Raw genomic sequence first — 60,948 nt, 5'->3', positions numbered from 1 at the left:
TTGTTTCGAAAATTTCCCTGTACTATAGTATTTTTTGACAAAACTTTTTACTATGGCTCTAAAAGTTGATGCAATGCAATATATGCGCACATATAGAAATATTATCGCAATATAACTGATTATTAGAAAGTCAATACTTTGGCCATTTTTTGAAAAAATCCCTGTGCTATAGTACAGGGATTTTTTTTTAAAAAAGGGCAAAATTTTGACCCTTTTATTTTTCGCCAAACTGTTTACTATGGCTCTAAAAGTTGATGCAATGCAATATATGCGCACATTTAGCAATATTATCGCAAAATAATTGAATTGTGCTATAGTACAGGGATTTTTTCCAAAAATAGCAAAATTTCGACCCTTTAATTTTTCGACAAAACTGTTTACTATGGCTCTAAAAGTTGATGCAATGCAATATATGCGCACATTTAGCAATATTATCGCAAAATAATTGAATTTTAAAAAGTCAATATTTTGGCCATTTTTCGAAAAAAATCCCTGTGCTATAGTACAAAAAATAAAAGGGTCGAAAATCGGCCATTGTTTCGAAAATTTCCCTATGCTATAGTAGAGAGATTTTTTCCAAAAAAAACCAAAATTGTTACCCTTTTATTTTTCGACAAAACTGTTTACTATGGGCTCTAAAAGTTGATGCAAAGCAATATATGCGCACATATCGCAATATTATCGCAAAATAATTGAATTTTAAAAAGTCAATATTTTGGCAATTTTTCGACAAAAATCCTTGTGCTATAGTACAGGGATTTTTTCCAAAAACGGCAAAATTTCGACCTATTTATTTTTCGACAAAACTGTTTACTATGGGCTCTAAAAGTTGATGCAATGCAATATATGCGCATATATAGCAATATTATCGCAATATAACTGATTTTTAAAAAGTCAATATTTTGGCAATTTTTCGACAAAAATCCTTGTGCTATAGCGCAGGGATTTTTTTTCCAAAAAATGCAAAATTTCAACCTATTTATTTTTCGACAAAACTGTCTACTATGGCTCTAAAAGTTAATGCAATGCAATATATGCGCACATATAGCAATATTATCGCAAAATAATTGAATTTGTTTGGGCATTAGTACAGGGATTTTTTCCAAAAATGGCAAAATTTCGACCCTTTTATTTTTCGACAAACTGTTTACTATGGTTCTAAAAGTTATAGTAATAGCATCGCAAAATAATATATATTTTTCTCGACATTTTGGGCATTTTTCGAAAAAAGCCCTGTACTGTTTTACTATGTCTCCAAAAGTTGATGCAAATCGTGAAATGATTGAATTTAAAAAAGGACTACACTATATAAATGAAAGATCAATCCGAAGTAGTGTACAGTACAAACACGGTGACTTCATTGTTTTGGTCACCTGATAGGGCTTTCTGAAAAAACACCGGCAAAACCGAGAAGCAGAAAGACAATCCAAAATACTTCGAGGAAGACCGAAACTGACATGGTTGAAAATGATTCAACAACAATTAAATCAGTTTATTAATATTAACTACACCAACAATGAAACTTTGATAAGTGACAGAGGCAAATAATTGATGGCTATGTCCACCAGAACCACATAGTGTGGTCTTCGCATGTTACCTCAAGATATATTTTCTACAGTTGATATTTGACAATTTTTCGAAGAAATGCCAAATTTCTATCTTTTAATTTGTTGACATATGACATGCACAGAATCACATAATGTGGTCTTCGCATGTTACCTCAAGATATATTTTCTACAGTTGATATTTGACCATTTTTCGAAGAAATGCCAAATTTCTACCTTTTAATTTGTTGACATATGACATGCACAGAATCACATAATGTGGTCTGCGCATGCCACCTCAATACATATTTTATACAGTCGAAATTGGGCCATATTTGAACAAATTTGACTACTAATGTGTTCTGCGCATTTATTGTCAGCAGAAAAGGGTAAAAAGAATACGGTATAAATGTGTATCCACAGATTTGGTGGAGAACGGTATATTTTATACGGTATATTTTTCCAAGCACCATTTATGGTGTAGTTGGTCGCTTTCTTGTCGATGCTTTTATTGTAGAACGTAATTTATTTATTTTTCTCTGTTCTGGGTTGACCAACTAGCATAGGTGTTTAGCACCTGTTTGGTCTTTCCGTGCCTCCTTTTATAATTGTTTTGTCTTTTTTGTTTATGTATATGGCAGAAATTGAATAAATAAATAAATAAATTTTACCGTACTGGAAAATACCGTATAATACCGTATTATATTATATCCTATATTTATTTGGCAGCAGAAACAGGCGCCCAAGATGGGGTTTAATTCTACCTATACTGTGTATACGAAAACAGAACAACACCGATGCATAATTGATATATTAATCTATTAAGAGTATTTATAACACGTTACATTGCACATTTCACAATATTTTGTTTTTACATTGGACCAGTCCAACCGGAAATAAAGGTCAAATTATGTGCCTGTTGGCTGGATGTCTGCGAAGATGGAGGACGTGGATGATACTTTGGAGTTGGAGGTCTTCTTATGTGATCACCGAGCATTTTAGTTAAAACGTCACGTTCTAGATTTAAAAAGATTATATTAAAAATAATAGGATTAATTAATTTACTCGCGTTCACACTGAGCTCTGGATCTGGGCTTCGTTACGTATCCGGCGCTTTGCGAAAACGGAATAGTTTGTCCAAACAAAAAATAGCGCGTTGTTATTGACTTTTTTGTTACCTGATTTCAAAACTGTAGCTACGTTTTCACTAATCTTTTCTTTACTATCAAATCCAATATTATAAGAAAAAGTAACAGGGCCTAAAAAATGGTAACGTTATACCCTTGCATTGTCTTTTATACTCGATCGATGTTAAAACGGTATCAATTTACACTATAGGTAATAAATAGGCCAATCCGGTCCGGTGCCGGCAACAAATAAAATCGAACGTCAATATTTCGTTTTCACGCGGTTACGCGCATATCGATTGGCGAATAGCCGAGTGGAGTGTCGTGAAAACGAAACAAACGTTCGATTTGCCGGCACCCGGACCGGAACCTGCCGGAAAAGGTGTGAAAGACCGTTTTTTTTTAAATTTATGAAAATGTATAAAGATTCAATTGTGGTAAATTAAAAACAATGTTTGACTAGCTTAACAGTAGTAGGTGGCAGTGTTGAAATAGCGGTCCCAGGACGAAGTGGTCGAAAAACGTAACGTCGGTTTTCCCTCTCCGGTTACCCAGTGTGAACGTAGATGTATAATCCGAACAAACAACGAAAATCGACTTAACAATGTGGTCATAAGCGTTCAATCAGAGAGGTATAAAATAATTATTTTAATAATTATTTTATACCTCCCTGGTTCAATGTTAACCGTACAATGCATCATTATAAACTGAACATATAATTAGTCCTATAGCACGCCCTTTTATAGATTTTAACCCAACAATTAATTTGTATATTAAGCCTACCTTTGTCGTTCGCAATTCTCATATATTCGGCAATCTTTCCTGTTTTGACTGCTTCGCTGATCTCAGCCTGACCAGGTTTGTATGGTCTGTTGAAGAATTGGTCATATGACGTGAAAGTGCGCATATTCTGCTCATTGGCTGCGGTAGGAACTGTAAGTAGTAAAATGAATTTTAACAATTTATGTTCCGTGTATATTTTCAGTCGTCGGCAGTGCGTATTTGAAAGGAACAAAAACAGAATTTTGTCAAGTATAATACATTTGTATGTTAGCATGATAGAGCCTACAATTTTGAATACTGTATATAACTCTGACATTTTCGGTGTAAATAGGTATATACTGACACAATATGCCTATTGAAATTCAAGAAAATAGGTTCATTAATAACTTCACAAATAAAAAAAAGACAACTTTGTTAGTCTTTTAACATGGGCCGAAATATTAACATGCGCCCTCTGTGGCAATATTTAGTACTTCACTCAGTTTCTGAGTGATTTCTATTGTTTCTCAGTTTAACTTGTTATTAAGTTAATGTTATGGAACGATAAAATACACATTAATTTAAAACACTTTTCAAAATCTAAACTTCTTGTATTCGTATGTTAAACTAATCTAATCTAAGGCATCATTGAGAGCAACAATTTTATACACGGTGACAAGTCGACGTACAAAAGTCGGTGTGTCACAATTATCAACATTTGTTGTGTCTCGAAATGTTTCGGTATGAAATTGGATGACATGAAAAATGCATGCGCTAATATTTTTTGTATAATGCAGTAGGCCTATAACGGAAATTATCATGGTTTATCGAGTTTAAGAGCATGTGGCGCAGTGTAGGACGCCTAAAGCTTGGTTCCCACTAGAACGTAACGCAAGGACGTAAACGGAACGCAAGCGTTTTAACCAATGACAAGCGAAGTTATAGACAGTTAGCAATCAAAAGCGAATAAGCCATCGCTTGTGATTGGTCAATTCACTTGCGTTGCGTTACGTCCTTGCGTTGCGTCGCTAGTGGGAACCACGCTTAAGGGCGTTTGGCGCAGTGTGTTGGACGTTCGACTAATGATCGTGACATCGAGGTTCGAATCCAACTCTCGCCGCATTGATATCTTGCAAGGTAGTATACTTTACCTACGTTTGCCTCTCTCTCAACAGGTGTATAAATGGGAACCCGGTCCGATCAAGACACAACTTTGCGCTGATCACTAGCTGCATTATAAAAGTATGTTTCCATACACGTGTTTGATCAAAAATAAAATGACTGAGAGGTAATAATGTTCAGCGCTTTCACAACGTTACGAGCTATATAAATCCAGGATATTTATTATTATTTATTTGTATGTAACTGTTATATTGCTTGCAGATTAACTTCTGTATAACTTTCATATGAGCAATGTGAAACAAAATTAATTTCCGATTAGACAAATAAAATGAACTTACCAATTCCGGTGGCAGGACGGTGGAGGTGCCTGTAGCAACCATATTTATTACTAATGTTCGTTTGTAATTCGTCCTTTTTCTTTGGGTATTGGTAAGAGAATCGCATTGTAGAATCTAAAGTAAACTGCGGTTTATCTTCAGGTAACTCTTCGTCAAACGCAGACTTCATTTGGAAACCTTTTTTAAATACAGATTTATACATAAAGTTAAAGCGGCAGTTGATGATTTGATTGTTTGATTGATGGTTTTGATGTATTGGTTAAACAGATTTTGTAGGCTACTTTAATAAAATTTTTAAACTTTTTCTGTAAAATAACTAGCGATTTCGCTTGTTAAAAAAAAACAGAAACATAAAACAGTAAAAGGGCTTCATATTTTCCTCCTTAAGAATGCGATTTTATCAGAAATATTTTTGTTCAATTCAAATTTTATTAAAATGACCAACTCAACAACATATTTTGTTATTATTGGGAACAATACAAAAAGTACAAGTATTATTAACGCAATTGTTTACAAAGATACTCTATAGAATGATGACGTCATAATGCTAATAAGTTCTTCATTTTTTTTCGGGACGAACGTTAAATTGATCTGTTCGATAATGAATGGAGCGAACATACGTCTACTGTCCTCAAGGGAAGCTTGTCAACTGTCCTTAACGAAAACAATCATCCAGTAAAAAATTAATATTTTGAAAATAATAACATTTTCAATAATTTTTCTTAATATTTTTTGCATTTTCCCATTTTGTACTGATTTATACAAAATACTCCAACTCAGCAGCCATTAACTTCAATTGTATTTTATATTTCTTGAATGAATAAAGATACCGTAATGATATTAATGAACACATGATAATAATTAATAGTGGCGGTGTAAATACTATCAATCCATATTCAGGTGACACCAAAGCTTGGTTCCCACTAGGACGCAAAGCAAGGACGTAACGTAAAGTGATTTGACCAATCTCAAGCGATGGATTATTCGAATAGTCGCGTGTGATTGGTCAACTCGCTGTGCGTTGCGTCTACGCCCTTGCGTTACGTCCTGGTGGAAACCAGGCTTTAGGGGAACCCCACTGGGTATATCATAAATAATTAATATGTCATTTACCTTGTGGTATTCCTAGATAGTCATTCTGATAAGTAGAACTGCACTTATCCGCCAAAACCTCATCCATCATACGGTCAGTTAATTCTCTAGAATACGATTTCGGCTCTGTCTTCGCGCCTTTCGGAAACTTCCAAACAATGAAAGACTATACGATAAAAATTAAAAGAAATAATATAGATAAAATTAAACATAATGGAAAATCAAACTTGTTTGTACTTGAGCGACAAGCATTTTGAAAAAAAATGGTGTAGGCCTAAACAATCCAGCAATAGAGAAACATTCATCCATGTATTACTATATATTGTATTACTATATAAATACTGCATGTTGTGCAGGATGTATTTAGTCCTTTCAAAGGGGTGTAAACATTGGCATATAAAATATGGCCCACAGTAGGCTACTTATAGTTATACAAGGGGAACATCACGAATTTTGACACGACTGAAATAGAAACAGTTACTGCATGAAGCGTTATATAGATTAAGTGATTCGAAAAAAAAAAAAAAACAATAAATACGCCTAAATGAAGCTTCATCATAATAAAAATTAATACATTAATCCTTTTGCAATAAATAATAAAAAAAAAAAAAAAGATTCGCTGCGAGCAGGGTTCGAACCTGCGCGGGAAGATCCCATTGGATTTCAAGTCCAACGCCTTAACCACTCGGCCATCACAGCTGACGACTAAACTACACGTATTTATTTAATATATCCTGTGTACACTGTTTCCTTCACGGTCTAATAAATTTAATGGTCTGATGCGTTTCAAAGGTATGTATTGTACTATGGCGAGCCTATGTCGCCAAATTTTCAGTTTAAAGCATAAAATCGGTTAAACAGCCGTTTCATTGAACAGAAAGTAGGCTTACTGGTACATTTACGGTAATCGCACAATTCTTGTTCAACTTTCGATTGAATGAATCAATTTAAATTAGTAGCTAATATTGTAATTAGTGATATTTTCCTTAATAATAATCATTCAGTCTATAGGACCTATAAGTCCGATCCCTTGGATACCGCCAAATAATATTATTTACCTTATCAATTTTACTGTGTAATACAATTATATAACATACAATCATTTAATGTATTGTTCATTGTGTATCACTTATACAACTTTATGTCATATATACCGTACATAGCAAATTGTTACAAATCATTAAGTAATGACAATTTGAATTGCATTATTAAACAATGTAAAAAATAATACAAATTTAAAGTCATCTAGGCCTACATAAAAAAAGAAATTTTACGTTTTTTGTAATGTAGAAAAATGTAATAAAACTCTATTTGTTTCGATTTCTTTTGTATATTTTTTATACTGTAAGCCTATCCGTTTTCTGTCTAACCAGCAACCAATTTTGTTTTTATATTAAAACAAAATAAAGATTACTTGAATAGTACGAAAACAAAAACTACCTTAAATGGATGTGGGTTATTCCTCCTATTTCCGGACGCTGATCCCGATGGGATGAGATCCGTGCGGTTATATCCTTTATTATAAAATTCGCTCGAGTAGGTTGAATCCCCTACCTTGGCCCTAGAATCTAACGTTGGACGAAACATGTCGTCAGTCGAAGGAGGTCTGAAAGCAAAAAGATATCAAGTCAATGCTCGATCAACATGGTTACCCAAATTTAGAGATGAAATACGCCCTAGACTAGGCCTGCTGCCCCGAATCGGCCCATTGAAACACAAAGAATAAGAACCCTCAAAGACAAATCACTAGCCCTCCAATAAAAGGCGTCTCCAATCAAAACATATAAACTATATGCCTACACAACGGTAGACATCACACAATACTTAATCGTGAGTAATTAAACAATAAGAAATTATAATAGATAAATAAAACAACCATCTTTACAGTCTAGTGATGAGAAGCTAGTAAAATAGTAATTTTTCCCTTTAAAACGTCTCTCTATCTTTCTACATGACTTACACAATTGGCTTAGTACTTGCAAGTTGCTTAGCGGGATATTTAGTACGATATGTTGTAAGTGTTTTCTTTGGTACAGCAGACTTTGGCCGTTCTTGGTAACTACTTCTAGTATTACTATTGCTATCGTTACTGTTGGGCCTTCTTCCTGAAAAGTAAACAAATCGAGAAATCAACAGGTTTGTTTATAAATGTCTGTTTCTACGACAATCGTTGCCAGGATCTAAAAAGACGCACAACCACGCGCACTGTCATACGCGCGTACTGTGTACAGGTTTTTAAAAAAGAACATCAGGGACAAACCTTTCATCGTATTAAAATGTTTTTCGTAATGTCAATCGAATATGTTACCAGTCCAACAAACAAATACTCTTCATTGATCATATATACTGTAATGTGTAAACCATCTTCTATTTGAATAACCACAGCATAATTTGATATGCGATTCATAATTAAGTATATTTAAATAAGTTATCGATCTCTATGTATTTTTAGATCTAAAAACAGGAAAAGTGCAATGCATCAAAATGGCATATCGACAAAGCAGGGGGATATGTATTTCTTTTTACTATTTCCTTTCTCGCATCAGCTGATAATACTCGGATACCGTAAGTTATTATATCAGACTCCCGTAGTCACCAAAGAAGAAGTTTCCATGGAAATTACAATCTGTATAACAACAACAACAACAACGGGGCTTTATTTTGAGTAAAGCGTGTTATCCATTGGCGAATTTATCGCGTGACGTGAATCAAAGCGTTTATTCATTACTATTCAGTACTCATGCTCAAAAGCGTTGGTTTATGCGCATATATTTTCCTATGTTCATCTTCACGCAATTAATCATCAGTCTTTTCACTAGGCGAATATTATTCGTACAAATCGAATATTTCAGAGATGATTTGCGCACTTCTTCGCGTCACAAAAAGTACTGTAGATGAAAATACAAATACGCATGCGCATTTTAGTCTTCAACATAATGTATATTCGTAGTGGTCTGGATCGACTAAGTGATTTGTTTTGTTAACAAACTGTTTTTAAGTATTTATTGGATGTTGTGTAAGCATTAAATTTTAAATATGTTTTAATAGAAAATATTATTGAATAAAGTCTCGGAAAAGGGGAAAAATATTCGTACCGCCGGTACGGTACCAATGATTTGATCATTGATTGATTGATTTATTCACACACATGGCCATTCTGAAAATTGTGACGTAACATGACCAAAGGTAATATTGAATGACAAAAGTAGGATGGAAAATGCTTGCGCGTTACTCCAAAAAACATAACCAGGGTGACACATAAAGCTGAAACAGCTTATTTTCCATTAGGTCCCAATCAATTACAGTTACAACATAATTATCATCAGTAGTTTATTTAAAATGTCATGATGAGGCACTGATATTAGAAATAACATAATTTTTTCTTTGTTTACGCTCTTTCTACACTATCAAATTTTATGTGACTACAAAATGTGATGTGTGATGGACACGATGATGTCATATCACTACTATTTGGATATATCCATTGCTTATTGTGTATCATTGATACCATCGAAGACGAATGAAAATCAAGAAACTTATAGGCCTGCATAGGCCTAGTAAATTTGAGAACAGACAATTAGGGATATCAGATATGACGAGGGACTGGGTTAACTGTAGGCCCTTTGTGTACTATTGTACTAGTTTACTATCAAGATTCAACATTCAAGATTCAAGAAATCAAGAAATTTTATTTGTCCATAAAAATGGAAATTCACTTTGCTTGGTAGATAAAAACAACAATAAAAAACGAACATAAAAAATGTTGCAACAATTTAGAACGTGCAGTATTATAACAGATTAAAATACAAGATAAAAAGTTAAAAATAAAAAAACTGTTAAAAATGTAAAACTATTTAAAAATTGCATTATCGTCTTACATTAGAATTAAAAATATGAATGCTATTTACAACGAATGATTTTCTAGTTCTACAAAGATTTGCTCTTGGAGGTCGTAGCCTAATACCTGATCTATTTAAGTAACGGATGAGTGGGGTCTTTCATAATATTGTTTACTTTTTTTTAAATACTCTTTTCATAGATAAATGAACAAGGCGTTAGATCAGCTTTAATAATACGTTGTGCAATTTTACGTACTGTGTTTTACTTTGAAACCATTAATTAAAACATTTATTGTGCTGCAGCTTATTTAGACTAATAAATACTATAGAACATATCTCTATCTCAGTTAAAAACTTATTTCGACTATCGACCGACTGTGTGTTAAAAGCCGAAATAGGGCCTCTATATTGCGTATCCAACAAATTGTGATGTGATATGGACACGATGATGTCATATCACTACCATATTTGGGCACATCACAGATTTGTTGTCAGCCTAGTTTATTCGACTAACCCAATCCCCAAACCCTCTAATTTATTTTTGAAAGAAGAAGAAATGCATATTATGTAATGGACATTCATAGCAGGCTAGTCTCAATCTGTGACGTTCTTTCTCTTGTTCAATGAAAGTGACTTTCAAGACGTCACAAAAAAATGAAATACAACGGTGACTAATGAGGCTAAATCTGTTAAAATTAATAACAGTGTTATCTATTTATTATGTGCATTTCAGGATAGCTCAAATTATTTAGTTTGTTCTTAAGTCTTCCTTAGTCCGGTATTATATCATGATACAGCAAATATACCTGGTTTGTTTGGTACCTTTAATTTACTCCATCTGAACCTTTATTTTATGAACTTAAGTTACTGAAGTTAGGAGATATACATAAATTGCAAAGTGCCTCTTTTGTCTTTCATTATTTTTCTAACAATCTTCCTTCTCCCATGATGAATTTATTTAACACTGCTGATTTCAACCATGGTCATAATTTAAGAAGTACTGTTCATAAGTTTCAGTTAACTATTCCTTTTGTAAGAAGATTAACTAGTTCTTCTCACTTTATTTATGTTTCTGGCCCTTTAATTTGGAATCAATTAAATACTAGTATTGTTAACTCTTCCAACTTTTCGTAAAAAAACTTAAAAGTCATTTATTATCATTGTACTCAAACTAGACCTTTAAACTGTTTTTGTCATGACTTTTTTATTTTACTTAATAATTATATACAAATGTATTTTTTTCTTTTTGTTTATGGGTCTTGCGTGACAAGTAATCTCTTCTTGCAAGATCCTCTATTAATGGTATTTTTTGTATTTTCTCATTATAAATTATCATTCTTTTTTATTGTATTGTTTTACCATTGATAGAAACTAATAAATGTTGAATTATTATTATTATTATGTTGTGTCCAGTTAACTAGTAGGCCTAGTGAGTCATATGGCTGAGCGGTTAAGGCAGGGGCGCCGTTTACCGTACCTAAAGAGCCAACAGCAACATTGGCAAGGGTTCGAGGCCGACTCGCTCCTAGTTCTGGTGGTGGAACAAGTCTTCTCGGATAAGGACTATAAACCGTAGGTCCAGTGTACACAGTTATAACATGTGTGTACTTTAAAGAACCCAGTTCATTATTCGAAAAAGAGTAGGGGGTTACCCCGGTGAACTGGTTCACACAATAGCCCCTGTATCAGGGGGATTACCACCTATCTGATAGGACAGTGATTAATTCACTATTGGTAATCCTTGGCCACATTGCCTAAAGACATAAAATAAAAAAATAAAAATAAATACACTAAAAACTACTAAGATTTACAAATATCATTTACAAATATCTTTCACAATGCCCTCCAAAAAATAAGCAAAGCAATTTAACTGTAATGTTTGTTTTAATAGAAGAACGTGAATACACTTATGCTTTACAAAATCACGTATCACCATTAATTATTAACTCACCACCGAATGAAGGCCCGGCAGTTTTAGGCCTCCGTATCTTCTGAGGCTCTTTTTTGGTTACTGCATTGACGCTTTCTCCTAATGCTAACGAAGCCAGGAGATGTATACAACGTTTTCGATCCTGTTCGTTAGCTTTGTTGTAAAATGTTTCTAAATTCCTTGCAAAACCCTGGGTAACATAACCATCTCCAATCTGTAAAATAAATAGTAGGCCCCCTAATATTAATGAACATTTTGAGAATTCAATAAACATGAGAAAACAATGCATGCAAGGTCGATCGCTTTGTTTTCTTAATTGGGGAAGGAGCCAAACCGAAACACATACGGTAATTCGTTAAAATTATTTTTATTTGTTTTAACGACGTTATTGACAATAATTGAAATATAGTATTCACCAATTTACCTTCTTGCCTACCGATTCCAAATAGTAAAACAACAATAGGCCGATATAACAACATATAATATATGTAACATGAATGAAGTATACCGTATAGTCATAGACGACACGGTACAAAAACCAACCACACATAATATAATGTAACATGAATGAATTATACCGTATGTCATAGACGACACGGTACAAAAACCAACCACACAACATTTGGTGCGTTGATAATTTTGGTTGGTACAGTAGATTTCAATGATGCACAGACATTTATAAATAAATAAATATAGTTATTGTAAAAAACAAATAACGCCTCTCTTAATATAGAGAGGGACTACAATAGTGTTTTATACAGGTTAACAGGGTCAAAAAGCTTGTAATGTTTTGCCCACTCTTACTTTAAAAATAATATAGTAGGGTCTAATATAAGTGATAATACTTTCCGGTCGTACACACCATGCATATACTCTTGAATATGCTATAATTATATCATAGACCCGGTGTGATTACAATGAATGCTAACCCAGATATTAGACAAACATATCCATTGTCTATTGTATATCATTGATACCGAAGACGATTGAAAATCAAGGCCTGTTGCATATGCCTAGTAAATTTGAGAACAGACTTGGGCATATATAGACGAGGGACTGGGTTAATTAACAACTGTACGTGTAGGTCTACTAATTGTACTTTACTCTCGTACGTGTGTTTTACTTTGAAAGCATAAATTAAAACATTTATTGTTCTTAGTTAAACTAATAAATAAAACATATCTTTACCTCAGTTAAAAACTTAGTTCGACTATCCACCGACTGTGTGTTAAAAGCCGAAATAGGGCCTCTATACTGCGTATCCATTCCACTAGCTGCCATTGTTACATATCACCTTCTTCCACTGTGGTGTCACATTAACAATTAAAACGAATCTGGTTATGGTTATCGATTGTTTCTTGTCGCCATGCGCCACGCTTCTTCTTGTCACCTGTTTGCATTGCATTGTTCTTGTGACGTGCGGTATGCAATGTCCGGTTTCTATGAGGACAGCGTCGGTAAATCCCCACGGTTGCTAAGGATAGACTGAGGGCGCTGTCAATCTCAAATATATAACCGTAGACATAATTGCATGCAGACTGTGTATTAATAAAATAAGCGGAATTATTTGTCGTTTTGATAAATACATTATTCCAGTAGTGGTAATATCGTGTATAATTTTGTTATCATTTGAAAAAAATTCAAAAAATTATTTTAAATAGAAAATACTAAAAGACCTAATTCGTGACATGCACCAAAAAAAAAAAAAAAGTCAAGTGCTAGTAAAGTTCAATTGGTTGAAAGCTGCAGTTTGTACTGTCTGTTTATTATTTACATTTGTCTCTATTGTCAATATGAATGATATATAAGAGTATAAACAAGACCAGACGACGCAAAACAGACAGAATATAATAAATTTCAACTGAGGCTGCTGAGTTGGCTTTGATATTCTATATACAAAATAGATTATTTCTCATGTTGGCCTACAAAAGTCAAGTTTTGCATTATAAAATATATTCAAATTATATTATTATTATTGGGAAATAGCTTGAATTATTATTATTATTTTAGTACCAAGAGACCATTTGGCATAAGCATTAATTAGGCCTACATCTCAGCACTACACAGACCCTATTAATATTTATGCTGCATTTCGTGATTATGGCCTTCTAAGTTCTATCCAATTACAATTTTTTTTTTTCACAAGGCTCTGATTTTTAAAAACATTTTAGCGCCCTCATTGATTGGTTTGTATTTTAAATTGTTTGCGCCATCTATTGTTTGGTATTCGCCGCCTGAAGCCATGGCCGTGTTATATTTTGATATTTTAAACTCGATATTAACAACAATAATTATGTTTTGTCAACAAATAAACCTGAAATCAGATCAGAAAATTAGTGAAATGCTTTAATTAGTGACTGAGCGTGATTTATTTATATATAATGGGTCTCTCCTTGTCCTTTCCTGGGCATTATCTTTACTCACACCATGGATAGATTCAAATAATTTAGCTAATTTAATTTAATCAACAATAGTGTGAAACACTGAACTTTACTTTTGACTTTGGTTTAGTTGATATTTACGCTAAAATTTATTACTATTACTAAGTATTACAAGAATAAGATAAACTTCAATACATCAGAGTTTTTTTTATTTAATAATAAAAGTATATATAAAGTATATATTATTCAATTATTATAATTATTGCTTATAATTTATAGATACATGTCACCTCAAGTATAATTATGACACGGCATATGTGCCAAAATGTTGAATCTTCTGATAAGCTGCATCATTGTCTAGAACCTAGACTCCAATTTGGAAAATAAATAAACAATTGTACTGTACTCCATCATGCAAACTTTGTTTGTCAACAACTATTGTTTTTATCTACAGAAATGTTAGATTCTTCAATTATTGTTTTTAATTTTCCAGATTCATACAGTCTTTGAGTATCAGAACCACCTCCAATATATTTGCCAGCAATAAACACAGCAGGAACAGTGGTAGATCCAGTAAATTCTCCCAAAAATGTCTGAAACAGCATTGTAGTCATTTTAATAATACAGAAACATACAAAATAGGCCTATGTATGAAAAGGATGATATTCCCTTAAAGCTCTGTCTACACTATCGAAATAGTTTGACAAAAACAGTGTGATATGTGCTTAAATATGGTATTAATATGACATCATCATGTCCATGGACACAATTTTGTTGTCACATAAAGTTTGCTTGCTAATCTGTGAATAATGTCACAGTGATTTACTTTAAATACTTTATTTTGAATTTTTCATTATTCTTACAAAATAACCTATTACTGTTATTTTGCTTAGATTTTGTTGTATCTAGTAAATAAATACTAGTTGTATTCATTCAATAAAGCAAACAACATTGCAAATTTCACATTTTTAAATTAAAAACTTTGCATAAATTAACTTGGATGGTAATAAATCTAGCCCTTTATTAGGTACTTTGTCACACTTGTTAGGCCCTGGGGCACCCTTATTTAAAAATCCTGGATCAGCCACTGAAATGCCTATTTGGATTTTTGTAGGTTAGATTGAAATGTTTAATGTTCAACTTGAATAAATCTATATTATTATAATTATTATAATATAATTCTTGAAAACCTAGGGAAATGAATATTAAAAACACATACACATCCAGAAAAATAAAATACCTGAATATCCCCTGCATCTGGTCTGCTTTCAATCTCTAATACAGTCATGTTGTTAGCTCCAGCATCATTTAAGGCAGATTTTGCCATGAGACAAAATGGACAAGTTGATTTGGAAAACACCATGATACGATTGGCTTTTATCATACTGGTTAATAAACTAAAAAAAGAAGAGACTTTAGTCTTTACATTAGATTAATTCAATCATAATTTCTATGATGGATGGAATATGTCTTATAATAATTAGCTAATGTTTTAGCTTCAGCATCATTTAATGCAGTTTTAGCCACTGAGACAAAATTATTCTGTTAAATTTTTAAAAAGTAGACCCAGGTCAAACAATTTCCAAACAAAATTATGAAATTTATAATAATAAATATTTAATTTTATATTCTAAAATGTATCATTTATAAATATAAAAAAACTCTCTGTAAAGTAGTAATAATTAAATAATAACTCAATATACCAAAAATAAATAAATAGCCAAAATGTGCATAAATTATATTATTCAAGTAAAGGACGAAACGACTCTGTCGCAATTGAGCCCCTGCACCATGTGTATGCAGTCGGCGGATAATCATGCTTAGATTTACAGTATATAGGCAGGCCTAGCTTTTTAAATCCACCAGTGAGACTTAGTTCAAAATCAATTCTTGTGGTTTAAGTTAACATATATAATGCGTTTGATAATGAAATGAATTATACACAAGCAGCTTTAAATTAAATTTGAATTAAATTGTTCTTGTTACTGTTTGTATGACGGCAACCACCAACCTTTTAACGGAGGCTGCCATCTTGAATTGTATATTATTTTTGTATGGGCAGCCATTAGGGCCAAATAAAGAAAAATGCTGTGTGCTGTAAACAAATTATTTTATTTGAAAAAAAAAAATGGTGGGGGTAACCGGATTTCCACATTCTTCCTAATCCTAGCTGGACATACATACTTTGTATGTATGTTACAACGTTGTATTTTTGGTATATGGTAGGCCTATATATAATGAAACTACAGCAATTTTAATAGGCCTATCCAATTCTAAAATTGAGTAAACCAAAATCGCTTTTAAGGGTTTAGAGGAAATCTATAGAATTTCCAAGGACATCGATAATAATAGTCACCGTGTTAATTCAGTGCATACCGTACTTATTATATTCAATGTATTATGCTTCGGGCAAGTATTGATCTCGCCTCCCTTTTCATTGGATTTAAATGATTTGTTGTTACAAGTTGGTAAAGTAAACAAGCGTCACAACCAAAATATTTATTTTAAAATTCAAATGCCACACTACAAAGAGACTCTATGCTTCATCAGACTAGAACATATCTTATAGGCCTATTAGTATGTTTTATAACAATAAACTTTGATGACGCAATCGAACTAAGGCCCCTACTACAACAATAACAGAATAGCAAGGGATTCCAGTTACAGTTTCGAATTTAATAAACGCAGGCCTAACATTTTGACTAAATAGCAAAACTTTATTTTGTCAGTATACAAGATGAATATTTCAGAGAGATATAATTATCCATCATTTTATTTGGATTCAACGAAAGTAGTAGTAGGCATGTTGTTGAAATACAAACAAAACTATTTAATAAATGAAACATGAATGCAATGCAATCGCTCTACTGATGCCCTTCATTAATAGATACGGACCATGGTGATCATTTTGTTTCCCCGGACCTACCGTACTTAATTGCAACAAAACAACAAATGTTTTCGTTAGGCATCTCATACAAATATACTAGAAACCATATTAATAAGGATATATTCCCTTCGTTTGCGGGAAAGGTGAGGAGTTCTACAGTGACTGCATTGAGACGTGAAACTGTTATCTGAATAGTCTCAGGTGAAAAATAACCATTTTGTTATGTAGGCCTACAATAGCTAAAACGCCATTGAATTACACAATTTTTACAACAACAGCAAACCATTATTGTATTTCATCATTCAACCATTTGATAATTTTTAATATTGTTTATGCTAACGTTTGATTGGTCTAGACTATATCGATCGGGAACAATCGTATTTGTATTCCGCGTCGTCACGAGTTTAGAATCATTTATAACTAGAAAGCGTTGATGTCAAAACACGAATTAAACTACTTACGCCACGGAACACCAAACCAGGGAAGAGTGGGTTAAGTCTCACTCTTCCCTGGTCGCAAGCTAAAGTTAGAATTTAGGACTTGCGTTACAGTATTCTGCAACATTTTCACGATTAAGGTTAGTCACTACGATTGATGTAAATTGTTATACTTCATCATATACATGTATGTATAGTACATGTATAGTTTATAATGCCACGCCTTGTATCCTTGTCAGTCATTTGATTGGTTAATTGGGTAGCACGTACCATTCGGTACTAGTTCGGACCTATAATAGGTTTATGATTGTACTGAACAAAACAATAATTGATTGATAACTATTGGCTACTGATAATAAAGTTCTTCAACTTTATTTGCCTAGCCTCGCATATTATGATTACTATTAATATGATTTTACTATGTACATGTAAATTCAATATGTGAAAATATCAAACACATTTTAGTGAATTTATAAAATATTTTTGGCTTCTTACCTTCATAATGAGTCACTGTAAGTTAAGCTTATTTATGTATAAACACACAGAGATACATTTTCAATGCTGAAATAAACTATAAAGATGAGAATATTTTCAGGTGAAAAAATCGCTAGAACGAAAGAGTAGTTGGTGTCTCGATTAGGATTTTTCCTATTAATCAGATTTAGTACCGTTTGCATTCGTATTAAACACAACTTTTTTTTGTGTGTTTTTATTCGAGCTACAACATTATTCTTATAAAAAGTTGATTCAAAATAAACTTAATATTGAACATAAAGAAGACTTTTTTGCAGAATATTACAGAATGGGGTGGATAAAAGCAGTGACACGATTGAAAGGATAGTCCCAATGTACTAATCTGTACTTCCGTATGTGTTTTGGGCCACACTCATCGGTTTGGAGGAGAACAAATATCACACAGTTTTTAGACATTCTTTATGTCAATAACAAAGAGCTTGCAATTATACATGAAAGTTGATGTTAATAATGATATGCACTTTGTAACAGTAGCCTTCAAAAGTATGGACGATGTCTGGTATAGTGAACAATAAAGTGGTTGAAAACCTATTAAGAATAATCTAACCAGCTTCCATGCCATTAGAGGTTGCAGCACGTCATTATTTGCTGGTTATGGGAAGAGGTCATACTGGAAATCATTTGTAACGCATCCACTCCTTGTAAATGGAAATGATTAAGATTAAGACTTTCCACGTACAGTGTACACTAACGTTTAGTATTGCCAAATATATGGTACTCTTGAGCAGATAACTGTATAATAACAGACTACTCTTTGGTGCTACCTCCATCTAGACTCAGTGACCATATACCATTAACACTAGTGATATATATTTCCCTTAAATATTAAGTATTTCACTTCACTCAATAAATATTTAAGTACCTGTATTTCTACTTCGGGAAACACTTAAAATTAAAAAAACTCACCTATGGTGAATACAGATATCATAGAACCTAAACATACGAGCCAACTATCAGGCAGAGATCAGTATGTGGCCTAAATGAATCGGGTCATTTGGAAGCCCCTAACCCAGTTTGGAACTTGTTACATGTGTATGTAAACTAAAGAGCCAGATGAAGTTGTTACAGAAAGCATGCATATGTGGTTGTGATTCAATCGTTTGCCGTTACCCAGATGGCCAGTAGGCATTATAATATCAGTGCTTGAAGAAATACCCACCTCAGAGCGTTACCTCCTTCTATCCCAGAAAAATGTTGAATATTGGCATGTGCCCATGCCGCCCATTACTCCCAACCCACAAATCCTCTGTGACCGTTTTTAAATGAAATTTAAGACATTCCAGTAGGCCTCCAATTTCGGTTATTTTGATACTCTAGGACTCATCCTCTCCATTCCTTCAGCCCAAGGCTATCATGAAAATTATATTTATTTCAATTATTAATACAGGTCTGTGCTCTATTTGACCTTATGACCTTGAAAATGACCTTTAAACTTGTAAGTTGAAAAATTGATGAACTTCACCATCTGCAGCAATATGTCAATAATGATCCAATAATGGTTACATTTCTTTTAATTAGCTTATATGTTGTTGAAAACAGCTTAAACCTCTATTTTACCATATTTGAACTTATAACCTTGAAAATGACCTTTGACCTGAAATTTGAGAGCGGCATCCACCCCTATCTTTTTTGTCATCCCATAAGGGATATATTCCACATGGTTGCCTGCTATTAACAGAAAATGCCCCCCATGATGAAAAAGCACACATTGGCCGCCCTACTATAATGAAAAAGACTTTTAATATGTCAATTTTTAGTTATTCACTTCTGTAGAAAAATGTAAACAAATAATGTTTTCACTTATAACAATACAAAATATATTTTTCTGTCAAATACAGTTTTCAAGTAAACGATAATTTTTTTGCGTGCGCTGATACTGTACTAAATGTAGTACTATAATTTTCCACATTTAACATCGAATTAAACATAAAACAAGTATATATTAAATGTTTATAATGTAATATTTATATTCGGAATGCACACGTTATTTACGGGACATACTTAATTTAATAGACTTTTTTTGCGTGCGTTGATACTGTACTTATTTTGCAACGTGATCAATCGCCGTCATTATACTTTATCTGACAGAGATAAATACATTCATTTTGCACATTTAATATCGAATTAAAAACATAAACAAGTATATATTAACATGCTTTATAATATAATATTCATATTCGGAATGCACACGTTATTTACGAAATTAAAAAATAATTTGTTCCAGCGAAATCTGGATTAAACGAAACAATGCACATCATAAGAGCGCCGATCCGTTTTGAATGTTTTTAGAGAAAAAAAACACACTGTAATCATTTGTTCATTGAGTTAATAACAACTATTCATTAAAAGATGTTGAATATTTTTTAAGAACATAATATACACAATTTTAAAAAAAATTGAAACTTATATGGTACCGGTACTTATTGTGTGCCTTCATCCTGCACCATATAAGTTTCAATTTAAAACTATAGAAGTTATATATACATAGAAATTTATTATAATTTAATAATATCTGTTTTTGCAGACTGACACACAATTAGAAAAAAATGACAGACATTGATAAGTTTGATGACTTGAAATTTGAGCTTAGTAAGTACTATGAGGATGAAGACTACAAGTTGTTGACATTTTGCCTATTTGATATTTTACCAAAAGGAGATCTTACTAAGGAATCCACGGGACATACTTTATTCAATAAACTTGATAAGACTAGTGGCAATGGTATTATCTCACCTAAGAATGTCGGCCTACTGCTAGAGATCACCAGATTAACAGGTCCGAAGGAGGCTGAATTGCTTGCAATTAAGTATTTAGAAGATAATAATATTAAAAATACTGATCAAAGCAGGTTGTCATCTTATCGAAAACAACTATTTAGGGCTGTGAGACAAGCTGAACCTGGTGCATTACAGAAAGTTAATGATGTCTACAAATTGAAGAAGTATAATTTGTTTGATGCCGTATTTCATTTGGAGATCAACAAACGTTTAACAAAGGATCCAGGCAAAACAAAGAAATTTGCAAGATGTCTTGGAAAATATGCACAGGAAGAACTAGGCCTATCAAGTACCGGTATGTATTTTGTCTATGATTAACAATATCTAAAGTAACACATGCTATAACAATTCCGTCTCGTGGTTTATTCCATGAATGTCACATTACTTTGATTGTATTTTTTGTAAAATATTATGAGCGGACGATATTTCCTATCCATTAAATTTTAATGGATGAGAAATAAATAACATTTTAAGGAATTTTAATCTGTATTATTTATAAGAATTATTGATTTGATTTCTAGATAGTGAAGATGATGAGCATAAGAGACCATCGAGTTCCAAGAAAAGAAAAAGTAAATAATAAAGAAAATATTAATAATCATAAAGTAATTCGAATCCCACAAATTAATTTAATCACCAAATTTGATAACCTCAATCTATTAAATGGGACAGATAGAATCAAAATAATTCCGTTCACTTTATGTTAATTGACTTTATGAATAAGAGGTGGTCTTTTATTTACTTAATACTATTCAACTGCAAAAGTAATAAATTATCTTCTTGTCATCTCACTTGAGGATAAACAAAACCAGAGAATATAACAAATACTTACCTTTTAAACCCATTTTTGTCGGTACTTACGGTAAAGGTAGACGCGATGTAACCGATTCCAGTTAGTTAAATACACTAATAATTATATTTTCGTTGTCTTGTCATGTGTTGGCTTGATGATTCCATTATATTGGAACAACAAAGGAAAATAATAATATTTCCTTTTTTGGTATTTTTTATCCTATATTTTGTGATGCTTTTTTTCTTTATTAGAAAAAGAAAATCAAGGAAGCAAGCCTCATTCTGAACAAGGTACTGTATGTGTTTTGTTTTGATTAGTGATTACCATACCGTATAGTTAGTAGCTGGATATGTAAACATATTGATCAACTTACTCTTTTTCCAACTACATTTATCAACCAACTCTGAACATCCAGATTCTCAGTAGGTTACTATCATGAGAAATAAGTGTATATAAACGTATTTCCCACATTTTTAGAAATTATAAATTTTAATTTGTATCGTTTTATTAATATTAATTATTGATTTGATTTCTAGATGATGAGCATAAGAGACCATCGAGTTCCAAGAAAATAAAAAGTAAATAATAAAGAAAATATCAATAATCATAATAGTAATTCCCACAATTTAACATTAAATTAATCACCAAATTTGATAACCTCAATCTATTAAATGGGACAGATAGAATCAAAATAATTCCGTTCACTTTATGTTAATTGACTTTATGAATAAGAGGAGGTCTTTTTTATTTACTTAATAATATTCAACTGCAAAACTAACATAAATCTTCTTGCCATCTCATTTGAGGATAACAAAAAAAAGAGAGTATAAATAATCATTACCTTTTAACCTATTTTTGTAGGATTAGCATGGGACGTAAACGATTCCAGTTATTTAAATACACAAGCAATAATTATATTTTCGTTGTGTTGGCATGAAGATTTAATTATATTGGAACCACAAAGGAAATAATATTTTAGTTTTAGTACTTTTTTTGTGTTTCTATTACCCTATATTTTGTAATGCTTTTTTCTTTATTAGAAAATGAAAATCAAGGAAGCAAGCCTCTTTCTGAACAAGGTATTTGTTTTGTTTTGATTAGTGATTATTAGTTGGGTAACTATATAAACAAGGTATATTACACAAACCAACAGTGGTGTTGGTAGTCTATGAGTGCTGCTTACCTGGATAAACCGTCAATATAGCCTCTCTCTCCGAAGAGAGGATACAATTTACGAAAAAGAGAAATCCGTATATATAACATAGCACCCCTATCGGATAATGCACGCATCCGTAACCACGTCCTCAAGAGGGAGCCATCCAACGTAGTAGCGTCATCATTTCATGAGTACACTTGTCAGTGGGGACGGCGGGAGGGCATTTATCCAGGTAAGCAGCACTCATAGACTACCAACACCACTGTTGGTTTGTGTAGTCTATTTCGTGCCTGCTTACCTGAATAAACCGACAATATAGCCAGTCTAGCACCGGACTAAACCTAGTCGGCGGCGGGCGACAAGTAAGTGACGAATACGTACATACAGAATTGAGGTCGCCACTGGTGCCTGGTTAGCGGATACATCCGATAGATAAAACGAAGTGAACGTTGATTGCGTCCGCCACCAAGCCGCTTTCAGAATGTCAGGGAGAGGGACTCCCGTGATCAACGCCCAAGATGTGGCGACGCCACGCACCTGGTGCATATGCGCAGGAGGAGGAGTGTCCGAGGATTCGTATCCAGCGCGAATTGCTGCAACAATCCAATTTGCGATCGTTGACTTCGCTGCCGGACGGAATGGGGACACTGAAGCGATAAACAGGTGTGAAACACCATCTTGCAAAGCTCTGGTTCTGTTGATGTAGATCTTAATCGCTCTAACAGGACACCAGAACCTGTCTTCCTCAACCCCTGAAATCGAGGCAATGGTGGGGACGAAAACGGCGGGAAATTCAACGCCTGCGTCTTAGCTAGGAAGTCCTTCCTAAAAACCGCCACCACGCTCAAACCTGATATGGCCTAGTTCTAAGGAGAGAGCGTGTAATTCGCCTCGGCGTTTGCATAACGCCACCGCCAGCAAGAACGCCGTCTTAAGCGAAAGGTTGTACATAGAGGCCTTATGTAAAGGCTCAAATGGTGGACGTGTGAGAGCGGCTAGGATGACGTTGATGTCCCAGCGGGGAAGAACCAAGGGGCCGTTCTCTAAACATTCCACACAGCATGCAAACTTGATATTGTGGTGGATGTTGAGACGCTCGAACCGTCTGGAAAAGTCGGTGTGATTGCACTTATGGCAGACCGATAACCGGATATGGTGCGGACCTGTAAACTGACTCAAACAGGTAATGCAGGAAAGCGCATACCTGTCTCAATGTCACAGTCTTGGGGTGTACCGGCTGGCGCTTGCACCAGTTAAAATAATGCTTCAGATGGCTATTAAAGACGGTGAGTGTTGATTCCCTTCCCGGCAGAAGGCGCGACTTTTCTCGGTTTATGATAAACCCCGCCTGTTCCGTTAAGAGGAGGACCTGCGCAAGATGGTTTTGTAGCAGGTCCCGAGACTGGGCCACGATCAACCAATCGTCCAGGTACATGAAGATGCGTATGCCGTTCTGATGGAAGAACGCCACAAGCGTCCTGACTAGACGTGTGACCACACGTGGGGATGTGGAAAGCCCGAACGGCAACGCGACGAATTGGTAAACACGATCGTGAATCCGGAAGCGCAACCAACGTTGGTCTTGCTCCGCAATAGGCACATGAAAGTACGCGTCTTTCAAGTCTATTGACGCCGCCCAGTCGCCTCGCCGCAACCCCAGCAGGATGGATGGTATTGTCTCCATTCCACCTGCGGGGACGGATGAACCGTTTGTTCAGACTCCGCAGATTTAATATGGGTCGCCAATCGCCGGACTTCTTCTCGGCGAGAAACACGATGGACTCGTATCCCGGGGACGCATAGAGTTCGTTTACCGGCACCACAGCTCCTTTGCGGAGAACTGCAGAAAGGCCCTCCATGAGCGCCTGTTTCTTTACGGGTTCGGGTGGAACCTTTGTTGGTCGAGGACCGCCGCACAGCGGCGGACTCGTGAACTCTATGGCCTACCTATGCGTCACGGTAGAGAGAACACATTTGTCTGTAGTAAGGGTCTCCCAAACCCGCGCATACCGTAGTAGGCGACCCCCCACCTCCACGTCCTCCGCCGTGAGGACGGGCGCCCCGAGGGCGTCACCGGCGCCTCGCATTACCCGAGCGCCGACCGCAACCGCGGCGGGCGCTTCTTCTTCCACCACCACGGTGGGGATTGTTATTCTGTGGGTAGGAGGTCGAAGTCTGAAAGGCAGGCTGAGCCCCCGGTGTAGGGGGAGGGGGAACGGGTGCGGGTGCACGTGAACGCGGCGGTACCGCGGGGAGAGGAGGAGGCGGTCGTGTCAACCTTGATCTAGGGCGTTGTCGACTCGCCTGACGTTTAGCTGGAAACTTAGCTCGAGTCTCGCGACGAGCTTCCCTCTCCCGCGCCCAATTGTCTTCTCTATGTCAGAATGACCCGAAAAAATAGATCACGGGCGCCGAAGGAGTTGGCCTGAGCGATGTCCGTAGACTGAAGCACGTTCACGCGGCGAGCCGCGGATGCCGTAAGCGATATAGCTGTTTGCTGATCGGCCACCAAGCCCATGATTTGCTGCAGCAATATAACGATATGCGGATCATTATGAAGCGGGTGTTCTGGATCCGCCAGAAAAGAAAGAAGATATCCCGCCATCGACTTAGCTCAAATCGTCTCGCGGGCCGCTCTGTCAACAGTTGACAGAACCTCCTCAGACCTAGCGCGCTCGCCACTAGGAAATTTTGACCTACTTGCGTCTAAGCCTTGGTCTTCGCGGACCCGTCCCTTAGCGGCGTCCGGAATGACGGGCGCCGTATTATAGTGTTCAAACTGTTGAGTAGGCACTGGAAAGGCCGCTCCGAGAATAAACGGTGCAGGCTTAGGAATCTTCGGTTCCTTAGCTATAAGCTCGATCCTATCTATAAGCTCAGGATCAAGCGGCACAACCGGGCACGTGGAGGTCCTCTTCAGCGGCGTGCGCAGACCGAACGTCAAAAAACGTTTCGACGATGGCGTGGGCTTCGGCTCGTTAAACGCGTAGTCGACTCCAAGAAATTCGAGTACCGCCGGGACAGTACGAAGCACTAATGCCTGCAGGCCCTCACCCTCCGGTCCCTCACGCTCTCTCACGCGCTCCTCATCAGAGAGCGTGACCATCGTCAAATCGGACTCGTACCCTCTGACGATGGACGGGCCCTCACAGACACAGACGTCTGAGGCGGGGGCCGAAGTTCGATGTACGGAACTTGGGGAGGGCCGGTATGAGGAGAGGTTGCAGAGGGCATCTCCCTAGGCAACGCTCTCACCGCTGCCGAGATAGCTTGCATGACCGCCGGGGAGAGAACATCCGGATCGGCCGCAGCTGCAGCGGAGGCAGCCATCGCGGGAGGAGCATTCTCGCGTGCAGGTGTAGGCTGACTAACAACTGTTTCCTGAGTTACACACGGTGTGGGGTCAGTGACCTCCACACGATCCCGAGGCTTAGGTAGCGACGCAAACTTCGCAGGCGTCCACCGGACACAAATATCGCACGGAGCCGCCTCACTACAAGAACGGCAATTAATGCATCTTGCGTGCCGATCCCACTTGTTGGTCGTAGCACGGGGACCCTTGCACTGTATGCACTCTGATTTTGGCATAGTGCCAACTAACAATCGTATTGTTACACAACGTACACGTAACTAACGGCGTGTGTACTTGTTTCTATCCTAGCACGCTAGGATAACGATTTGCAACGTATCGCTATTTCTATTCTAGGCCTAAAACAACGTTTTCAAACGTAACTAGAATCCTCTAGATAAGCCTAGAATGACGGATTTGAACGTATCCACACACAACAAGGAATTTATTTTTTTTATTTATTTATTTGGAATTACACCTTTAGATCGGTGGCACACTTAGCACAAAGGTGCATCCTTCACAATATAAAATATAACAATTAACAGAAAAGTAAAAAAAGGCAAAAGCAACTATCAACCCCTATCCTACACCCCCCCCCCCACCCCCCAATTTACATCGATACATACAGTAGATTATTACTTTACACAATGAATACAAAACAAGATATAGTAAAAGTGTATAAAATAAAATAAAATCAGCTGATAAACACAGCTTATTACAAGAAACCCCCAACTCCTCCCCCCCCCCACTTTTTTTTCAATTTACTTAATGTAGCAATGTAGATAACATAGTTATTGAGTCATGGAATTCAGTGAATCATTTCGAAATTGCCATGCTTGTTTTAGGTATCTTTTACAAAAACTATCCAAAATATTTTCACACTCTTCATCAATTAAATTATCTGAGTATCCCAAAATATATTTAAGTTTGTCATTTTCAGGAGAAGTATAAAAAGTATCAAACATATCTTTGCTGCCATTTCTATACATATCCACATATAAATTAAATAATTCCTGATTACGTATATTATTTAAAGCTGGACAATTAAGGATGAAATGATGGATGTCTTCGTCCGAATTTGTACCGCACAATTTACATTTTTTATTATTATCAATATTCCAATTTGCAGTTCTATCATTCAAAGGTAGAGTATTTGAACGAGCTTTAAATTTTAATGCAGCACCTTCAAAATTAGTTTTATCAATTAAGTAATTTTCAAGTCCAGGTTTTGATTTTAATGTTTCGTAGATGTGGAGACTTGATTTATTTTGTAATTCAATTCTCCATTCATCTATCATTATATAGTTAAGTTTTCTTAAGATTTCAGAAATTGGAAAGTAGACTTCTTTATAATTTGAGAGAGTGGTGAAAATATTTTTGGATTCACAATTACACTTCAAGAGAATATCATTTATACAAGATAGAAACTTATACCTTAAGTTTTTAAATTCACAATTAAGTTGTAGCATTCCAATAAACATAATTTTTGGCCATCGATAGTTTTCCATCTTTATAATTCTATGGAAGTATTTCATACAAAGAGCGTTATGAATCTCGTTAATTGGAGACCAACCAAGCTCTCCATAAGGCGGCACAAGATGTATTTCGAGGTGCTTTTAAGATATAACGCGCCATTTGGAGCTGGAGACGCTCTAGTTTATCTATATCTATTCTACTTAAAGAGCACCATACTGAACAACCATAGTTGATAGATGGGAGAACTATCGATCTCCACAGAGTATCCCCATAATATACTCTGTTAAAGTTATCAAAGCTACTGATAATTGATTTAACGTACGCTATTAATCTTTGACCTTTTTTTTATAACATTCTCAATTTGTATATGGTCATTTAATTTACGAGAAATATGTACACCGAGATATTTATATGATTCAGTTTCAGATATAAAGCCATTACCTAATTTCCACTGTCTTACTTTATCAACACGTTTACCAGTTATCAGTATATTTGACTTTTCAAAATTAAAGCATAATTTCCATTCCTTAGCAAAATTTCCTTCAAGGTCTAACATTCTTTTCATTTCCAGTTCATTGTTAGCTAATAATACAATATCATCAGCCCAAAAAAGGCTACCCATCCATGTATCATTTACTCTAATACATATATCCTTGGATCTTAACATTTTGGTAAACTCATTTATGTAGATGCTAAATAAAACAGGTGATAAAACGCACCCTTGCTTTACTCCTTGATCAATATCAAAAATATCTGTATCAATTATACCAGAGGAGACTTTACCTTTAACATTAGCATAAAGCTTATCAATCATCCTCCATACCTTTCCTCTTATTCCTGTATTCCAAATTGATTTCATTAAGCCGTCTCTCCATACACTATCAAATGCTTTTCGGAAGTCCAAGAAGGCCATGTATGTATGCTTACCCTGTTGTAAGCGACAAGTCGCTACACTCTTTAAAACAAAGATATGATCTTCGCATCTATACGAAGGTCGAAAGCCTCCCTGGACTTCCGAAAGAATAGCATTGTCTTCAAGATAGAGAGAGGTATTTTTGGCAACTATCCTATTAAAAATTTTGGATATACAGGAGGTTAACGATATCCCTCGATAATTATTGAGATCATTGCGATCCCCTTTTTTGTAAATAGGAACAATTACACTAATATTCCACTCGCTTGGTATTTGTTCTAGTTTTAAAATTTGTAAAAATAGGTCTAATATAGATCTGATTAATTTGTTGCCACCATTCTTAATTAATTCATTTGTTATATTATCTAGACCTGGTGACTTATTATTCTTTGCCATTAGTATAGCCTCTTTTACAATATCATAATCTATCTTAACATCATACAAACAATTTTCGTCAACATCTTTATCATATGTACAATTTGTTTTTGTTTGATTTCTAATATTATTAACAAAACGACTTGTAAGGTAAGTACCGCAATCATTAAGATTCATATTGGCTTTGCCAAGATTTTCCCAGTAATCTTTTACAACCTCATTCATTTTCCCTTTTTCGACAATGTTTTCACCAGAGTCTCTTGATTTAATACATTGAATATTTTTACTGTTATTTGTATTGCCTTTTAGCACTTTCCAAAAGTCTTTACAAGATTTACCACCTTTGTTTGCAATTTCAATAGATTTGCTAACACGTTTTTCTGTGATTTTCTGAGCAACAAGTTGCTTAACAGGAATGACTAAGCCTGTCTAATCACTATATTGACTGAACAAAGGAACTTAGCTTCGGCTTGTATTCTCTGAATTCCTGGAATTCTATCGGGTTCTTTGTATCACGTATGAACACAATGGCAGTACGAAAAGAAATGTTGACGCTACTACGTTGGATGGCTCCCTCTTGAGGGCGTGGTTACGGATGCGTGCATTATCCGATAGGGGTGCTATGTTATATATACGGATTTTTCTTTTTCGTAAATTGTATCCTCTCTTCGGAGAGAGAGGCTATATTGACGGTTTATCCAGGTAAGCAGGCACGAAATAGACTGATCAACTTACACCTGCATCTATCAACCAACTCTGAACATCCAGATTCTCAGTAGGCTACTATCATGAGAAATAAGTGTATATGTATCGTATTTCTCCATAATAAATCAATCAATCAATCAGATCAGTGGTATCTACAATTTGTCTAGTATAGTGTCAAATGTGTGATGCAACATCTTTTACATCCGTTTATCGACCCTTTTAGTATTAACCAAATAGTAATCTAAGCTTTTATAATATTGGAGATACATGTGATACAAATGTGAATTTATCTATATCATATTGCATAAAATAACGCCATGTGGATAGTACCGGTACTGAGAGTAAAAGTGTTAAATATAGAATTCATTTGGTATATTGGTTAAACATAAGTTTATGGCATTGGTATTTATGAATTTTAAATAAATTATTATCTAAAATTGAACATATGTATTTTTGCGTATTAGGGTATTTTTTTCTCTTTGTTTATAATGAACCGTAGGCATAGTTATACATGTGCAATTGATCCGGGAGGCTTTGTATCATCAAAGAAAAGTAATTCCTTCCTCCCAAACGATATTCTGTGAATGGTTGCTAAACAAACATTACGCACAGGGGTTCTTGATTATCATCATTGTTTAAACAGATGTCCATATTTACAGTTATATTTGGTCAACTTCCTGTTAGTCTTTTTAGAGTATACATATCATATTATGTCCAAAAAAAGGCTTTTTATAAATGATATTGGTTGATCGAATTATTTTGCTTATTTTACAGAAATAATAGAAAACTACCTGCGTGATAGACAACAAAGATTGTGCCATACAAATAATGAACGATTTACGCCATCGATAATGGATAGCCAATCATATTTAAATATTGAAATTTTCACTGAATTAAACCTTGTCATAGAAGATAATCAGAGGAAGAACAGTCATCCAACAACATTACCAGAATTATTAGATAATATCAAATCCACAGCTGGATGTAGAGTTCTTATTTCTGGTGAGGCTGGTATTGGTAAAACAACTCTATTAAAGTATTTAGCATACAGCACAACCATTAGCAAACCAATGGCGTTTGAAGGTAAAATTGTTTTTTTATTGGAGTTAAGAGATTTAGAAGAAGGCAAGAGTATCTATGATCTGATTGAAAAACAACTGGATAAAGAAGATTTCAATTTCAAAACATATCTCCCAGGAGATACAATGTTAATAAAGAGATTTATTAACAATCATGACAATAAAATTGTATTATTATTAGATGGGTTAGATGAAGTACGCTTTAGGAATAAAAGCTTGATAAGTCTTTTTAAGAAAACCACATTAGAAAAGAGCGCTGTGCTACTCACTTCACGGTCAGAAAACATAGATGAGTTTATAAGAATGTGTGATATACACGTGAAAGTTGAAGGATTTAATCAAGATAGTATCGAAAAGTACATTGACAATTATTTCCAAATATTTAATAAGCCTAAACTTGGGAATGACCTTCAGCAAGAAATAAAAGAGACCAAGAACATTTTAGCGTATGAATTATGCAAAAAGCCAATGCTACTTCTTTCAATTTGTATTATTTATGAAGACAAAGAACAAAGTCTTCCTTCTAATCTTGCTGATCTTTTCAAGGAACTTTTTCGATGTATTTTGAATCATTACTGTGTAAAATATAACACAGGAGACAAACCATTTTTGAAATTTGAAGACATCCCAGAAAAATATGTAAATGCTATGACTTTCTTAGGAAAGTGTATGTATAAAAGCTTGAAAAAAAATCAATTTTCAATTAACAAAAAAGATTTGGAAGCTAACGAAGATAAAAGTCTAGTTAACTTGGCAATTAAACTAGGATTTGTTGATGAACAAGCATCAGGTTCAAGGTCTGATTCAAAAATTGAGGTATACATGCCTACACACATCTTGATACAAGAAGCATTAGCAGGATTTTATCTATACAAACTTTGTGAAAGAGAAGGCACGAACGAATCGACGGCAATAACAGGACAATTTTTAACAGGAGCAAATATGCATGCTGTTGGATTTTTTGGTGCTGATGCAGGTAAATTCTTAAAGCATTGGCTTTCAAACAATTTATCAATCTATCGTACTTTCATAAATGTTTACTTCAAATGTGTTAAAAATCAACATCGTGATACTGTGACCAGTGCCTTAAAAACGCACATGGTCAGCAAAAACCTAGACCAACACAATGATATATCAAAGTCATTAAAGATGTTAATTAAGTACAATAATTCAAATTCAGTTGAGGGGGAGCATTTTATAGACCTTCTGTGGCAAGTTCATAGCTTGATTCTTAATGGATTTGATTTTAGTACCTTTTGTAAAACATTATCACCTGATGGTAAAGGAAACATTCTTGCACACATTGTATACCTTTTGGCCATTCACCTTGATTTAGGTAATTGCAATCTATCAGGTGAAGAAATGAATGATATGATTAGAGAGTTAAAAAAAATAGGTGGTACTATGGCCTTACTCAGTTTCAACATAAGTAATAATAATCTCAGAAATATTGATGCCTCTTTACTACATTGGTTAATGATGATATCGGTTGTTTATCTTTCATTTGAGATGAATGAGTGTAATCTATCCGGAAAAGTTATACATGATATAAATGAGTGTAATGAAGGAGCTATACCAAATTTAGTTGTACTCAGTATCAATGATAATGATCTTGGGGACATTGATGGTACTTCACTGGGTACTTTCTTGAATACGTTTCCTAAATTGGTTGTACTTTCTATGATTAATTGCAACATATCAGGTGACGTAATGAATGAAATAATGAGAGTGTATGGAAAAGCTGAGTTAGCACTACAAGTACTTTATATTGCGGGTAATTGTTTCGGTGACATTAATGGTACTTTACTTGGTACATTTCTGAGTAAGTGCCCTAAGCTGCTTAAACTTGACATGAACAGTTGCAACATATCAGGTGACGTAATGAATGAAATGATGAAAGTGTATGGAGTAAATGAGTTAACACTACAAGAACTTTCTATTAGGGGTAATTGTATCAGTGACATTGATGGTACTTTACTTGGTAATTTTCTGAGTAAGTGTCCTAAGCTGCTTAAACTTTACATGAACAGTTGCAACATATCAGGTGACGTAATGAATAAAATAATGAGAGTGTATGGAGTAAATGAGTTAACACTACAAGAACTTTTTATTCGTGGTAATTGTATCAGTGACATTGATGGTACTTTACTTGGTACTTTTCTGAGTAAGTGCCCTAAGCTGCTTGAACTTGACATGAACAGTTGCAACATATCAGGTGACGTAATGAATGAAATGATGAAAGTGTATGGAAAAGCTGAGTTAGCACTACAAGAACTTTCTATTTTGGGTAATTGTATCAGTGACATTGATGGTACTTTACTTGGTACATTTCTGAGTAAGTGCCCTAAGCTGATTAAACTTGACATGGACAGTTGCAACATATCAGGTGACGTAATGAATGAAATGATGAAACTGTATGGAGTAAATGAGTTAACACTACAAGAACTTTCTATTTGGGGTAATTGTATCAGTGACATTGATGGTACTTTACTTGGTACTTTTCTGAGTAGGTGTCCTAAGCTGCTTAAACTTTACATGAACAGTTGCAACATATCAGGTGTCGTAATGAATGAAATGATGAGAGTGTATGGAGTAAATGAGTTAGCACTACAAGAACTTTCTATTTGGGGTAATTGTATCAGTGACATTGATGGTACTTTACTTGGTACTTTTCTGAGTAAGTGTCCTAAGCTGCTTAAACTTGGCATGAACAGTTGCAACATATCAGGTGACGTAATGAAAGAAATGATGAAAGTGTATGGAGTAAATGAGTTAACACTACAAGAACTTTTTATTAGGGGTAATTGTATCGGTGACATTGATGGTACTTTACTTGGTACTTTTCTGAGTAAGTGTCCTAAGCTGCTTAAACTTTACATGAGGAGTTGCAACATATCAGGTGAAGTAATGAATGAAATGATGAAACTGTATGGAGTAAATGAGTTAGCACTACAAGAACTTTCTATTAGTGGTAATTGTATCAGTGACATTGATGGTACTTTACTTGGTACTTTTCTGAGTAAGTGTCCTAAGCTGCTTAAACTTGACATGAACAGTTGCAACATATCAGGTGACGTAATGAATGAAATGATGAAACTGTATGGAGTAAATGAGTTAACACTACAAGAACTTTCTATTAGGGGTAATTGTATCAGTGACATTGATGGTACTTTACTTGGTACTTTTCTGAGTAAGTGTCCTAAGCTGCTTAAACTTTACATGAGCAGTTGCAACATATCAGGTGACGTAATGAATGAAATAATGAGAGTGTATGGAAAAGCTGAGTTAGCACTACAAGTACTTTATATTGCGGGTAATTGTTTCGGTGACATTAATGGTAATTTACTTGGTACTTTTCTGAGTAAGTGTCCTAAGCTGCTTAAACTTAGCATGACCAGTTGCAACATATCAGGTGACGTAATGAATGAAATGATGAAAGTGTATGGAGTAAATGAGTTAACACTACAAGAACTTTCTATTTGTGGTAATTGTATCAGTGACATTGATGGTACTATACTTGGTACTTTTCTGAGTAAGTGTCCTAAGCGGCTTAAATTGGAATGAACAGTTGCAACATATCAGGTGACGTAATGAATGAAATGATGAGAGTGTATGGAGTAAATGAGTTGGCACTACAAGAACTTTCTATTTGGGGTAATTGTATCAGTGACATTGATGGTACTTTACTTGGTATGAATGGTTGCAAACTATCAGGTGACGTAATGAATGAAATGATGATAGCGTATACAAGAACTTTATATTGGCAATAATGATTTAGGTGACATTAATGCTACTTTACTGGTCACCTTCTTGAAAAAGGCACCTAAGTTGCAAACACTTCACATGCAGAATTGCAAGCTACGGTATCAGTTAATGTAAATAATTTGATTATAGGCATATTGTGCTTCATTAAAATAGTAAAAGAGTCCCATCAGATGAATGATGTGAATAGTTTCTTTATGATCAGAGTTTTGATTTAAGTTTTTCATTATTTTTTTGCTTACTCTGCATGTGTTTGTATAATTATACAGATCAATCACCAACAAGCTAAACATGACTATAATGCCTAGCATTAGTTTGACTAGTATTATGAGTCCCAAATTAAATTATTTCAGTGACCTAAATTACTGGCAGAAATTCTTATTTTTAGTGAACGAGACAGACTTATAGGCTATATTATTAAGAATGAAGAGAAACGTATGATCTGATGTTCATGGCGATAACCAGTGAAAAAAAACCACATGTAAACATGCTGATAAATGGGGTGGGGTGGAATCACAATTATACGTTACAGTTTGTCGTCGTCAAGTTATGTTTTTTTTGTGACGTTACGACACATTTTCATCCAAACTATCAAATTGATTCTTATCCCAACAGTCCAAAACGTGGTAATCAAAATAAGCCCACAGTTAATTAATAAGTGAATTATCCAGAATTTGTGCTGCTGCACATATTTTGGTACGCATCTACGCAAGATGATACGTATTTAGAAAGACTGTTTAATTATTATACTTATCGGTTTACTGTATTTTGGTGAAGGTATTTTGAATGATCATTGTATACAAAACGACAGAGTAGGTGGCTATAGTATCGGTAAAGAAGTTGTAATGCATACAGTATATTACCGTATAGTAGGCTACAATATGGCCTTATCTTAATGTATCTACTAGAATATACAAATAAACGGTTGAAGTAAAGCTATATACTGTTTTTATGTTGTATGTATCTGATAAATGCATTTGTTTTTATTACTCTTTGTAATGATTAATTTATATTCAAAATGGTCATTACTATTTGTTCTCATTTTATTTGTAAACAAAATATTTATTAATGTACTCTGATAGATGTAATCTGGGGTCTCATCATATACAAACCGTCACATGAGATGCCCTCTATTTATTAATGTACTCTGATAGATGTAATCTGGGGTCTCATCATATACAAACCGTCACATGAGATGCCCTCTATTTATTAATGTACTCTGATAGATGTAATCTGGGGTCTCATCATATACAAACCGTCACATGAGATACCCTCTATTTATTAATGTACTCTGATAGATGTAATCTGGGGTCTCATCATATACAAACCGTCACATGAGATGCCCTCTATTTATTAATGTACTCTGATAGATGTAATCTGGGGTCTCATCATATACAAACCGTCACATGAGATGCCCTCTATTTATTAATGTACTCTGATAGATGTAATCTGGGGTCTCATCATATACAAACCGTCACATGAGATGCCCTCTATTTATTAATGTACTCTGATAGATGTAATCTGGGGTCTCATCATATACAAACCGTCACATGAGATGTCCTCTATTTCAGAATTTCTTTTACTGGCTGCATCAACATTCTATAATTTTTCGATGAAAAACTTAGTCGTACTAGTAAGATATAATTCATTATTATAAATATTGTTTAGGACTACTGTATTTAGTTTATGTATTAATATGTTTTAAAACAGTGTAGATTTACTTTTGTTTCTACCATGGTTAACTAATAAAAATGATACACATGAAATAGAAATGTTTGCTTATCTAGTTTTATTTAATGTTAAGCCACACCGGAATACGGCGGACATACAGACGAAACGACATTGTTCTCTCATTTTATGCCAAATGTGCATACGCAGAGAAAGACCATGGAGGTATAAAATTAGAAATGTTATACCTCCATGGAAAGACAGACCGACAAAACAATTATCATGACGTACCAAAGGAGCACACAGACAGACGAAAGACTGGTCCATACAAATAGGAGCATACGGACAGACAGACGAGATGAATTCTGTCATAAATTAAATAAAGGAGCACACAGACAGACAAAAGACTGCTCCACACAAATAGGAGCATATGGACAGACAGACGAAACAATTCTGTCATGAATTAAAGGAGCACACAGACAGACGAAAAACTGTTTAATACAAATAGGAGCATACGGAGAGACAGACGAAAAATTCTCTCATGACGTACAAAAGAGCACACAGACAGACGAAAGACTGTTCCATACAAATAGGAGCATACAGACAGACAGACGAAACAATTCTGTCATGACGTACCAAAAGAGCACACAGACAGACGAAAGACTGTTCCATACAAATAGGAGCATACGGACAGACAGACGAAACAATTCTGTCATGACGTACCAAAGGAGCACACAGACAGACGAAAGACTGTTCCATACAAATATGAGCATACGGACACAGACGAAAGACTGTTCCATACAAATAGGAGCATACGGACAGACAGACGAAACAATTCTCTCACGACGTACCAAAGGTGAACACAGACAGACGAAAGACTTATCCATACAAATAGGAGCATGGACAGACAGACGAAACAATTCTCTCATGACGTACCAAAGGAGAACACAGACAGACGAAAGACTGTTCCATACAAATAGGAGCATACGGACAGACAGACAAAACAATTAATCTCATGACGTACCAAAGGAGCACACAGACAGACGTAAGATTGTTCCATACAAACAGGAGCATACGGACAGACAGACAAAACAATTATTCTGTCATGATGTCGTACCAAAGGAATACATACAGACGAAAGACTGTTCTATACAAGTTGGAGCATATGGAAAGACAGAAGAAACAATTGTTTCATGACATATCAAATGAGAACACAGACGAAAGACTGTTCAATACAAATACGGTAGGAGCATACCGACAGACAGACGAAACACCGTTCCATACCAAGGTAGCATGTACAGACATACAAATGAAACACTATGCCATACACATTTCATTTGATGGAATTACGATTACACATACGATGAACGAATAAACAAGATTCCAGTCAAGCTGATTCAGTTTTTGTGATGTGGTTAGGCCTAAAAAGGTAATTATTAAAACTAGATCGTGGAGGTATACAAGTTACTCAATAATCATTGTTCCCCAAATAATTTGGTGATGAGGATAGTGATCATGATAATGAGTAATTTGTATATCTATGATGATTGAGATGATGCAGTGAACATTATGGTCCCATCAATTTTCGACGGTAAACCCCTACAATTGTTAATAATGTATTTAATTAAGTAGAGATCGAAAAACATATCTTTTTTTATAATATCACAGCTAGTTTTGGCACGATTATCAAATGCGCCCCTTAAATAACCACCAGTACCACCTACCACCTCCTCTCCACCCACTGATGATGCAAGCAAACCACTCTGAGAAACTATAGATGGCAGTATTCAAATAAAACCATATATGGAGCTGCTGCATGCTTCCTTCCTTCCTTCTGAACGAAAAAACATGAGTATACGCGCTTGTGTCAAGCTAGCCGACAATAAGCCAGCCGACAATAAGCCAGCCCACTTTTATTTTTTCCAGCCGACAATAACTATGAAACGCCGTTTGTGTATTTTTCACATTTTCAGTATTACTTAAGGTTTTTATAGTATTAGAAATTCAATATTTGTGAGAAAATGGCGGATTGCTCCTGGGAGTCACTTGGTGGGATTATACTAGGGTACCTCCTTAGTCGTCCAGTATAAGTTAGAGTAGGACCGCTGGTCCTGTTTACTCAGCAGCCCTCATCTTTTTAAATCTGAGTGTAACTCAATTACGATTTTAAATATTATAGTGAAATTTGGTACTGTATTTGTGAGAAAACGGCGGATTGCTCCTGGAAGTCACTCTCGGTGGGATTATACTAGGGTACCTCCTTAGTTGTCCAGTGGTCCTACTCTAACTTATACTGGACGACTAAGGAGGTACCCTAGTATAATCCCACCAAGTGACTCCCAGGAGCAATTCGCCATTTTCTCACAAATACAGTTTCAAATTTCACTATATAAAAAATCGTAATTGAGTTACACTCAGATTTAAAAGATGAGGGCTGAGTAAACGGGACCAGTGGTCCCACCCTAACTTATACTGGACGACTACGGAGGTACCCTAGTATAATCCCACCGAGTGACTTCCAGGAGCAATCCGCCGTTTTCTCACAAATACAGTACCAAATTTCACTATAATATTAAAAATCGTAATTGAGTTACACTCAGATTTAAAAGATGAGGGCTGAGTAAACAAGACCAGCGGTCCTACTCTAACTTATACTGGACGACTAAGGAGGTACCCTAGTATAATCCCACCGAGTGACTTCCAGGAGCAATCCGCCGTTTTCTCACAAATACAGTACCAAATTTCACTATAATATTTAAAATCGTAATTGAGTTACACTCAGATTTAAAAAGATGAGGGCTGAGTAAACAGGACAAGCGGTCCTACTCTAACTTATACTGGACGACTAAGGAGGTACCCTAGTATAATCCCACCAAGTGACTCCCAGGAGCAATCCGCCATTTTCTCACAAATACAGTATCAAATTTCACTATAATATTAAAAATCGTAATTGAGTTACACTCAGATTTAAAAGATGAGGGCTGAGTAAACATAACCAGCGGTCCTACTCTTTACTTATACTGGACAACTAACTAAGGAGGTACCCTAGTATAATCCCACCGAGTGACTTCCAGGAGCAATTCGCCGTTTTCTCACAAATACAGTACCAAATTTTCCTATAATATTAAAAATCGTAATTGAGTTACACTCAGATTTAAAATATGAGGGCTGAGTAAACAAAACCAGCGGTCCTACTCTAACTTATACTGGACGACTAAGGAGGTACCCTAGTATAATCCCACCGAGTGACTTCCAGGAGCAATCCGCCGTTTTCTCACAAATACAGTACCAAATTTCACTATAATATTTAAAATCGTAATTGAGTTACACTCAGATTTAAAAGATGAGGGCTGAGTAAACGGGACCAGTGGTCCCACCCTAACTTAAACTGGACGACTAAGGAGGTACCTTAGTATAATCTCACCAAGTGACTCTCAGGAGCAATCCGCCATTTTCTCACAAATACAGTATCAAATTTCACTATATAAAAAATCGTTATTGAGTTACACTCAGATATAAAAGATGAGGGCTGAGTAAACGGGACCAGCGGTCCTACTCTAACTTACACTGGACGATTAGGGAGGTCCCCTAGTATAATCCCACCAAGTGACTCCCAGGAGCAATCCGCCATTTTCTCACAAATACAGTATCAAATTTCACTATAATATTAAAGATCGTAATTGAGTTACACTCAGATTTAAAAGATGAGGGCTGAGTAAACAGGACCAGTGGTCCTACTCTAACTTATACTGGACAACTAAGAGGAGGTACCCTAGTATAATCGCACCGAGTGACTTCCAGGAGCAATCCGCCGTTTTCTCACAAATACAGTACCAAATTTCACTATATTATTAAAAATCGTAATTGAGTTACACTCAGATTTCAAAGATGAGGGCTGAGTAAACAAGACCAGCGGTCCTACTCTAACTTATACTGGACGACTAAGGTGGTACCCTAGTATAATCCCACCGAGTGACTTCCAGGAGCAATCCGCCGTTTTCTCACAAATACAGTACCAAATTTCACTATAATATTTAAAATCGTAATTGAGTTACACTCAGATTTAAAAAGATGAGGGCTGAGTAAACAGGACCAGCGGTCCTACTCTAACTTATACTGGACGACTAAGGAGGTACCCTAGTATAATCCCACCAAGTGACACCCAGGAGCAATCCGCCATTTTCTCACAAATACAGTATCAAATTTCACTATATAAAAAATCGTAATTGAGTTACACTCAGATTTAAAAGATGAGGGCTGAGTAAACGGGACCAGCGGTCCTACTCTAACTTATACTGGACGATTAAGGAGGTCCCCTAGTAAAATCCCACCAAGTGAATCCCAGGAGCAATCCGCCATTTTCTCACAAATACAGTATCAAATTTCACTATAATATTAAAGATCGTAATTGAGTTACACTCAGATTTAAAAGATGAGGGCTGAGTAAACATAACCAGCGGTCCTACTCTCACTTATACTGGACAACTAAAGAGGTACCCTAGTATAATCCCACCGAGTGACTTCCATGAGCAATTCGCCGTTTTCTCACAAATACAGTACCAAATTTCCCTATAATATTAAAAATCGTAATTGAGTTACACTCAGATTTAAAATATGAGGGCTGAGTCAACAAGACCAGCGGTCTTACTCTAACTTATACTGGACGACTAAGGAGGTACCCTAGTATAATCCCACCGAGTGACTTCCAGGAGCAATCCGCCGTTTTCTCACAAATACAGTACCAAATTTCACTATAATATTTAAAATCGTAATTGAGTTACACTCAGATTTAAAAAAACGAGGGCTGAGTAAACAGAACCAGCGGTCCTACTCTAACTTATACTGGTCGACTAAGGAGGTACCCTAGTATAATTTCACCAAGTGAATCTCAGGAGCAATCCGCCATTTTCTCACAAATACAGTATCAAATTTCACTATATAAAAAATCGTAATTGAGTTACACTCAGATTTAAAAGAAGAGGGCTGAGTAAACGGGACCAGCGGTCATACTCTAACTTATACTGGACGACTAAGGAGGTACCCTAGTATAATCCCACCAAGTGACTCCCAGGAGCAATCCGCCATTTTCTCACAAATACAGTACCAAATTTCACTATAATATTTAAAATCGTAATTGAGTTACACTCAGATTTAAAAGATGAGGGCTGAGTAAACAGGACCAGTGGTCCTACTCTAACTTATACTGGATGACTAAGGAGGTACCCTAGTATAATCCCACCAAGTGACCCCCAGGATTAATCCGCCATTTTCTCACAAATACAGTATCAAATTTCACTATAATATTAAAAATCGTAATTGAGTTACACTCAGATTTAAAAGATGAGGGCTGAGTAAACGGGACCAGTGGTCCCACCCTATCTTATACTGGACGACTAAGGAGGTACCCTAGTATAATCCCACCAAGTGTCTCCCAGGAGCAATCCGCCATTTTCTCACAAATACAGTATCAAATTTCACTATAATATTAAAAATCGTAATTGAGTTACACTCAGATTTAAAAGATGAGGGCTGAGTAAACAAGACCAGCGGTCCTACTCTAACTGATACTGGACAACTAAAGAGGTACCCTAGTATAATCCCACCGAGTGACTTCCAGGAGCAATCCGCCGTTTTCTCACAAATACAGTACCAAATTTCACTATAATATTTAAAATCGTAATTGAGTTACACTCAGATTTAAAAGATGAGGGCTGAGTAAACAAGACCAGCGGTCCTACTCTAACTTATACTGGACGACTAAGGAGGTACCCTAGTATAATCCCACCAAGTGAATCCCAGGAGCAATCCGCCATTTTCTCACAAATACAGTATCAAATTTCACTATATAAAAAATTGTAATTGAGTTACACTCAGATTTAAAAGATGAGGGCTGAGTAAACGGGACCAGCGGTCCTACTCTAACTTATACTGGACGATTAAGGAGATCCCCTAGTATAATCCCACCAAGTGACTCCTGGGAGCAATCCGCCATTTTCTCACAAATACAGTATCAAATTTCACTATAATATTAAAAATCGTAATTGAGTTACACTCAGATTTAAAAGATGAGGGCTGAGTAAACGGGACCAGTGGTCCCACCCTAACTTATACTGGACGACTAAGGAGGTACCCTAGTATAATCCCACCAAATGACTCCCAGGAGCAATCCGCCATTTTCTCAAAAATACAGTATCAAATTTCACTATAATATTAAAAAGTCGTAATTGAGTTACACTCAGATTTAAAAGATGAGGGCTGAGTAAACAAGACCTGCGGTCCTACTCTAACTTATACTGGACGACTAAGGAGGTACCCTAGTATAATCCCACCGAGTGACTTCCAGGAGCAATCCGCCGTTTTCTCACAAATACAGTACCAAATTTCACTATAATATTTAAAATCGTAATTGAGTTACACTCAGATTTAAAAAGATGAGGGCTGAGTAAACAGGACCAGCGGTCCTACTCTAACTTATACTGCACTGGAAGACTAAGGAGGTACCCTAGTATAATCCAACCAAGTGACTCACAGGAGCAATCCGCCATTTTCTCACAAATACAGTATCAAATTTTACTATAATATTAAAAATCGTAATTGAGTTACACTCAGATTTAAAAGATGAGGGCTGAGTAAACAGGACCAGCGGTCCTACTCTAACTTACGCTGGACGATTAAGGAGGTCCCCTAGTATAATCCCACCAAGTGACTCCCAGGAGCAATCCGCCATTTTCTCACAAATACAGTATCAAATTTTACTATAATATTAAAGATCGTAATTGAGTTACACTCAGATTTAAAAGATGAGGGCTGAGTAAACAAGACCAGTGGTCCTACTCTAACTTATACTGGACAACTAAGAGGAGGTACCCTAGTATAATCCCACCGAGTGACTTCCAGGAGCAATCCGCCGTTTTCTTACAAATACAGTACCAAATTTCACTATAATATTAAAAATCGTAATTGAGTTACACTCAGATTTCAAAGATGAGGGCTGAGTAAACAAGACCAGCGGTCCTACTCTAACTTATACTGGACGACTAAGGAGGTACCCTAGTATAATCCCACCGAGTGACTTCCAGGAGCAATCCGCCGTTTTCTCACAAATACAGTACCAAATATCACTATAATATTAAAAATCGTAATTGAGTTACACTCAGATTTAAAAAGATGAGGGCTGGGTAAACAGGACCAGCGGTCCTACTCTAACTTATACTGGACGACTAAGGAGGTACCTTAGTATAATCCCACCAAGTGACACCCAGGAGCAATCCGCCATTTTCTTACAAATACAGTATCAAATTTCACTATATAAAAAATCGTAATTGAGTTACACTCAGATTTAAAAGATGAGGGCTGAGTAAACGGGACCAGCGGTCCTACTCTAACTTATACTGGACGATTAAGGAGGTCCCCTAGTATAATCCCACCAAGTGACTCCCAGGAGCAATCCGCCATTTTCTCACAAATACAGTATCAAATTTCACTATAATAATAAAGATCGTAATTGAGTTACACTCAGATTTAAAAGATGAGGGCTGAGTAAACATAACCAGCGGTCCTACTCTCACTTATACTGGACAACTAAGGAGGTACCCTAGTATAATCCCACCGAGTGACTTCCAGGAGCAATTCGCCGTTTTCTCACAAATACAGTACCAAATTTCCCTATAATATTAAAATCGTAATTGAGTTACACTCAGATTAAAATATGAGGGCTGAGTAAACAAGACCAGCGGTCCTACTCTAACTTATACTGGACGACTAAGGAGGTACCCTAGTATAATCCCACCGAGTGACTTCCAGGAGCAATCCGCTGTTTTCTCACAAATACAGTACCAAATTTCACTATAATATTTAAAATCGTAATTGAGTTACACTCAGATTTAAAAAGATGAGGGCTGAGTAAACAGGACCAGCGGTCCTACCCTAACTTATACTGGTCGACTAAAGAGGTACCCTAGTATAATCTCACCAAGTGACTCCCAGGAGCAATCCGCCATTTTCTCACAAATACAGTATCAAATTTCACTATATAAAAAATCGTAATTGAGTTACACTCAGATTTAAAAGATGAGGGCTGAGTAAACGGGACCAGCGGTCATACTCTAACTTACACTGGATGATTAAGGAGGTCCCCTAGTATAATCCCACCAAGTGACTCCCAGGAGCAATCCGCCATTTTCTAACAAATACAGTATCAAATTTCACTATAATATTAAAGATCGTAATTGAGTTACACTCAGATTTAAAAGATGAGGGCTGAGTAAACAGGACCAGTGGTCCTACTCTAACTTATACTGGAAAACTAAGGAGGTACCCTAGTATAATCCCACCGAGTGACTTCCAGGAGCAATCCGCCGTTTTCTCACAAATACAGTACCAAATTTCACTATAATATTAAACATCGTAATTGAGTTACACTCAGATTTCAAAGAAGAGGGCTGAGTAAACAAGACCAGCGGCCCTACTGTAACTTATACTGGACGACTAAGAAGGTACCCTAGTATAATCCCACCGAGTGACTTCCAGGAGCAATCCGCCGTTTTCTCACAAATACAGTACCAAATTTCACTATAATATTTAAAATCGTAATTGAGTTACACTCAGATTTAAAAGATGAGGGCTGAGTAAACAGGACCAGTGGTCCTACTCTAACTTATACTGGATGACTAAGGAGGTACCCTAGTATAATCCCACCAAGTGACCCCCAGAAGCAATCCGCCATTTTCTCACAAATACAGTATCAAATTTCACTATAATATTAAAAATCGTAATTGAGTTACACTCAGATTTAAAAGATGAGGGCTGAGTAAACGGGACCAGTGGTCCCACCCTATCTTATACTGGACGACTAAGGAGGTACCCTAAGTATAATCCCACCAAGTGTCTCCCAGGAGCAATCCGCCATTTTCTCACAAATACAGTACCGGTATCAAATTTCACTATAATATTAAAAATCGTAATTGAGTTACACTCAGATTTAAAAGATGAGGGCTGAGTAAACAAGACCAGCGGTCCAACTCTAACTGATACTGGACAACTAAGGAGGTACCCTAGTATAATCCCACCGAGTGACTTCCAGGAGCAATCCGCCGTTTTCTCACAAATACAGTACCAAATTTCACTTTAATATTTAAAATCGTAATTGAGTTACACTCAGATTTAAAAGATGAGGGCTGAGTAAACAGGACCAGCGGTCCTACTCTAACTTATACTGGACGACTAAGGAGGTACCCTAGTATAATCCCACCAAGTGACTCCCAGGAGCAATCCGCCATTTTCTCACAAATACAGTATCAAATTTCACTATATAAAAAATTGTAATTGAGTTACACTCAGATTTAAAAGATGAGGGCTGAGTAAACGGAACCAGCGGTCCAACTCTAACTTATACTGGACGATTAAGGAGGTCCCCTAGTATAATCCCACCAAGTGACTCCTGGGAGCAATCCGCCATTTTCTCACAAATACAGTATCAAATTTCACTATAATATTAAAAATCGTAATTGAGTTACACTCAGATTTAAAAGATGAGGGCTGAGTAAACGGGACCAGTGGTCCCACCCTAACTTATACTGAACGACTAAGGAGGTACCCTAGTATAATCCCACCAAGTGACTCCCAGGAGCAATCCGCCATTTTCTCACAAATACAGTATCAAATTTCACTATAATATTAAAAAGTCGTAATTGAGTTACACTCAGATTTAAAAGATGAGGGCTGAGTAAACAAGACCTGCGGTCCTACTCTAACTTATACTGGACGACTAAGGAGGTACCCTAGTATAATCCCACCGAGTGACTTCCAGGAGCAATCCGCCGTTTTCTCACAAATACAGTACCAAATTTCACTATAATATTTAAAATCGTAATTGAGTTACACTCAGATTTAAAAAGATGAGGGCTGAGTAAACAGGACTAGCGGTCCTACTCTAACTTATACTGGACGACTAAGGAGGTACCCTAGTATAATCCAACCAAGTGACTCACAGGAGCAATCCGCCATTTTCTCACAAATACAGTATCAAATTTTACTATAATATTAAAAATCGTAATTGAGTTACACTCAGATTTAAAAGATGAGGGCTGAGTAAACAAGACCAGCGGTCCTACTCTAACTTATACTGGACGACCAAAGAGGTACCTTAGTATAATCCCACCAAGTGACTCCCAGGAGCAATCCGCCATTTTCTCACAAATACAGTATCAAATTTCACTATAATATTAAAAATCGTAATTGAGTTACACTCAGATTTAAAAGATGAGGGCTGAGTAAACAGGACCAGCGGTCCTACTCTAACTGATACTGGACAACTAAAGAGGTACCCTAGTATAATCCCACCGAGTGACTTCCAGGAGCAATCCGCCGTTTTCTCACAAATACAGTACCAAATTTCACTATAATATTTAAAATCGTAATTGAGTTACACTCAGATTTAAAAGATGAGGGCTGAGTAAACAAGACCAGCGGTCCTACTCTAACTTATACTGGACGACTAAGGAGGTACCCTAGTATAATCTCACCAAGTGACTCCCAGGAGCAATCCGCCATTTTCTCACAAATACAGTATCAAATTTCACTATATAAAAAATTGTAATTGAGTTACACTCAGATTTAAAAGATGAGGGCTGAGTAAACGGGACCAGCGGTCCTACTCTAACTTATACTGGACGATTAAGGAGATCCCCTAGTATAATCCCACCAAGTGACACCCAGGAGCAATCCGCCATTTTCTTACAAATACAGTATCAAATTTCACTATATAAAAAATCGTAATTGAGTTACACTCAGATTTAAAAGATGAGGGCTGAGTAAACGGGACCAGCGGTCCTACTCTATCTTATACTGGACGATTAAGGAGGTCCCCTAGTATAATCCCACCAAGTGACTCCCAGGAGCAATCCGCCATTTTCTCACAAATACAGTATCAAATTTCACTATAATAATAAAGATCGTAATTGAGTTACACTCAGATTTAAAAGATGAGGGCTGAGTAAACATAACCAGCGGTCCTACTCTCACTTAAATACTGGACAACTAAGGAGGTACCCTAGTATAATCCCACCGAGTGACTTCCAGGAGCAATTCGCCGTTTTCTCACAAATACAGTACCAAATTTCCCTATAATATTAAAAATCGTAATTGAGTTACACTCAGATTAAAATATGAGGGCTGAGTAAACAAGACCAGCGGTCCTACTCTAACTTATACTGGACGACTAAGGAGGTACCCTAGTATAATCCCACCGAGTGACTTCCAGGAGCAATCCGCTGTTTTCTCACAAATACAGTACCAAATTTCACTATAATATTTAAAATCGTAATTGAGTTACACTCAGATTTAAAAAGATGAGGGCTGAGTAAACAAGACCAGCGGTCCTACCCTAACTTATACTGGTCGACTAAGGAGGTACCCTAGTATAATCTCACCAAGTGACTCCCAGGAGCAATCCGCCATTTTCTCACAAATACAGTATCAAATTTCACTATATAAAAAATCGTAATTGAGTTACACTCAGATTTAAAAGATGAGGGCTGAGTAAACGGGACCAGCGGTCATACTCTAACTTACACTGGATGATTAAGGAGGTCCCCTAGTATAATCCCACCAAGTGACTCCTGGGAGCAATCCACCATTTTCTAACAAATACAGTATCAAATTTCACTATAATATTAAAGATCGTAATTGAGTTACACTCAGATTTAAAAGATGAGGGCTGAGTAAACAGGACCAGTGGTCCTACTCTAACTTATACTAGACAACTAAGGAGGTACCCTAGTATAATCCCACCGAGTGACTTCCAGGAGCAATCCGCCGTTTTCTCACAAATACAGTACCAAATTTCACTATAATATTAAAAATCGTAATTGAGTTACACTCAGATTTCAAAGATGAGGGCTGAGTAAACAAGACCAGCGGTCCTACTCTAACTTATACTGGACGACTAAGAAGGTACCCTAGTATAATCCCACCGAGTGACTTCCAGGAGCAATCCGCCGTTTTCTCACAAATACAGTACCAAATTTCACTATAATATTTAAAATCGTAATTGAGTTACACTCAGATTTAAAAGATGAGGGCTGAGTAAACAGGACCAGTGGTCCTACTCTAACTTATACTGGATGACTAAGGAGGTACCCTAGTATAATCCCACCAAGTGACCCCCAGAAGCAATCCGCCATTTTCTCACAAATACAGTATCAAATTTCACTATAATATTAAAAATCGTAATTGAGTTACACTCAGATTTAAAAGATGAGGGCTGAGTAAACGGGACCAGTGGTCCCACCCTATCTTATACTGGTCGACTAAGGAGGTACCCTAGTATAATCCCACCAAGTGACTCCCAGGAGCAATCCGCCATTTTCTCACAAATACAGTATCAAATTTCACTATAATATTAAAAAGTCGTAATTGAGTTACACTCAGATTTAAAAGATGAGGGCTGAGTAAACAAGACCTGCGGTCCTACTCTAACTTATACTGGACGACTAAGGAGGTACCCTAGTATAATCCCACCGAGTGACTTCCAGGAGCAATCCGCCGTTTTCTCACAAATACAGTACCAAATTTCACTATAATATTTAAAATCGTAATTGAGTTACACTCAGATTAAAAAAGATGAGGGCTGAGTAAACAGGACCAGCGGTCCTACTCTAACTTATACTGGACGACTAAGGAGGTACCCTATAGTATAATCCAACCAAGTGACTCACAGGAGCAATCCGCCATTTTCTCACAAATACAGTATCAAATTTTACTATAATATTAAAAATCGTAATTGAGTTACACTCAGATTTAAAAGATGAGGGCTGAGTAAACAAGACCAGCGGTCCTACTCTAACTTATACTGGACGACCAAAGAGGTACCTTAGTATAATCCCACCAAGTGACTCCCTGGAGCAATCCGCCATTTTCTCACAAATACAGTATCAAATTTCACTATAATATTAAAAATCGTAATTGAGTTACACTCAGATTTAAAAGATGAGGGCTGAGTAAACAGGACCAGCGGTCCTACTCTAACTTATACTGGACGACTAAGGAGGTACCCAAGTATAATTCCACCAAGTGACTCCCAGGAGCAATCCGCCATTTTCTCACAAATACAGTATCAAATTTCACTATAATATTAAAAATCGTAATTGAGTTACACTCAGATTTAAAAGATGAGGGCTGAGTAAACGGGACCAGTGGTCCCACCCTAACTTATACTGGACGACTAAGGAGGTACCCTAGTATAATCCCACAAAGTGACTCCCAGGAGCAATCCGCCATTTTCTCACAAATACAGTATCAAATTTCACTATAATATTAAAAATCGAAATTGAGTTACACTCAAATTTCAAAGATGAGGGCTGAGTAAACAGGACCAGCGGTTCTACTCTAACTTATACTTGACGATTAAGGAGGTCCCCTAGTATAATCCCACCAAGTGACTCCCAGGAGCAATCCGCCGTTTTCTCACAAATACAGTACCAAATTTCACTATAATATTTAAAATCGTAATTGAGTTACACTCAGATTAAAAAAGATGAGGGCTGAGTAAACAGGACCAGCGGTCCTACTCTAACTTATACTGGACGACTAAGGAGGTACCCTATAGTATAATCCAACCAAGTGACTCACAGGAGCAATCCGCCATTTTCTCACAAATACAGTATCAAATTTTACTATAATATTAAAAATCGTAATTGAGTTACACTCAGATTTAAAAGATGAGGGCTGAGTAAACAAGACCAGCGGTCCTACTCTAACTTATACTGGACGACCAAAGAGGTACCTTAGTATAATCCCACCAAGTGACTCCCTGGAGCAATCCGCCATTTTCTCACAAATACAGTATCAAATTTCACTATAATATTAAAAATCGTAATTGAGTTACACTCAGATTTAAAAGATGAGGGCTGAGTAAACAGGACCAGCGGTCCTACTCTAACTTATACTGGACGACTAAGGAGGTACCCAAGTATAATTCCACCAAGTGACTCCCAGGAGCAATCCGCCATTTTCTCACAAATACAGTATCAAATTTCACTATAATATTAAAAATCGTAATTGAGTTACACTCAGATTTAAAAGATGAGGGCTGAGTAAACGGGACCAGTGGTCCCACCCTAACTTATACTGGACGACTAAGGAGGTACCCTAGTATAATCCCACAAAGTGACTCCCAGGAGCAATCCGCCATTTTCTCACAAATACAGTATCAAATTTCACTATAATATTAAAAATCGAAATTGAGTTACACTCAAATTTCAAAGATGAGGGCTGAGTAAACAGGACCAGCGGTTCTACTCTAACTTATACTTGACGATTAAGGAGGTCCCCTAGTATAATCCCACCAAGTGACTCCCAGGAGCAATCCGCCATTTTCTCACAAATATTGAATTTCTAATACTATAAAAACCTTAAGCAATACTGAAAATGTGAAAAATACACAAACGGCGTTTCATACTTATTGTCGGCTGGAAAAAATAAAAGTGGGCTGGCTTATTGTCGGCTAGCTTGACACAAGCGGTATACGCTCTATAGATTTTATGAATGACAGCAGGGAATACACACGCTGAACAGAGGTAGACCTCTAGGCCTAGGCTAGATACTTGAGGCTAGGCTAGACGGCGCTAGTTCCGTTTCGCACCTGTTTTTATTTCGACTTCCTTTTGACTCCAAATTGTTAAGCAACTTATTGTGAATACCACACCTTAAAATTGGGCCTCATGAGTACTTTTATGAAGAAGAATCACATAAAAAGTAACAAATAAATCCTTAAATTGATGATTTTACAGACATGATTCTCGCATACCGTTCGCGAATTTAGCTAACACTCGAAGTTCAATATTTTCGTTTCTATGGAGCGCCAAAAGAGCAACAACAATAGATGGTTAAAAACTCAGTGGAATGCGTCTTGATGCATTTATTATTGAAATACACGTTTAATTATAATATATTTTGTCAATAAAAATGCTGTAACATTTTAATGCTAATAATTTGCTGTTTTCAAATAGCAACCAACCCTAGGCCTAACTAAGAGTAAGACTATAGCCTAGACTAAGAGGAATATTATTTAGATTAGTATCACTATCAGGTATACCCCTACAGCAGTACATGTAATATGATGATGAATTTGTCGATTTTCATTCCTAAAAGTTCCTGCAAAAACCATGTACAGTATCAACAGTAATATTTTTGTTGCATTGACATTGACAAAATATGATAAATTGAACGTAATTTTCACCAATAAATGCAATAAATATACGCAATTTACTGAGTTTTTAGCCCTCTATTATGATTGCTCTTTTGGCGCTCCATAAAAACAACAACATTGAACATGGAGTATGCGAAATTCACAAACCGATGTGCGAGAAACACGTCTGTAAATTCATCAATTTAAAGGATTTATTTTTTACTTTTTGTGTGATCTCCTTCGTAAAAGTATTTTTGAGGCCTAATTCTAAGGTGTGGTACTCACGATAAAGTTACTTAACCAATTTTGAGTCGAAATAAACGACAGGTGCGAAACGGAACTAGCGCCGGCTAGACTTCCTAGCTAGCTAGGCTAGCCTAGCCTACTAGGGGGCCTAGTACTATTTTACTAGGCCTAGGCAAGGCATAACTAGCTAGGCCTAGCTAGCTCAGCCTAGGCCTGCCACCAAGTACCGGCGTGAAGTTGGTTACTTATTCCTTATTCGATATTCAATTTTTTTTGTGAAGTTGGATCCTTATTCGACATTCACATTCACATGTATGGGGCGCAATATGTGTACTATTTTAATTAAATGATTTTATACTTACGGCTTAGATTAACTAGGGCTATGATTTATAGGGCTATAACTTCGTTATAAACGGCATGGACCGGGATGACGATACATGGGTTCGGGCTAGTAGGGTCCAGTCGTTTCAGAAAAATACCACTTGCCCCGGTCCATGCCGTCTAGCTGTCATTTTACGCCATTTTAAAACCTTACTACAATTTAACGTTTTTTAAAATAAAAAATGCAATATAACCGGATGATTTATAGGGCTATAATTACGTGATAAACGGCATGGACCGGTATGACGATACATGGGTTGGGGCTAGTAGGGTCCTGTCGTTTCAGAAAAATACCACTTGCCTCGGTCCATGCCGTCTACTAGCTGTCATTTTACGCCATTTTAAAACGTTACTACAATTTAACGTTTTTTTAAATAAAAAATTCAATATAACAGGATGATATATAGGGGTATAATTACGTTATAAACGGCATGGACCGGAATGACGATACATGGGTTGGGGCGAGTAGGGTCCAGTCATTTTAGAAAAATACCACTTGCCCCGGTCCATGCCGTCTAGCTGTCATTTTACGCCATTTTAAAACGTTACCGGTCCTACAATTTAATTTTTAAAAATAAAAAATGCAATGTAACCGAATGATTTATAGGGCTATAAATACGTTATAAACGGCATGGACCGGGATGACGATACATGGGTTGGGGCTAGTAGGGTCCAGTTATTTCAGAAAAATACCTCTTACCCCGGTCCATGCCGTCTAGCTGCCATTTCACGCCATTTTAAAACCTTACTACAATTTCACGTTTTTATAAAAATTGCAATATAACCGGATGAAATATAGGGCTATAATTACGTTATAAACGGCATGGACCGGGATGACGATACATGGGTTGGGGCGAGTAGGATCCAGTTATTTCAGAAAAATACCTCTTACCCCGGTCCATGCCGTCTAGCTGTCATTTTACGCCATTTTAAAACGTTACTACAATTTAAGGTTTTCATAAAAAATGCAATGTAAACGTATGATTTATAGGGCTATAATTACGTTATAAACGGCATGGACCGGGATGACGATACATGGGTTGGGGCGAGTAGGGTCCAGTCATTTCAGAAAAATACCTCTTACCCCGGTCCATGCCGTCTAGCTGTCATTTTACGCCATTTTAAAACGTTACTACAATTTAAGGTTTTCATAAAAAATGCAATGTAAACGTATGATGTATAGGGCTATAATTACGTTATAAACGGCATGGACCGGGATGACGATACATGGGTTGGGGCAAGTAGGGTCCAGTCAATTCAGAAAAATACCACTTGCCCCGGTCCATGCCGTCTAGCTATCATTTTACGCCATTTTAAAACGTTACTACAATTTAACGTTTTTTTTATATAAAAGATGCAATATAACCGAATGATTTATAGGGCTATAATTACGTTATAAACGGCATGGACCGGGATGACAATACATCGGTTGGGGCAAGTAGGGTCCAGTCAATTCAGAAAAATACCACTTGCCCCGGTCCATGCCGTCTAGCTATCATTTTACGCCATTTCAAAACGTTACTACAATTTCACGTTTTTTTAAATAAAAAATGCAATATAACAGGATGATATATAGGGCTATAATTACGTTATAAACGGCATGGACCGAGATAACGATACATGGGTTGGGCGAGTAGGGTCCATTCATTTCAGAAAAATACCACTTGCCCCGGTCCATGCCGTCTAGCTGTCATTTTAAGCCATTTTAAAACGTTACTGTTACTACAATTTAATTTTTTTAAATACAAAATGCAATATAACCAAATGATTTATAGGGCTATAATTACGTTATAAACGGCATGGACCGGGATGACGATACATGGGTTGGGGCTAGTAGGGTCCAGTAGTTTCAGAAAAATACCACTTGACCCGGTCCATGCCGTCTAGCTGCCATTTCACGCCATTTTAAAACCTTACTACAATTTAACGTTTTTATCAAAAAAATGCAATATAACCTAATGAAATATAGGGCTATAATTACGTTATAAACGGCATGGACCGGGATGACGATACATGGGTTGGGGCAAGTAGGGTCCAGTCATTTAAGAAAAATACCTCTTACCCCGGTCCATGCCGTCTAGCTGTCATTATACGCCATTTTAAAACGTTACTACAATTTAAGGTTTTCATAAAAAATGCAATGTAAACATATGATTTATAGGGCTATAATTACGTTATAAACGGCATGGACCGGGATGACGATACATGGGTTGGGGCAAGTAGGGTCCAGTCAATTCAGAAAAATACCACTTGCCCCGGTCCATGCCGTCTAGCTATCATTTTACGCCATTTTAAAACGTTACTACAATTTAACGTTTTTTTAAATAAAAAATGCAATATAACCGAATGGTTTATAGGGCTATAATTACGTTATAAACGGCATGGACCGGGATGACGATACATCGGTTGGGGCAAGTAGGGTCCAGTCAATTCAGGAAATACCACTTGCCCCGGTCCATGTCGTCTAGCTATCATTTTACGCCATTTCAAAACGTTACTACAATTTAACGTTTTTTTAAATAAAAAATGCAATATAACAAGATGATATATAGGGCTATAATTACGTTATAAACGGCATGGACCGGGACAACGATACATGGGTTGGGGCGAATAGGGTCCATTCATTTAAGAAAAATACCACTTGCCCCGGTCCATGCGTCTAGCTGTCATTTTAAGCCATTTTAAAACGTTACTGTTACTACAATTTAATTTTTTTAAATACAAAATGCAATATAACCGAATGATTTATAGGGCTATAATTACGTTATAAACGGCATGGACCGGGATGACGATACATGGGTTGGGGCTAGTAGGGTCCAGTAGTTTCAGAAAAATACCACTTGACCCGGTCCATGCCGTCTAGCTGCCATTTCACGCCATTTTAAAACCTTACTACAATTTAACGTTTTTATAAAAAATGCAATATAACCTGATGAAATATAGGGCTATAATTACGTTATAAACGGCATGGACCGGGATGACGATACATGGGTTGGGGCGAGTAGGGTCCAGTCATTTAAGAAAAATACCTCTTACCCCGGTCCATGCCGTCTAACTGTCATTATACGCCATTTTAAAACGTTACTACAATTTAAGGTTTTCATAAAAAATGCAATGTAAACATATGATTTATAGGGCTATAATTACGTTATAAACGGCATGGACCGGGATGACGATACATGGGTTGGGGCAAGTAGGGTCCAGTCAATTCAGAAAAATACCGCTTGCCCCGGTCCATGCCGTGTAGCTATCATTTTACGCCATTTTAAAACGTTACTACAATTTAACGTTTTTTTAAATAAAAAATGCAATATAACCGAATGGTTTATAGGGCTATAATTACGTTATAAACGGCATGGACCGGAATGACGATACATGGGTTGAGGCTAGTAGGGTCCAGTTGTTTCAGAAAAAACCACTTGACCCGGTTCATGCCGTCTAGCGGCCATTTCACGCCATTTTAAAACGTTACTACAATTTAACTTTTTTTATAAAAAATGCAACATAACCGGATGATATATAGGGCTATAATTACGTTATAAACGGCATGGACCGGGATGACGATACATGGGTTGGTGCTAGTAGGGTCCAGTCATAATAGAAAAGTACCACTTGCCCCGGTCCATGCCGTCTAGCTGTCATTTTACGCCATTTTAAAAGGTTACTACAATTTAAGGTTTTTAAAAATAAAAAATGCACTATAAACGTATGATTTATAGGGCTATAATTACGTTATAAACGGCATGGACCGGGATGACGATGCATGGGTTGGGACGAGTAGGGTCTAGTCATTTTCGAAAAATACCACTTGCCCCGGTCCATGCTGTCTAGCTGTCATTTTACGCCATTTTAAAACGCGACTACAATTTAAGGTTTTCATAAAAAATGCAATATAAACGTATGATTTATAGGGCTATAATTACGTTATAAACAGCATGGACCGGGAAGACGATACACGGGGTTGGGGCAAGTAGGGTCCAGTCTATTCAGAAAAATACCACTTGCCCCGGTCCATGCCGTCTAGCTATCATTTTACGCAATTTTAAAACATTAATACAATTTAACGTCTTTTTTTATAAAAATTGCAATATAACCGAATGATTTATAGGGCTATAATTACGTTATAAACGGCATGGACCGGGATAACGATACATGGATTGGGGCTAGTAGGGTCCAGTCGTTTCAGAAATATACCACTTGTCCCTGTCCATGCCGTCTAGCTGCCATTTTACGCCATTTTAAAACGTTACCACAATTTAAGTTTTTTTTTTATAAAAAATGCAATATAACCGTATGATTTATAGGGCTATAATTACGTTATAAACGGCATGGACCGGGATGACGATACATGGGTTGGGGCTAGTAGGGTCCTGTCGTTTCAGAAAAATACCACTTGCCCCGGTCCATGCCGTCTAGCTGCCATTTTACGCCATTTCAAAACGTTACCGGTACTACAATTTAATTTTTTTTTAAATACAAAATGCAATATAACCGAATGATTTATAGGGCTATAATTACGTTATAAACGGCATAGACCGGGATGACGATACATGGGTTGAGGCTAGTAGGGTCCAGTAGTTTCAGAAAAATACCACTTGACCCGGTCCATGCCGTCTAGCTGCCATTTCACGCCATTTTAAAACCTTACTACAATTTAAACGTTTTTATAAAAAATGCAATAGAACCTGATGAAATATAGGGCTATAATTACGTTATAAACGGCATGGACCGGGATGAAGATACGTGGGTTGGGGCAAGTAGGGTCCAGTTATTTAAGAAAAATACCTCTTGCCCCGGTCCATGCCGTCTAGCTGTCATTTTACGCCATTTTAAAACGTTACTACAATTTAAGGTTTTCATAAAAAATGCAATGTAAACATATGATTTATAGGGCTATAATTACGTTATAAACGGCATGGACCGGGATGACGATACATGGTTTGGGGCAAGTAGGGTCCAGTCAATTCAGAAAAATACCACTTGCCCCGGTCCATGCCGTCTAGCTATCATTTTACGCCATTTTAAAACATTACTACAATTTAACGTGTTTTTTTTTTTATAAAAAATGCAATATAACCGAATGATTTATAGGTCTATGATTACGTTATAAACGACATGAACCGGGATGACGATACATGGGTTGGGTCAAGTAGGGTCCAGTCAATTCAGAAAAATACCACTTGCCCCGGTCCATGCCGTCTAGCTATCATTTTACGCCATTTTAAAACGTTACTACAATTTAACGTTTTTTTTTATATAAAAAATGCAATATAACTGAATGATTTTTAGGTCTATAATTACGTTATAAACGGCATGCATGGACCGAGATGACGATACATGGGTTGGAGCTAGTAGGGTCCAGTCGTTTCAGAAAAATACCACTTGACCCGGTCCATGCCGTCTAGCGGCCATTTCACGCCATTTTAAAACGTTACTACAATTTAACTTTTTTATAAAAAATGCAATATAACCGGATGATATATAGGGCTATAATTACGTTATAAACGGCATGGACCGGGATGACGATACATGGGTTGGTGCGAGTAGCATCCAGTCATTATAGAAAAGTACTACTTGCCCTGGTCCATACCGTCTAGCTGCCATTTTACGCCATTTTAAAATGTTACTACAATTTAAGTTTTTTTTTTATAAAAAAATGCAATATAACCGGAAGATATAGAGGGCTATAATTACGTTATAAACGGCATGGACCGGGATGACGATACATGGGTTGGGGCTAGTAGGTTCCTGTCGTTTCAGAAAAATACCACTTGCCCCGGTCCATGCTGTCTAGCTGCCATTTTACGCCATTTTAAAACGTTACTACAATTTAAGTTTTTTTTAAATGAAAAATAGAATATAACCGGATGACATATAGGGCTATAATTACGTTATAAACGGCATGGACCGGGATGACGATACATGGGTTGGGGCGAGTAGGGTCCAGTCATTTCAGAAAAATACCACTTGCCCCGGTCTATGCCGTCTAGCTATCATTTAACGCCATTATAAAACGTTACTAAAATTTAACGTTTTTTTTATAAAAAATGCAATATAACCGAATGATTTATAGGGCTATAATTACGTTATAAACGGCATGGACCGGGATGACAATACATGGGTTGGGGCTAGTAGGGTCCAGTAGTTTCAGAAAAATACCACTTGTCCCGGTCCATGCCGTCTAGCTGTCATTTTACGCCATTTTAAAACGTTACTACAATTTAACGTTTTTTAAAATAAAAAATGCAATATAACAGGATGATATATAGGGCTATAATTACGTTATAAACGGCATGGACCGGGATGACGATACATGGGTTGGGTCGAGTAGGGTCCAGTCATTGCATAACAATACCACTTTTCCCGGTCCATGCTGTCTAGCTGTCATTTTACGCCATTTTAAAACGTTACCGGTACTACAATTTAATTTTTAAAAATAAAAAATGCAATATAACCGAATGATTTATAAGGCTATAATTAAGTTATAAACGGCATGGACCGGGATGACGATACATGGGTTGGGGCTAGTAGGGTCCAGTAGTTTCAGAAAAATACCACTTTACCCGGTCCATGCTGTCTACTTGCCATTTCACGCCATTTTAAAACCTTACTACAATTTAACGTTTTTATAAAAAATGCAATATAACCGGATGATATATAGGGCTATAATTACGTTATAAACGGCATGGACCGGGATGACGATACATGGGTTGGGACGAGTAGGGTCCAGTCATTTAAAAAAAATACCTCTTACCCCGGTCCATGCCGTCTAGCTGTCATTTTACGCCATTTTAAACGTTACTACAATTTAATTTTTTTTTTATAAAAAATGCAATATAACCGGATGATATATAGGGCTATAATTACGTTATAAACGGTATGGACCGGGATGACGATACATGGGTTGGGGCTAGCAGGGTCCAGTCATTTCAGAAAAATACCACTTGCCCCGGTCCATGCCGTCTAGCTGTCATTTTACGCCATTTTAAAACGTTACTACAATTTAACGATTTTTAAATTAAAAAATGCAATATAAACATATGATTTACAGGGCTATAATTACGTTATAAACGGCATGGACAGGGATGACGATATATGGGTTGGGGCGAGTAGTGTCCAGTCATTTCGGAAAAATACCACTTGCCCCGGTCCATGCCGTCTAGCTTTCATATTACGCCATTTTAAAACGTTACTACAATTTAACGTTTTTTAAATTAAAAAATGGAATATAAACACATGATTTATAGGGCTATTATTACGTAATAAACGGCATGGACCGGGATGACAAAAAATGGGTTGGGGCTAGTAGGGTCCAGTCGTTTCAGAAAAATACCACTTGCCCCGGTCCATGCCGTCTAGCTGCGATTTTACGACATTTTAAAACGTTACTACAATTTAACGTTTTTATAAAAAATGCAATATAAACGGATGATATATAGGGCTATAATTACGTTATAAACGGCATGGACCGGGATGACGATACATGGGTTGGGGCGAGTAGGGTCCAGTCATTATAGAAAAAGACCACTTGCCCCTGTCCATACCGTCTAGCTGCCATTTTACGCCATTTTAAAACGTTACTACAATTGAACGTTTTTTAAATTAAAAAATGGAATATAAACACATGATTTATAGGGCTATAATTACGTTATAAACGGCATGGACCGGGAAGACGATACGTGGGTGAAATGACTGGACCCTACTTACCCCAATCAATGTATCGTCATCCCGGTCCATGCCGTTTATAACGTAATTATAGCCCTATAAACCATACGTTTATAGTGCATTTTTTATTTTTAAAAACGTTACATTGTAGTAACGTTTTAAAATGGCGTAAAATGACAACTAGACGGCATAGACCAGGGCAAGTGGTACTTTTCTATAATGACTGGACCCTACTCGCACCAACCCATGTATCGTCATCCCGGTCCATGCCGTTTATAACGTAATTATAGCCCTATAATTATATCTTCCGGTTATATTGCATTTTTTATAAAAAAGTTAAATTGTAGTAACGTTTTAAAATGGCGTGAAATGGCCGCTAGACGGCATGAACCGGGTCAAGTGGTATTTTACTGAAACGACTGGACCTTACTAGCCCCAACCCATGTCTCGTCATCCCGGTCCATGCCGTTTATAACGTAATTATAGCCCTATTATATCATGCGTTTATATTGCATTTTTTATTTTAAAAACGTTAAATTGTAGTAACGTTTTATAATGGCGTAAAATGACAGCTAGACGGCATGGACCGGGGCAAGTGGTATTTTTCTGAATTGACTGGACCATACTTGCCCCAACCCATGTATCGTCATCTCGGTCCATGCCGTTTATAACGTAATTATAGCCTTATAAATCATTCGGTTATATTGCATTTTTTATTTAAAAAAACGTAAATTTTAGTAACGTTTTAAAATGGCGTAAAATGATAGCTAGACGGCATGGACCGGGGCAAGTGGTATTTTTCTGAATTGACTGGACCCTACTTGCCCCAACCCATGTATCTTCATCCCGGTCCATGCCGTTTATAACGTAAATATAGCCCTATAAATCATACGTTTACATTGCATTTTTTATGAAAACCTTAAATTGTAGTAACGTTTTAAAATGGCGTAAAATGACAGCTAGACGGCATAGACCGGGGCAAGTGGTATTTCTCTGAAATGACTGGACGCTACTCGTCCCAACCCATGTATCGTCATCCCGGTCCATGCCGTTTATAACGTAATTTTAGCCTTATAAATCATTCGGTTATATTGTATTTTTTATTTAAAAAAACTTAAATTGTAGTAACGTTTTAAAATGTCGTAAAATGACAGCTAGACGGCATGGACCGGGGCATGTGGTATTTTTCTGAATTGACTGGACCCTACTTGCCCCAACCCATGTATCGTCATCCCGGTCCATGCCGTTTATAACGTAATTATAGCCCTATAAATCATACGTTTACATTGCATTTTTTATGAAAACCTTAAATTGTAGTAACATTTTAAAATGGCGTAAAATGACAGCTAGACGGCATGGACCGGGGTAAGAGGTATGTTTCTGAAATGACTGGACCCTACTCGCCCCAATCCATGTATCGTCA

General features: G+C 36.5%; 4 protein-coding genes and 1 non-coding gene across 5 annotated transcripts in view; 2 read left to right on the top strand and 3 right to left on the bottom strand.

The window, feature by feature from the left end:
• Window positions 1-1,513: 1,513 nt before the first annotated feature.
• LOC140050286 (testis-expressed protein 26-like) lies at window positions 1,514-13,197 on the bottom strand. Its single transcript, XM_072095407.1, has 8 exons — window positions 12,943-13,197; window positions 11,776-11,968; window positions 7,946-8,090; window positions 7,426-7,591; window positions 6,007-6,151; window positions 4,894-5,070; window positions 3,455-3,604; window positions 1,514-2,561 (listed from the first exon to the last, which is right to left on the bottom strand). Exons 1-8 carry the CDS (start codon window positions 13,033-13,035, stop codon window positions 2,416-2,418), a joined length of 1,215 nt encoding a protein of 404 aa, XP_071951508.1. The 5' UTR covers window positions 13,036-13,197; the 3' UTR covers window positions 1,514-2,415.
• Trnas-uga (transfer RNA serine (anticodon UGA)) lies at window positions 6,603-6,684 on the bottom strand. The gene has a single exon. It is a non-coding gene; the product is annotated as a tRNA-Ser (tRNA).
• A 1,147-nt stretch (window positions 13,198-14,344) lies between the features above and the next one.
• Window positions 14,345-16,172, bottom strand: LOC140049466 (uncharacterized). The gene is made up of 3 exons (XM_072094356.1): window positions 16,147-16,172; window positions 15,376-15,532; window positions 14,345-14,728 (listed from the first exon to the last, which is right to left on the bottom strand). Exons 1-3 carry the CDS (start codon window positions 16,164-16,166, stop codon window positions 14,564-14,566), a joined length of 342 nt encoding a protein of 113 aa, XP_071950457.1. The 5' UTR covers window positions 16,167-16,172; the 3' UTR covers window positions 14,345-14,563.
• A 1,369-nt stretch (window positions 16,173-17,541) lies between these two features.
• Window positions 17,542-35,720, top strand: LOC140048756 (NACHT, LRR and PYD domains-containing protein 14-like). The gene is made up of 7 exons (XM_072093533.1): window positions 17,542-17,599; window positions 20,518-21,065; window positions 21,292-21,342; window positions 21,815-21,853; window positions 22,100-22,141; window positions 22,604-22,642; window positions 30,312-35,720. Exons 2-7 carry the CDS (start codon window positions 20,540-20,542, stop codon window positions 34,178-34,180), a joined length of 4,566 nt encoding a protein of 1,521 aa, XP_071949634.1. The 5' UTR covers window positions 17,542-17,599; window positions 20,518-20,539; the 3' UTR covers window positions 34,181-35,720.
• A 14,851-nt stretch (window positions 35,721-50,571) lies between these two features.
• LOC140048746 (4-hydroxybenzoate polyprenyltransferase, mitochondrial-like) overlaps window positions 50,572-60,948 on the top strand; it is a 24,501-nt gene continuing 14,124 nt past the window's right edge. Inside the window, exon 1 of the mRNA XM_072093525.1 lies at window positions 50,572-50,622. The gene's annotated coding sequence lies outside the window, so the exon portion shown is untranslated. The remainder of the gene's footprint in view (window positions 50,623-60,948) is intronic.

Source organism: Antedon mediterranea, chromosome 5 (genome assembly GCF_964355755.1).
Source record: "Antedon mediterranea chromosome 5, ecAntMedi1.1, whole genome shotgun sequence".
Classification (NCBI taxonomy): domain Eukaryota; kingdom Metazoa; phylum Echinodermata; class Crinoidea; order Comatulida; family Antedonidae; genus Antedon; species Antedon mediterranea.
This window is presented reverse-complemented; position numbering and strand designations above follow the sequence as displayed.

What these genes read in the sequence shown, in the direction of transcription:
- LOC140048756 (XM_072093533.1), top strand. Translation starts at nt 20,540, where the DNA reads ATGACAGACATTGATAAGTTTGATGACTTGAAATTTGAGCTTAGTAAG. An exon ending in CAAGCCTCATTCTGAACAAG is followed by an intron (nt 21,854 to 22,099) that starts GTACTGTATGTG and finishes TTTGATTTCTAG; the next exon opens with ATGATGAGCATAAGAGACCA. An exon ending in CAAGCCTCTTTCTGAACAAG is followed by an intron (nt 22,643 to 30,311) that starts GTATTTGTTTTG and finishes CTTATTTTACAG; the next exon opens with AAATAATAGAAAACTACCTG.
- LOC140050286 (XM_072095407.1), bottom strand. Translation starts at nt 13,035, where the DNA reads ATGGCAGCTAGTGGAATGGATACGCAGTATAGAGGCCCTATTTCGGCT. An exon ending in CTATCTAGGAATACCACAAG is followed by an intron (nt 5,071 to 6,006) that starts GTAAATGACATA and finishes TATTTAAAAAAG; the next exon opens with GTTTCCAAATGAAGTCTGCG. An exon ending in GAGAATTGCGAACGACAAAG is followed by an intron (nt 2,562 to 3,454) that starts GTAGGCTTAATA and finishes TTTTAAATCTAG; the next exon opens with AACGTGACGTTTTAACTAAA.
- LOC140049466 (XM_072094356.1), bottom strand. Translation starts at nt 16,166, where the DNA reads ATGGCAGCCTCCGTTAAAAG. An exon ending in ATGGCAGCCTCCGTTAAAAG is followed by an intron (nt 15,533 to 16,146) that starts GTTGGTGGTTGC and finishes TTCTTTTTTTAG; the next exon opens with TTTATTAACCAGTATGATAA. An exon ending in CAGATGCAGGGGATATTCAG is followed by an intron (nt 14,729 to 15,375) that starts GTATTTTATTTT and finishes ATGCTGTTTCAG; the next exon opens with ACATTTTTGGGAGAATTTAC.